Raw genomic sequence first — 71,651 nt, forward strand, 5'->3', positions numbered from 1 at the left:
GTGGTGGGTTGGGGTTGGGGTGGGCCCCCTCCGGAGGAGGGGGTCCGGGGGAGGGGGTCAGGGTGGGCCCCCTCCGGAGGAGGGGGTCCGGGGGAGGGGGGGTGGGGCGGAGGGGGGACTTTCCCCCCCTCCAGTCCCCGCCCCCTCTCCCGGACCCCCTCCTCCGGACGGGGCTCACCCCGGCCCCCTCCCGGGACCCCCTCCTCCGGACCGGGGCCCCGGGTGGGGTGGGGTGGTCCGGGCGGGAGGGGCTGTTGGTTTGGCCTGTGGTCTCTATGTCTGTTCATGCCACAGAGTGACGTGACCCCCCTCTGCTTCCCCCCCCCCCACCCCCCTCCCCGAGGCCCCGGTCCGGAGGAGGGGGTCCCGCGGAGGGGGCTGGGGTGAGCCCCGTCCGGAGGAGGGGGTCCGGGAGAGGGGGCGGGGACTGGAGGGGGGGAAAGTCCCCCCTCCGCCCCACCCCCCTCCCCCCGACCCCCTCCTCCGGAGGGGGCCCACCCTAACCCCCTCCCGGGACCCCCTCCTCCGGAGGGGGCCCACCCCAACCCACCACCCTCCCTGAAACCCACCCACCCCCCCGGGACCCCTCCTGAGGAGGGGGCCCACCCCAACCCACCACCCTCCCCGAAACCCACCACCCCCCCGGGAACCCCTCCTGAGGAGGGGATCCCCAGTGTGATGTGTGGAAAGCCGGAGCCCCGGCGCTGTTTTTGTACTGCACGGGGGACCCGCCGAGCGGGCCCGGCCCGTGTGGGGCTCCAGCGAGGGCAGGGGCGCCGGGCTCCGGCCCTCTGGGCTTTATTCTCCGGCGCCCCGTGCCCCGCGGCTGCGGGGGAAAGACGGGACAGAGGATGGGAATAAGGGAGCAGAGGGGGTCAAAGAAGGACCGCAGGTGGGGGGTTCGGGGTGTGCAGGGAGAGGTGGGATGGGGGGACAGGAAAGGAGGCGGGGGGAAGACGAGGACGGAGCACAAGTGGGGGGTCAAGGTGCAGAGGGGAAACGAGGGAAGAGGAACAGGGGGAGGGGGAAGGAAAGGTGGGAGACGGAGGGGGAGGATTGAGGGCAGGTGGGGGGAACTGCGAGGGGAAGGGGAGCAGGGTGAGGGGGCAGGGGGGACCCGGGATGGGGGCGAAGGAACGGTGGAGAAGGGGAGAGAGGGTGGAGGGGTAGGGCAGGGTTGGGGTGTGTAGGGGGACAGGGAGGGGGGATGGGGGGGACCGGGCCGGGGGGGGAGGGAGGGGAGGGCTAGGGGGGAGGGGGGGGGGGTAGGGGGGGGGTGTAGGGGGTGGGGGAGGGGAGGCAGAGGGGGGAGAACGGAGAAGGGTTAGAAGAAGACAAACTAACACAAATATAAAGGAAAAGAACTACAGAGACATAGAAATATGGAAATACAGAGATCTAGAGCCCGGTCCGGCCACAACCGTTCCCACCGAGCGCCGAGGGAGCAAATGGCGGCGGCGCCGATTCCCGAGGCTTAAATCCCCTCGGCCCCGCCCCGCGCAGCCGCTCTGGGGCCCCGCACACCTGTGCGGACCCCGCCCTTCACACCTGTGCCGGGCCCGCCCCGCCCCGCCCGCGCCCGTAAATGCCGGCGGATCCGCGCCCGCTCCGCTTTGTGCGGTGGATGCTCATCCTGCTCCTCCCGGGCTGTGGCGGGACCGTCGTTCGGAGCGCTGTGCGGAGCCCGGCACCGGGGGCTACTCCCGGCGCTGCGCCGAGCCCGAGGCGCTGAGGTGGGAACGGGACCCGGGCCCTGGGATTCGGGGCTGGGTCCTGTCGGTGTCTGTTGGGGGTCCCGGGCCGAGCCGCTTGTCTCTCGGCGGGCGGGGTGCGGCTGCCGGGCTCGGAGAACTGAGGTGGGATGGGGGATGGCATTAGGCATCGGGATCGCCGCGGCTGGCAAGTGCCGCTCCGGGATTGACGCTGGTGCCGAGCCCGGCGCTGCCGCTCCGGCTGCGGCCAGCGCGGGGCTGGGCTCCCGCCGGAGCTCCGGCTACGCTCCCGCTGCGGCCGTGGGGAGCCGGGGCCGTGCCGGTGCCGGGCCCGCCGGGAGGGCGGCGCTTCCCCGCAGCAGGCACTGGATCGCGCCTGGAAGCGGCCGGGCCGCGGGGACCGCCCGTGCCCGCCCCGGCACCCCCCGAGGCCGCCGCTCCCTTAGCGCCGCCCGCCCTGTGGGGCGCCCCCTGGCGCAACCGGAGCGCCGGCGCTCCCGGCCCGGCCCCGCCCGCAGCCCCCGCGGGGACGCGGAGCTCCCCCAGCCCCGGCACTGCCGAGGTCGCCGCACCCCCTGCGCACGGCAGCGCCCGCCTCCCCCTGCCCCGGGCCGCTCCCCCGGGGGCCTCCCGCCCGCCGCGGCCCCGCCCAACCAGCGCGGCTGCAGCGGGATGAGCCGCTCCCCCGGCCCGGCCGCTGGCGCCGAGGCCGCTGCTGCCGCTCCTGCTCTGACTGCGCCCGCTGCGGGACCGGGGCCTCGCCGGGGCTCGCTGCTGCTTGAGCCGCTCATCCCACAACTGCCGCTTGAGACCTGATGCTCTCCTTCCTCCCCCCCGCTTTCTCTGCGGCTTGCACGCTCCACTGCAAAAACCTCTGGCTTTAAAAGGCCAGGGAAAAATGTTTCTTCTTTATTTCCAGAGCACAGGAGATCCTGAGTGGCAATGGGTACACAAGGACCACCAAGTCGAACCCTTATGTGAATGGCTCCTCTGGCCACTGAACCCACACCTGGGCACTCTCAGCACCCTGCTCCAGCCAAGCCAATCTCAGCTCCTGGCAATGTCCTGCCTGGGATAGGAATGCCAAATGCCAGCAAGATCATTCCTATGCAAATACAACTCCTTCTTTTATGCTAATGCTGCTTGCCACACCAGCCCCTGTAATTGCCATAAGGCAGAGCTCCATGGCCAGCACCTGATCATGCAACAACACAGGTGAGCAGTTGTGTGACAGCACTGAACTCTTCCCATAACCCTGATTTCCTGCCCTTTCCAGGATTTACCCAACAGCTGTAAAGGTGCTTGTTCCATGGCCCTTTCCAGGGAGAAATGAGCAAGGCAAGTCCTGAGGGTTCACTTGGTCCACGGCCAAAGCTCTTCTGGAGAGGGTCAGGGCTGCTCCTGCCTGCAGAGGGGCCTTTCCCACAGGTGAGTGTTCACAGCCCAAAATCCCAGGGGCTGCTGAGGCCGGGCCAGCTTTTGTGGCCCAGAGCTGCACAGAGCTCTCAGCGACTCCTGCTCACTGCCAGGAGTGTTCCTTGGTGCTCCTTCCGTGTGTCCCAGCTGGCAGGGAATGGGGGGAAGGAGAAGACCAGGAGGCCCAGGAAGGGAAGCAGCAGCTCTTGTGCTTTGGATTTGCAGAGAGGAGCTGTGCCTGCAGTGTCTTGCCCGTGGCACGCAGTGTGCCAAACACACATCCCCGGAACGGGCACTGGGCTGCCCGGGCAGCGCTGGGATGGACATGGATAAAGGGCTGCCCGCGGCCCCTCGGCCAGGGGCTGCTCTGAACAGGCACCCAGAGATGCTTCAGTCCCGACAGACCCCACTGACACCCCAAAAATGCCCCAAGGAACAGCTGGCACTGGGGAATGTCAGAATGGGCTGTTTGCAGAGGGGCTCAGACAGCAATTCCCAGTGCTGACCTCCCACACACCTGCCAGCTATGTCCCAGCCACCCAAAATGCCTTCCCTTCCAGCCTGAGGCCATCATCCCTCAGCAGTGTTAAAGCCAAGGCAAGCTTCCCCCACAGCAATGAAATGCTAAGCAATGCCCTCAGAGATGCCTTCAAATGAAAGGTCAGAGTCAGAGAAATCTCTTTGGATTGAGTTGGGAGTTTTTGGGGAGCCAGCTGGAACTGCACAACTGATGGAAAGCTTTCCCAGGTGGCTCCCACTGCAGGTGCCCTGAAGGCAGGGATGTGCATCCCTTTCCTGAGGGAAAAGAACTTGCAGAGGCCACTCCTGAGGCTCTGGAATGAAATCAACTCCTGCAGGGAGAGAAGTCCTCCCGTGGGCACAGGGGCTGCCTCAGCACGGGCTGGGAGCGTGTCCAGCCAGTGCCTGTTCCTGCTTTCAAATATCACCTGGAGCCCCAGCTCGGGGGGTGCAGGCAGCTGAATTCCAGGGAACTCTGTCAGGTGCCCCCAGGGACATTGGGGGGGGGGCTGGGGGATGAGGGTTACAAACAGCAAATTCTATGGAACATGAAGCTGTCCTTGCCCTGACCCTGCTGAGCTTCCCTGGAAGCTCTGCTGGGTCCTGACACAGCTGGTGTTAAATAGGCAGCTCTGCATGGGAATATCCATGCTCCAGGAGGCGCTGGGAGGCTATGCCAGTGGCAATTCAGCAGGGAATTCAGGGCTTTGGGTAGAATTCATCTGAACTAGCAAAGCCAACCCCCAAATCTGCCCACCACCCAGGGAACAATCTTTGTGCTGCCCTGGCAGCCAAAGCCCCTGGGCTGGGAAATGTCAGCAGGCAAATGGATGGAATGATCTAAATGCCAGCATCCCCCAAAGGGACAATGCCATCACCTCCCTTTGCTCCCAAAGTGTCCACTGTGTTCCCCACAGGTACCCTGGGGATGCCAGGGAGGTGCCTTTGCCCACAGTGCCTTTCTCCTGCCCCTCTCCAGCCTGAGGCCTCTTCTCCCTTCCCTGCCAGCTGATGCCAAGGAAGGAAGACACAGTGAGTGCTGAGTTGACCTCCAAATAGTCCTTCCCTCACCTTGAGATGACCTGAGATTTTACCCCCAAAATGTCCCCATCTGCCTCCTTCTGAGTTCCTCATTTTTTACAAGGAAGCATTCTTTCTCTGCTCTGGAGATTACCACAAGATTTGCCCCCAAAACTTTCCCCACCTGTCCACTACCTCTTTCCTCATTTCCACCTCAATCTTTTCATTCTTTGCCCTACAGATGCTTTCAATTTTTACCCCTCTGAACTTCCCTACCTGTCCATAAGTGATTACCTCAGTTTACCCCATCAAGTGCATTCTCTCTGCTACAGATCACCTCAGATTTTACCTCCAACATTTTCCGTACATCTCCACCACTGACTGAGTACTTTATTTTTACCTCCAAATACTCATTTTCTACCATGGAGATTCCCTCAAGTTTTACCTGCCAGATTTACCCACCTGTCCACAGCAATTCCCTCAGTTTACCTCAGGATGCTCCTGCTCTCTCCTAGAGATGACCTCACATTTTACCCCCTCAGTTTTCCCTACCTGCCCAGTTCTGATCACCTCCTTTTTACCTCAAAACATGAGTTCTTTCTTCTACAGATGAACTCGGATTTTATTACCAAAATGTCTATTTTGTCCCCTGTGCACTGACTAGATTTTAAAACCCAAACCACGCAGGTTATGTCTGTCTTACCCCCAAAATGTTCATTCTGTCCCCTACAAATTAGGTCAGATTTTTTCTCAAAACCACTTATGGTTCCTACATAATTACCTCAGGGTTTGCCCCCCACATTCTACCTCATCTTGACTACTGATCACCTCATTGCTTCCTCAATATGTTCATTCTTTGCCCTACAGATCTTCCCAAGTTTTACACCCCAAATTTCCTTGCCTAGCCCCAGTGATTGCCTCAGTTCATGTCAGTGGTCACACTCTCCCTAGAGATTACCTCAAGTTTAACCCCCAAAATTTTCCTGAAATGTCCACAACTTATTACCTCATTTTTACCAAAAAAGATTCATTCTCAACCTTTAGATCATTTCAAGTTTGACCCCCCAAAATTCCCCTACCTGTCCACTACTGATTCCCTCATTCTTCCTTCAATATTTATTTCCTTTCTACCATGTAGCTTCTATCAAGATTTACCCCCAAAGTTTTCCATCTGTCTACTACTGCTTACCTCATTTTTACCTCAAAATGTTCTTTCTACAGCTTATTTAATATTATTTTTACACAAGTTTCCCTATCTGCCCACAACTGATTCCCTCATGTTACCTCAGTGTGTTCATGCTCTCCCCTAGAGATTAGCTCAGATTTAGCCCCCAAATTTTCCCCACATGCTCAGTATTCATCACCTCCTTTTTCCCTCCAAGTGTTCATTCTCTGCTCTTGAGACTTTGTCAAGTTTGGCCTCCAAAATTTTCCTTCTTTGTCTATTACTGAGTACCTCATTTTTGCTCCAAAATATTCATTCTGTCCCCTACAGATTACATCAAGTTTTACCCCCCAGTTTTTCCTTCCTGTACAATATTAACTCTTTTCTGCCCCAAAAATGTGCATTTGTTCCCCTAAACATCACCTCAGCTTTTCCCTCAAAAATGCCACCTTGCTCTGCTTGACATCACCTCCCATTTTCCTACACAAACAATTCTTGTGTCCCCTCTCAGTCACCCCAGGTTTTCAGCTGAAAATGTCTCCTCTGTCCCCTCAAAGTCATCCCAGGTTTTCCCAGTGAGGAGCTGCAAGGAATTCAGGCAGGGCCAATGACACCAGGGAACAGCTGTAAATTCAGAGGCAGAGAGAGAAGATCTACCAGGAAAGGGGAAAGGTTCAGAAAACATTTCTGCAATTAATTAATAATTATTTCCAGTTCCCCACTGAGAAGAACACAACCTCACAGCTGTTAAGGCCTGACAGTTCCCTGCAGGGAGAGCTCAGCCCATGTGCCCAGAGGCAATCGCAGCATCTGCAAGAAAGAAAGAAGCAGCAAAAGGTGATTGCTTCTCTTTCAAAGTTATTTCAAGTGCTCACACCCAAACCCACCTTTGCTCTTGATTCTGGCCGGGTGCATGGTGAGCGCTGGGCACAGGTCATGTCATCCATGCTGGTGTGAGTGATGCTTTCTGGGGGAAATCAGCTGATCTCCAAAGTTCCCTTCCTGCCCTGTGCCTGATCTGCACAGGAGAAAACCTCTTCCAGGAAGGGATTGTGCTCCCTCTAATCCCATTTGCCCAGTCTGTTCCATGGGGATATTGCCAGCCTGGGGCAGCAGAGGCACACGCAGCTCTCAGCACTCCCTGCTCCAAGCACAGCTCTGGGCTCCTTTGCAGACTGCCTCTGCCATGGGGTTTTCTCCAGGAGAAGCCAAGGAATTGCTCCTGGAAGGGTGCAGATTAAGTTATCCCAAAGGGAAGCAAAGAGTAAGTACTCCAGGAAGAGCCCTTGGGATCTGCTGGGCTGAGGTGGGAAGGGGACATTCATTCCCTGCAGGGCCAATACACAACAACCTCCAAGCCAAAGCACAGACTGGCAGGTGGGGTCTGACAGCAGCACTCTGACAAACCTCCTTGTCATTCTTCCCTGCAGTGACTTTTGCAAGCAAACTCTGAAGCTGACAAGCCCAGAAGCTCCATCCAGCCACTCTGGAAGGAAAGGATACTCCCAGGGATGAGGCACATTCTCAGCAAACTCTCCCAACACAGCCTGGAGGCAGTGCTGGAGCTCGGGTGTGGGGCTGGGAAGGGCTGCCAGGAGCACGCAGCCCCCAGGTGGGGTGGGAGCCGCAGCAGCAAATTCCCACAGGCTGATGGCACAGCAGAGAGACAAAGGCCAGCAGTGCCCACGGGAGGTGCAGGGTTAATTCTGCTCCCTGCCCTGCCCCATCCCCGCAGGAAATCTCCAAGGGGGAGAGAAACTCTCAGGGTGCCCAAAATGCAGCATCTGTCACCCTGATCCAGCTTCAACTCAGCATGGGGGGCCAAACTCCCCCCACAGGTAAACACTGAGCTGACCTGGTCAGTCTCAAACACAGCCCCAGTTCTCACCTCCAGCCTGCTCCTGGGGCTGCTGCCACATTCCTGACAAGGAGCCCCTTTGGACAGGGCTCTCTGTGTGTCTCAGGTGCTGGGCACTGCAGGGACCAGGGCAGCCCCCTCTGGGGACAATTGGGGATTCATCCCACACCATGGGCAGGACCAGGGGCCCTCCAGTACAGGCTGGTGGGGCCAGAGCCCATTGGGTTTGGCTGCTCAAACACCAAAGCTTTTGGCAAAGATGGGACAAGTTAAGTGGGTTTTCCTGGCCTGAGAGAGAGAAGAAATTGTTGAAATTAAGCATGGCAATTAAGTCCACTGTGGAAGTCAAAGGCTCCTGGCTTTCCCACTCCTGTTCTGATTGCTCACTAGAAGGTTTTATCCATAAAAAAATGAGAGGTGGCACCAAATAAAAGAGCTCTTTTTCAACATTTTTCCCCTACTTACTTTCATACCTAAAAAGGATGTCCATTTTTTCTTAGTGTATTCTTTGCCTAATTTTAACAGAACTGTTTTCCTTCCAGGCCCCACTTGTGGGTTCTTCACTCCTTTGCCATTGGACTTTGGACAAAGGAAGAGAAGCATCTGCTCCAAACGGGTGTCATCCTATGGGGAACACCCCCTGTACCAGCCCCAGCCTGGGCCAAGCACGCTGCCTCACTCTCCCCATTCTGGATGCTGGCTCCAATCCAGTCTGAGTTTTCCCCTGTTTTCCATGTCTAAGGACAGGAACTTGTCCTGGTCAGGGTGTAAGGCCTTAAACTGCACCTTGATCTGGGGGGCTGGGACTGGGATTCCAGCAGGGAATTCACTGTTTTACAAATAAAAGTTATTCCAGGGAGCTGCTGCTTCACCACACAGTGTCAGCAAAAGAGAGAGAACACCAAAGGTGTATCCAAAACCAAGGATAGAATGATTCCTCCTGCTTTGAGTGGGATCAGGGCTTATGCTGCCCTGGAATGACAAAGAACTTCTCCCTCAGCCCCCTAGAGAGCCCTCAAAAAGCCAAAGTGCAGCAGGGAAGGAAGGAAAGGCACCTGCTGGGGACAGCACAGCTCCAGCTGCTCATGGGGACTGGGACTGAGTCTGGAGCCAAAAGCCCCTTCCCAGGCTGGAGGGGCTTGCCTAAAGCACCACCTCTGGGAAGCAAAGGGCTATGGAAGAAATGGAGTGGGAATTTACAATAATAATCATAATGGATCGGGAAAGAGCAACAACAGAAGCAACAATCATTCCAAGGGAGCAGGAGGGATGCTGAGCTTTAAACAAGGTTTGAGTGAGGCAGCAGCTCCTGGCAGTTCTAACCCACAGCTCCAGCTCTGCGATTCCAGGAGCACTGCAAGCTCCTCCTGCCCAGTCCCTGGCTTTGCCTCCTGCCAGTACTTGGCACCTCAGGCACGGGTGGGTGTGAGTGCTCCAGTGCTGCTGCCCCGAGGGAGTGGGAAAATGGCCACTAAACCCCTTCCCACTGGGCTGGCTCCGAGCTCTGGCTGGGGAAAACATTTGGCACCCCTGGCATTTCAATGCAATCAGTTTCCATCACTTTGAAGATGCACTGAATAAACCCAGGGCACATAAGTAAACCTCTCCCCATAAGGAGAGCCCCAGGGAATACGCAATTATTCCTATGCCTGGCCAAAGAAACCAGCAGCCAGGTTTTGGGGAAGAGACTCCAGACTCTTATCTCCTTCCCTGGCTGTAAACCACTTGCAGAGGCTTTGGAGTTCATACAAGCTTGTCAGGATTTGGCTACTTCATTTAAATTCTATTCAGATACTGGAATGGAAGTGTCCTAAAGGCACCTCCACTCAGACTTTAAGCCCTCTACCACCAAAGAATTTAGATGCTCTTTTCTTAGGAACACCCCACCTCTGCTTCTTTAGGTGTCTCCATGTGGGACATCAATTAAATGCGGACAAATTTTAGAATGCAGCTTCCAAGTCAAGTTACCTGCTAGGAAATTACTTCAGCTCTCTGGCACCTTGGGCTGTTTTAAACACAGCCTGGCCCTTCATGGCTGAGGCTCTGAGCTACACAACTTGTGAGCTGGCAAGTAACAGCAGCTGAGGTCTCATCCCAGCTGTACACAAAAACAGGGAGTGGGGGCTGCACTTGGATACATGCAGGCAGGGTTGGGCCCCTTCTGAAAGGTTCAATCCCTGTTTTTCAGAGACTCAATCAGGGATAATGACATTTTAGCAAAGCTCTCTTAAGGCACGTGAAAACCCGAGCAAGAAAATGGAATCAAAGCCTTTGTTCCACTGGCCTCACGCCCCAAATTCCAACGGGACAGACAAGTCCCTCTCCTCGCAAGGCAACGTCTCCTACCTGGATCTGTGCCTTCCCCAGCCTTTGGTGGCCGCTGTCTCCATCCTCCCACACCTCCTCATCTTCCTCCTCAGCAGGCCTGGCTTCCTCATCCTGCAGAGCAAGCACAGGGACACTCACCAGCCTGCTCATCCCAAACCTGGGCAGCAGGGATGGACTGCTGGGACCCCCTGGACAGTCACCCCTCTGCTGGCCACCATCCCTGCTCTGCAGTCCATTCCCGTTCCTGGCCTGGCATCTCCTTTGAACGGGATGTTAAACCACAACCACTTGCTCTGCTGGGTTTTGGGACATCAGAGACTCCTCCAAGGCAGTGGACAAAGCTCCTGTTCCCACAGCCTCTGCCTCCCAAAGCCCTGCTAGGGCCAGGCAGAGCAAGGGAAACCCCTCAGTTCCTGCTGGAAATTTCCTCTTGTGCCCGTAAACCCAGGGAAATCGTGGCTGCCCCATCCCTGGAAGTGTTCAAGGCCAGGCTGGCCGCAGCTTGGAGCACCCTGGGGATGGAATGAGGTGATCCTTAAGGTCCCTTCCCACCCAAATTATTCCGCCATTCCAGGATGATTCTGTGATCTCTCCCTGCATTTATTTTGCATCGTTTCCTCTCTAATCTGAATTCCCAAATCAAAATGATTTTTTAAAGAAATCATTTAAAATTATCCCAGGAATAAAAAGGGGTGCATCAAACATACAAGAATCATTCCTACCTCCATCAAATCATTGTTAATTGGAAGCCTATTTCCTCATCTCTGTCCTTAGTTTTCCTTTCCTAGGAAACCTTATGATCCCACAGTTTCTCCAAGAGATTTACTGGGATTGCAGAAAGGTTTGCTTTGTCAGGGAGGCAAGGGGGTTTACAACACTTGTTCCTCTGCATCTTTATCCTTTCACCAGCTTTCCCCTGGAACGGTGCTGCAAGAGAAGTTCAGAATTACTAGAAATGGATCAGGTTCACCTTTTTTCCTCATTCTTTTCCAACGACTTCCAAATTCTTGGAATTATCCTCAAATGAGGCCTAGCAAGCTACTGTGAAAACATCAATCAGAGGAACATCTTGACAAGAGAAAACCACATCCAGCAGCAGCCAAAACAATGCCACTGCTATTCTTACCTGGTCTCCAGGTGCTCCAGCCAGAGCTCCCAACACCCACTGCCATTCCATGGGGGTGAGGAGGCAGTTTTGGACGTGTTCTTTGCCACGGGATGGGATAACAGAGCCCAGAGGGTCTTTGTGTCCCTTCCAAGCCACCCCATGATTCCATGATACCATCAGCACCTATACCAATTCCATTCTGGAAAGCCCAATTCCATTCCTCCCATCAACTCAGAATTTCTCCCTTCCTCTCTCTGCTCCACATCAGGCATGTGTTGCCACAGGCATGGGATGCCTCAGCATTGCCTGGGAATGCCACTCAAGGCTGCCCTGGTGGCCTCAGTGCTCCAAAATGCCCATCTGGCTCCCGTTCCAGTCAGGAATGTCCCAAACAGCAGCGTGGGGTGTGCCCTCTGCCATCCCACCATTGGGGCAGCTCCCATAGAATGTGACCGACTTACTGGGTTTGGAATTCCTGGCTTAAAAGTCAGGTGGTGGAATATCCTCTCCTGGGAATATCCAGAAGACCAGAAGGCTCCCTGGAAGTCACAGGTCAGGGACAGAGTCAGATGAACGATCCTGAACTGGTTTTCAGGGGATGCATCCCCAGCCTGTGGCTGCAAAAACTCCAGAGCTGTTCCTTCCCCTTGGGACAGCCAGAGAAAACATCCCCAGCATGGATTTCTGACAGGAAAAACCTCACTGCTCCAGGCTACTTGGCTCCTCCCAAATCCAGGCCAGCACTCCAACAGGCTCTAAGGACAAAACAACAGCAAAGACCATCTCAGGGCACACGCCACGAGTTGGGCGTCACATTCCTCACTGGAACTGGGCTGTTCCCACATCCCTGCGACAGTCGGGAGCATCCCCCGTTCCTCACTCTTCCATTCAGGACAAAGAGACAACAGAGCTGTCAAACAGCCAGTGTCTTACCCCAACAATCCAGGGAAAACCACCTTACTCTGGGGAGAAACATCATGCCCAGTTATGGAAAAAGCCAAAGAACAGTACTGGAAACACTCCCGGGCATGGAGGCTCCCAGCTCCGGAAATGCAGCTCACAGGCTTCTTCCCATGGGAACCCCAATCTTGCCCGGGACTGGGCTCAGGGAGAAAGTCCTGCCCATTCCACCACTCTGGCACAGACACCCCAGGAAGGTGTCCCTGACCATGGCAAGGGGCTGAACAGGATGGTCTGTAAGGTTCTTGCCAGCACAGACCATTCCAGGAGTTTAAGGTGGATTTGAGCAGCTCCTGGGGACATGAACACCACCCACACCTCCCACCTGGCTCAGCCCAGAGTCCATCCAGCACTCACAGAGAGCTGCTGGGAGCTGAAATTCTCCCTGCTCCCCCTGCCTGGGAAACCCTGCCTCCAGCTCCTGGGAAAGGGGAGCTGCATCCTGCTGGGTGCCCCTGGCTCTGGGCAGCTGCCGCCTTCAGGCGGGGGGATGGCTCGGGCAGCTCTGGTGACTGTTCCACCTCAATGATTTTGTGTTTTCCTGCATTTCCCTGGGCTGGAGGGGAGCAGGGGGTGCGGTGGGAGTGCGGGAAGGCAGCGGCGGGGAGGGCAAGGAGTGGGGCCGGGCACCGCACGGCGCAGGGGGGCTTCTGCTGGCAGTGGAGGGGCGCGACCGTACGGAGGCGTCCCCGCCGCTGCCGGCCACTGCCCACGGGGCTCCTGCCCGCCCCCGGCGCCACTGACCCCACACCCCGTGTCCCCACACTGGGAACCACCACGGAAAATCATGCTGGAACCTCTAATCCTGAGCCCGAGCCTTGACCTTTTATCCCCTGACCTTTGACCCCTTGACCCATTCCTTGACAACCCGAGCTTTGATCCCTTACCTTTGACCATCCAGCAAGTGGCCAAGATGCCCGCGGGTGGCTACGCCAGCGAGTAGGTGAAATGGAGACCGTGGCGATCGTGCCAGACCCGAAGGCGAGCTCCTCGGGCAAAAAGATCCACGATGATGTCGAGACTCAAAGGCCGATGACAGAGATGGGTGGGAACTGCCCTGCCCAGCAAAGGCTCAGGTGATGCTGAGGAGAAACCCTCTCCCTTTACTTCCAAGGGGCCCTCCCACAACAGCCCTCTCCTCTAAGCTAACTTCCAATTGCCTCCTGGAACTCCAAAGGCCTTTCCCTTCTCCCAACCACCGCTCCCAACACTTAGCTTTCTGAAGACAAACGGACAAAATCCATCCTTGGCAGAAAAAATGCATCAGCACCTCAGATGTCAACACGTTCCCCACGGTCCGCTTTGGCAGCTGCGAAAGATGGAGAACAAGGAGAAAATTCAGCCTCTGACAACACACGCCAAAAGAGACCCCTTCCGCAAGGCCCCCTCCCTCGAAACTGCCGAGGCTCAGCGCTTACCTGCTCTCTCCAAACTTCAGCTCCACACCTGCTCACGGTACCTAAGACAACAAAACAGAAAACGTCACTGTTGCCCTCCAGAAGAGCATCCCCTGGCTACTCCACACCACTGCCCCGGCTCACCTCAAATCCTGGTCTGACTCTGGAGGTGGCCAGGACAAACCTGCACAATGAAAAGGCAGCTCAGCACGCTGCCATAGACCGCTGGCCTATCAGCCACCCCACCTAAATGCCAACTCACCTGCTCGCCTCTGTCCCTTGGCATGCCCAGGGCAGCAGCAGCACCTGCAGAGAAGCAAAGCAAAAACACACAAAACATGCTGAGAGACTGTGAAACCACAGCCTCCCTGCTCCGACTGAAGTACACCACACCTATACCTTAGGCTTGCACGCTCCAGCATCCAGGGCCAGGACATCCTGCAAGTGGACCACCTAAAACACACAAACAACAACGGATGCTTAGAGCTGCTCCAAACATTGAGACCGAGGCCGTAACAACTCATTCTGTCCACCGGTCACTGCTCACCTCGCTCCATCGCCCCTGACTGCCAATATCCGGCATTACTTCCAAAAAAAAAAAAAAGACATGGAACAATGCTGTAACATAGTAGCATGACATAGCCCAGCAGGACTGCAGAGAGGGGCAGAGAGGGAAAGCCGGCCAGGATCTCGTTCCCAGCCCTGAGCAGGGGCTTTACTGGCCTGACTGTCCTGTACTACCCGAGCTCTGGGGACAATGAACCAGGCTCAGTCCCTGCCTCACCACTGGCACCCTGAAATTCTGGCACTGCAAGAGTCAGGGGAGGTTTCAGCAGTGATTTCAGCAAGGTCAGAGCTGCTCCCAGCAAAAGCTGTTCTTAGACTACTCCTGGCAGAAGAACCCAGAGTACCTGCCACTGCAGGATGCTTGTGACTTCCAGGTGGAGGAGAAGGGTGGAAACAATCCAAGATGAAGACAGAATGATGAACACAGCAAAGAGGATTTCTGTATGCTCTGCACTGTTTTGTCACGTTCAGCCCTTCCTGGGCTGTTCTCTGCTTGTTGTTCTCAAGATCAACATCTCCGACTAAGGGCGGGTGATGTGAATTCCAAGGAAGTACAATTCAATTCTCCCCTAGATCTTTCCCTAAAGTACAAGATACTGATTCACCTCCCTTCCCACCAGAGTCAATCAAAGACTATCCAAAAACGTAAATTATGATAATGCGGAATCTGGTCTCCATTAGAAAAATTAATGTAGTATTTTTTATCAGAGCTTTGGTTAAATGTAACAACGCAGGAAGTTCCTGTGCTCAGGTTATTGGAGAGTGCGAGGTTTTCTCATCGCATCAGCCCTGTCAGCTGACAAGTGTGGCTGTGCACTAAGGCACAAAGCACCGACGTTTGCACACTACAGCTGGAATCTGCTATCTCCGTGTGCAGACACAACCACTGCTCATCACAGATAAACCCACAAGGGCTGCTCCAGCACTGACTTACCTGGGGAAAAACCAGCACTAAGAGGAGCAAAATAAAAAGCATGGGAGTAGTAGTTTCACCCTGAGCAGCTCCGTGAGATGGGCAGGAATCAGAGAATCCCCATAGTAACTCTGAACTTGCTTTTCCTGATCACCTTTCACAGAATCCATAGCAGCAACCCGTGAACATCCCGTGTGTAGGTTTATTCCAAAACCCACTTGCAGAAACATCAGGATATTGCACCTAAAGCTGCCTCTGCCAGAGGGAAGCAAGAGCTGGGGCTGGGAGAGGAAACAGGCAGGAACTTGCTCTCAGGAGAGGCAGCACGTGGGCTGCTGGCACTGCCAGCAGGAGGACGCAGGTGGGAGCAGGTAAAATTCCAATACAAAATGCAACTGGGGAATGTGACGGTGCAGAGGCTGTAGGTTGGCAGTCTAAGACTTTGGGGTTTATCACAGCTCCATGAAAGCACCGAATTTCGCCAGCAGGTACCACTCATCCTCCTCAGGACAAGCTTCCAAGAGTTCATCTCTCAATTTGTGCCCCAGTGTGGGCCAAGTGCTGGTGGAGCCTGGGCTGGCACCCCGAGCTCTCACCCCAGCTGGCACCCCCAGGCCTTTCCAATGTGCCACTGCCACCCAAGCCACAATGGTGGGGCCTGAGGAAAGGAAGGAATGAGGAGGGACTTAGGACACAATCCTGCCCTTCAGACAGGCAGATTTACCTGTGCTCCAGTCTCAAGGGGGCTCTCAGTGGATAACTCAAGCATCCCGCGTGGGACACTGGGGCCAAGGAGCAGCTGGAGGCAGCTCTGTCACCTGGGCTACCTGTGTGTAGCCATATTTAGCAATAACTGAATTGATTGAAATAAAGGGTAAAAGCTTGACTCAGCCTGTAACTTTCACCTTTCTTTCAAGTGCAAAAAGAAGCAGAAAAATCCATTCATATTGATGCTTTCCAGCTATGTCTCTTTCAGATTCCCAGGTATTCATCCCCTCACAGAGTTTTAGCGGTGACACAGAAGAAAGTTCTTTGCGTGCTGCCAGAAAAACGAGATTTCTCCCATTTTTTATTTTCACACCTAAAGTATGAAAACATTATCATCACACAGAAGAGTTCTGCACACTCTCCTGTGGGCAAGGGGAAGATTCCCTGATAGGCAGATTCCAACCCCTCCTGTCCATATTTACATCCCTAAGGCCTCAGACCCTCTGTAGGTAACCACGGGGTTCCCAGGTGAGAGGAGTCACTGTGAGAACAGAATTAAACCCCAAAGCACCTCTGAGGAGACAGCGCCTGACTCTGGGAGTGCCTCCCTCTCGCGTGGAAGGTGTGGCTTACTCAGGAGTTACTCCAGGAGTTCCTACTCTGCCCAGGCCAGGCCTGCTCCGGACACTCCCCATGCCCTCAGAGCCACAAACCCAGCTCAGGGCTGGGCTCAGAGCTCCAACACCACCAGGAATGAGCACTCCCTGAGCCCCCTGCCCTCCCAGCCCTGCTCTAGGCTGGGCAGGCACTGAGGGGCTCACTGACACCTCCAGGGTGGCTCTTTAAAGGTGGTGGCACAGGTGCTCCACAGCAGACCTGTGCCAGACCCAACTTCTCCACGGGCAAGGAAGAACCTCCCAAAGCAGGTGACACAAAAAGCTCTGGTGTGGCCCAGGGACTGCTCAAGGTCACAACCAAAATTAGTTCTGAGCTCAGGGTGGTGTCACTTCAGTTCCCTGCCACTGCTGCCACTTCCTGCCACCTTCAGCTTTTGCTCCAGGCACCAAAATATGATTTTTTCAAGGCCAGCCCATCTAAACTATCTGAAATTGCAGCCTGGCCGATCTCGGGAGCTCCCAGACTCACTCATGAGGATGAAGTGACAGACCAGCAGTGAGCACTTCTCCCTCTTCCAGCCAAGCTGTGAATTGCTCCTCCCTCAGCTTCAGCAACCACTTTTCGTGCCAGTTCCTGAAGAGAATCTCGTGCTGAACATCCATCACTTTTTCAGTGCAGAGCATTTGGCTTCATCCTCAAGCCCTAGAAACACTCAGCTAAACCAGCACTAAAACCTGATTAAACTTGCATCCTGCACAGCACAATGAACTTGGACTTGGGCAGGAATCAGAATATCTGGGAATGAAGAGAACCCAAGAGCTCGGAGAGGTTTGCTTTGCCCTTGTCCTGCCTTGGGCTCCTGGCTCTGCCACAGCAGTTACAAGAAGCAGAGCAGCGACCTCCCCTCCCCTCCTCATCAACACAAACCCCCAAAAGCAGAGTTTGTCTCTCTCAGACCCACCTTGAGCTGTGTCCGCAGCAACAACGAGGCTGTTGAAAGCAGCAACCCCACAGCTCGGCGTCTGCAGGGCTGCACCCTCTCCATCCTACAGCCTCTCCATCTCCCCACAGCTTGGAGTGATCTGTTCTCCCAGTTTAGAGAAGGTGACACCAACCTCACTTTGGTTTGGGTACAAACTCTGAGGCAGACACTGAAGGCAAAGGAAGACGAGGCCTTGGTGGGAAGGGACCTTAAAGCCCATCCAGTGCCACCCCTGCCAAGGGCAGGGACACCTTCCACTGTCCCAGGCTGCTCCAAGCCCCAGTGTCCAGCCTGGCCTTGGACACTGCCAGGGATCCAGGGGCAGCCACAGCTGCTCTGGGCACCCTGTGCCAGGGCCTGCCCACCCTCACACGGAAAGATTTCTTCTGCGTATCTACTCTGAACTGAAGTTTAAGTATCTAAGCTCAAGTTTAGTTATTGCTGAGCCTCTGCTGAAGATAACTGAGACACCATAGTAGGAGAGAAAGGAAACAGGCCTGTAGAACAAACCACAGGCGAGTAACAAACCAAAATGATGTGGCCAAGAACAATTATTGCCACAGAAAAGAAACCTCAGTCACCAAAAACTCCAGTCTATTCCTACATCCTCACCCAGGGGGACTCCAAACACGACACTGCAACTCATGCTCCTCCCAGCTCCACACACACATTGCTGGGACCTCTTGCAAGCTGCTCGAGCTCTCTCCACATGCCAAATCTGCCCATGGCAGAGGTGCTGCTTTCCTGGCTCAGCTCCCAAGACTCAACTCTCAGTATTTCCGCCCTCAATACTGTAAATTTCTGGTGATCTGGAGCAAAGATTTCTGGCTTGCTGTGTGGCTTCTCACACAGAACCTGACCCCAGGGGCTCAGTCTCACTCTCTCCGTGTTTGACACAAGTCATAAAGCAAGAGCTGCAAAGACATTTCGAGGCAGTATCAGGGGCCTGAGACAGCTTTTGAGATCAAAGTTGAAATCCACTGTTTTCTTTCATTGCTGTTAAACTGTACTGGAGTCCTGGGGGCACTTTTGGGCGCCACAGTATACAAAAGATACAAAGCTGACAGCATCCAAAGAAGGGACATGGGGATGGGGAAGGGTGTGGAAGGACCATGAAAGAGCTGCTGAGGGCACTGGGTTTGTTCTGGTAGAGAAGTGTGAGGTCAGAACACATCGGGGGCTACAGCTCTGATCTCCGCTCCCTGGGACACAGACAGGACCCAGGGAGCAGCTGGAGCTGGGCCAGGGCAGGCTCACGCTGAGATCAGGGAAAGGCTCTTCCCCCAGAGGCTGCTGGGCACTGCCCAGGCTCCCCAGGGAATGGGCACGGCCCCGAGGCTGCCAGAGCTCCAGGAGCGTTTGGACAGCGCTGCCAGGGATGCCCAGGCTGGGGCTGTTGGGGGGTCTGGGCAGGGACGGGGGTGGGACTGGGTGATCCCTGTGGGCCCCTTCCAGCTCAGGATATTCCAGGATTGTCTCACTCCCCAACAGGGGAGAGTCTGCTCTCACACAGAGCTGCACACACACTGTGCAGGAGGCAGCAAATGACAACAATTGACATTGATACATTAATAAAGCCAAGATATTAAGCAAGCCAAAAGATAAATTTTCCCTTTTGTTCCTGACCAACAAGACCTGTCCCACTCCCAGTCCAGCCACTAAGCAACTCCAGTGTGACACAGGGACTGTCTCACACCTCGAGGCCGACACACAACAGCAGCACAGCACCGGGAGTTTAATCACGTTTCCCTCATTAGAGGAGACAATTAATGACCGCTCAGGTGCACAACCACTCCTGCAGAGCACTTCACTAGACCCCGTTTTGCAAGAACTCCCCCAGGCTGCAAAGCCCCATTTGCCAGGGACCTGAGAGAAGAATTCGGTAGTTTTAAAGGAATGTCAGGAACTAGGAATACACCTGAGTGTAGGAACCGAGAGTGCCGAGAATATTTCTCGGTTTCCATCTCGCCCGATCCATCTGTTACGGCGCAAGGCAGAGGCAGGTCCCTACCTCCCGAGCCTGGGGTCCTCCCATCAGATGAGCCATGCGCGCGGCCAGGGGCGGTCCCGGAGCTTCCATCGGGCCCTCCCGCTATCCCCATGCGGCCTGGGTTCGCGGCCGCTTCCGCGTTTGAACGGCGGCGCCTGCTGCTGACGTCATCACTCCCGCCGCTTCCATCCCGGCCTTACTTCCGCCTTCGGGAGCCCTCACTTCCACGCCTGCGCGGCGCGGCATCGGCCGCCCCTCCTCAGTGCCGGTTACCCCGGCAACGCCGCTCGCGGCTCGAGCCGCTCCTGGCCCGGCCCCGGCCCTGCCCGGGACGTCAGCCCCGGCCCCGCTGCCAGCCCAGCCCCGGCCCCGCTGCCAGCCCAGCCCCGCCCCCGCTGCCAGCCCAGCCCCGGCCCCGCTGCCAGCCCAGCCCCGGCCCCGCTTCCAGCCCAGCCCCGGCCCCGCTTCCAGCCCCGCCCCGGCCCCGCTTCCAGCCCCGCCCCGGCCCCGCTTCCAGCCCCGCCCCCGCTGCCAGCCCAGCCCCGGCCCCGCTTCCAGCCCCGCCCCGGCCCCGCTTCCAGCCCAGCCCCGCCCCCGCTTCCAGCCCAGCCCCGGCCCCGCTTCCAGCCCAGCCCCGCCCCGCCCCCGCTTCCAGCCCAGCCCCGGCCCCGCTTCCAGCCCCGCCCCGGCCCCGCTGCCAGCCCAGCCCCGGCCCCGCTTCCAGCCCAGCCCCGGCCCCGCTTCCAGCCCAGCCCCGCCCCGCCCCCGCTGCCAGCCCAGCCCCGCCCCCGCTGCCAGCCCAGCCCCGGCCCCGCTGCCAGCCCCGCCCCGGCCCCGCTGCCAGCCCAGCCCCGGCCCCGCTGCCCGGCACCAGCGCTTCCCAGGCCAGCCCGGTCCCGCCCACGGTCCCGGCCGCCCGCCCGGCACCTCCAGCCACACACGGACGCTTCAGCTGCCACGCCGATACGACCGATAAGCACAGCACCTCCAGCCAGCAGTGCAATTCGTTCGGCTACTGCAGTTCCATCCTAGGAGCTTTCGGCAGCTACACCTCCTACCAGCTCTGTGTCCACACAGCCCCCGTCTGCACCGCAGCCACAGCCGTGGACACACAGCAGAGACATTTCAACAGCTGCCGTGTCACCACGGCATGTACCCCCTATCATCACTCTGATAACACCACTCAGAGGATTATCACAACAATCACACGATGCTGAACCATGTTTCCCGTGCCATTTCAGCGAAACAAATACGATTTTATCTCCAGAACAGAAAGAGGACTTTCTCAACTATACGTGGACACCTCTTCCATCACAACAGGACCAAGCACGTGTTATTAATAGTGACGTCTCGCATCGAGACATTCCATTTCATGCACATTCTTCTCGAACTTCTCAGGGACATTCAGCTGATTTTATGGGACTTTTTCATCCTCAAATGCCTGCTCAACACTTCAGTGAGAAGGATATAGTGACCAGCACAGCTTCAGAAAGCATTCCTCTATCTTCCCAAGCTTCATCTCCTTTTTTTACAACAACCAATACAACTCCAACTTCTCATATGCCTTCTTCACAGCTTCGAAATCCACAACAGGCATCTGATCCCTCATTTTTCCACCGTCGCTTTCAGCTTTCGGATGACTTTGTTCGTCACCTTTATTTCCGACTCAGAGAACGTGCAGATTATCTGCCTCCAGAGGTTGCAGCACTGGGTCCCCACCCCTCACCCATCCCGCATGCTGGCAGTACCCTACCCAGATCCACTGCACCCTCTCCTCCAGTGTCCAGATCACAGCCACCTGCGATGGCAGGTTCAGCCACTCCTCGTTTATTTCCTTACAGTGCACAGCCGCAAATACCGACCCCTATTCCTCATCCAGGAGGGGGAGAAGAACATGGAATAATAATAAAATAAGAATTTTAAAGTTGTTTATTTTATATTAATTTTTTTTAATTTTATGAGAGAACTACATACCCCATGACATTTGAGTTTCAATTATTAATTCAGTTAAGGTTCTCTTTAAAGTTTGTTTCATCCTCTCTACCCGTCCTGAACTCTGTGGGTGCCATGGGATATGTAGTTCTCTCATAAAATAAAAAAAAAAAAAAATAAATAAAATAAACAACTTTAAAATTCTTATCCCTTAGACCCTGTGTTTCCCACCCAGCATGAAGCATACTTGCTTTCTTCTGTGTTAATGAGTTCTTTTGAATTTATAAATACTTGTATTAGCGGTGATGGCGCCCGCCCGCGGAGTGATCTCCCGGAGGGACTATTTGTGATGCGCTCCTGCCCGCGGAGGGATCAGCGCTGATGCCGCCCCGCCCGCCCAGCTGCTCTCGCTGCCTTTTCCCGCTCTCCCCTCTGCTCCCAGCGCTTCTCCTGCAAAGGGCGCGGCTTTTCCTGGGCTCTTTTCCTGCCGGGCTGCAGCGAGCGCTCCCCTCAAGGAGCAGGGGCAGCTTTGCTCGCGGCGGCAGCGATTCAACAGAGCAGGCCCGGAACAATTCCTGCTTAGCCGGGCTTTGAGCACATTCCTGAGCCAGCACCAGCAGCAGCGAGTGAGGCAGCGGCACATGAAGGAGGCTGCGGCTCTGGCCAGGCTGGGGAGGGGTTCCTCTGTAAAAGAAGAACAGGGAGAGACAAACCAGAAAGGGCAGGAAAAAAAGAAAAAGCCAAGACAAACTAAACTTTTTTTAAAAAATAATCTGGATCCAGAGGGACTTCTGGCTGGAGAACTTCCTGGGGAGCAATCCTGCCCCTCTGGGAGGCAATGCCAGGGCAACTCCAGCTGAAACCTGCACACAAACACCACAAAGATTTCAGATATTTGCAGGAAGCATCCACTTAGCAACTGCTGCTTAATAATTTATTCCCTTTCCCATTAAATGGTACATTCAGTCCACAAGACTTCAACACCTTTCTGGTAGTTTTATTTACAGTCTGCAGCGTGTTCTGTAAAACACAGGAGTGCACACAGACACACACGCACAAACATTTAAAGAAGTACAGTTTATTCCAAAGGAAGTCTACGCACTACTTTTTCCATAAAAATTATTAAAAATACTTTAGTTACTGTATTCTACCTAAACCAAGATACTTGAGAATTCTTCCACAAGTGATGCCCCCTCCCCACAAAGGGCACTCCGACAAGAAGAAATTCAGGAGACTGCATCACCAAATAAAATCCTAATGGCAACTGCTTCAATGCACCAGAAGAACAACGAATTCCCACTCTGCATCCAGCAATCCCTGCTCTGCAGCCTGTCTGCATCTGCTTTTGTAGGGCTTGTGGGGCTTTTGCATTCACTTCCTTCTCCAGGGCAGTTCCCACAAACAAAGAATGACTGAATTTCTGCAGACTGTCACTCGGCAATCCTGCATTTCACACATGCAAAGGGAAACACTTTCCTTTGAGCCCTTTATTTCAAGGAGTCTCTTTTTTACTGAGCATCCAGTGAGAACAGTGCCCAGTTGTGGCTGTTATTATTTCTCTGCTTTTGCTGCGTGGCAATATTATGCTGGAGCTCTGCAGAACACCCACTGCAGCCCTTGTCTCACTGGGGCACACCGAATTGACAAAAAAAAGGCACAAAGATGAAACTCCTAAAGCAGCAGCAGCCCCAAGTCACTGAGCTGCTGCTTCCCACCACCAACACTCTGTGTCTCAGCAAGCACTTCCAACGCACGAGCCAAGGCCACAGGGGAGTGAAAAGCCCAGAGCCTGCGGGCAGGACAAGCACTCCATTGATCAGTAACAAACCAACACAGCTCAGCTGGATGGTGCACTTAAGACTGGACCTGGAAGCATCAGGAAAAGCCATTGGAACACAAGCTCAGCAGCACAGAATCCATTTGGCACCAGCTGATGAGATGGGAGGCTCTGTGTGGGACACGTTGTGCATTCAGCTTCAACAATGCCACAGCTCCACAGCAGCGCTGAAAAACTTCTGCTTTTAACAGTTGGAGAGGATTTTCTCAATGGAAGTGAAGCTGTCATTAACAGAGGAACAGCACACAATGCACAACATAACCTGCAATAAAAAGCTTCTGCTTTCCAGCATGTAAGCATCCAGGTTACTGGACTTCAGCTCATGGAAACGAATCTGATGATAGATTTTTTTTTTTAATTTTTCTTGGAACTAAAAAAGTAAAATCTTCCATAAAAGGATAAAGCACAAAAATACTCTCTCAGTACGTCTCAGGAAGCCATTTAATACCTTCCATGTCCTAGGAACAACTAGGCAAAACACTTGGAAAGTGTGAGCAGTAGAAATGTTGACCATTGAATGTTTGGCAGCCGTGTGCTCCAGCCCCTGGGAGGGGCTTGTCCCCCACTCCACACCAGTCCTGCAGCTCCCCAGCTATTTCTTCTTCTTCTTCTTTGGGGGCTCATCCTCAGAGCTGCTGCTGCTGCTGCTGCTGGAGGAGCTCGGATCCGAGTCGAAGTCGGAGGAGGAGGAAGAGCTGCTGGAGGAGGAGGAGGGGGAGGAGGAGGAGTGTTGGGTGGAGTCGCGGGAGACAAGCACTCAAGGCATCATGTTCAGCAAGTCTCGATTTATTTTTCAAAACTACACTTATAGTACCTTTAATTAGCTCATACATATTGCAAAAGTCGAGCTCCTCATTGGTGGGAGCTATTCCGTGGGATCTGTAAACACGGTGGTCTTATCTTCCTCTTCCATATGGTTTCTGTCTTCTTACTTATCTGAATGCACATTCTGTTATCTATGCAACCTCTTGCTCAAGGACTCAGTGTCTGCATCTTTACTAAGCCTGCTGTGTTATCATGACCTTTGCTTTTTAGCCATTCTTCAGAAAGACTCTCAACAGAGGAGGAGCTGTCCTCACTGTCACTGTCCTCGGAGGAGGTAGAGGAGTCCTGGCTGTCAGAGGAGTCGCTGGCTGAGCTGTCACTGCTGCTGCTGCTGCTGCTGCTGCTGCTGCTGCTGGAACTGGTCACACTTTTGGACCTGGGAGAGAACAAAGAGCTGAGCACAGCCCTGCCAGAGCCCATGGCACCGTGTTCTCTGCTCTGCTGTAATTATCCAAAGATCAATTTGTTGCCTTGAAAATTTCCAGGCCTCACCACCTAAGATGAATTCCTGTGCCCTCCCTCCCTTTCCCACTCCTGGATGAGTGGATTTTGGCCATTTGAGCAACGGCAGAGTGGCCCCAGGGCATGACATAGGCCAGCAGGACTGCAGAGAGGGGCAGAGAGGGAAAGCTGGCCAGGATCTCGTTCCCAGCCCTGAGCAGGGGCTTTACTGGCCTGACTGTCCTGTACTACCTGAGCTCTGGGGACAGTGAACCAGGCTCAGTCCCTGCCTCACCACTGCAGCAGGAATTCTGTCAGTTGTGACCAAACTTGTCCAGCGAACACATCCTACAAGCTCCTTCCTGGGCAGTTATTAATAAGGAAAACCAAGAGACTGTAAACAACCTTAAAGCAGGATACCAAGCTCCAGCCTTTTCTTTGAGAAGCAAATATGGCTAATTTGTGCCTGCTCAGAATCAGAAGGAGCAGCTGATCTCCTGGCAAGAGCCCAGGGTGGAGCACGCAGCAGAGCTGGGACACTGTGGTGGGGTCCTGCCACGTTCCTCACCATGGGGCTGCCGAGTCCCTGGGAAGTGCCCGTTCACTGGGTCACCCTGCTGCCAGCAGTTGTTTCGCACTTCCCACTCCACATTAATGTTTCATCTCCGGCATTTCAAATGCTTTGCATTTCGGTAGGAGCGGGGAGCCTGTCTCCCATGGCAACAGTGCCAGGAGTCCAGGACAGGAGAAGGAGCTGAATGGGAGCACAAACTGGAGAGGTTTCTCACCACAGCTCAGCTGATTGCTGTTACTGAAACCCAGTTCTTGCAGTAAATCAATCCCAAGTGTTTGCTCCTCCATTCTGCCACAGCTCACCTCAAATACCACTGGATTTGGAGCCTTTCAGTGGCCAGGGCAGCTCCGGGTGCCCCAGGCAAGACCTTGGTGGAGACTTTCCCTTGTCAGCAGTTTGCCAGGGGACCCTCAGAACACCTATCCTGTTGTTTTCATCCATGGAACTAGTGGGATTCTCAACCCTGCAAGAGGCAGAAGCACCAGCAATCCTGGCCCTTCCTCACTAGGACTTTCAAAATAAGCCAAGGTCTTCTGTGTCTGTTCAAATTAGCTTTAAAGGCACTGATTTAACAGAGAGGGTATTCCCCCCCGCCTGAAATTCACTGGGAATTAGAAATGGACACAAAATAAAAATGAATGATTCCTACTCCTCCATCCCTTACTCTTCTCATCAGTCCACAACACTCGCCCCATGTGACAGAAAAGAGAAGGCACACTCAGGTTAGGGTTAAACTGTGTTTACGTTCTCTTTTCAGGCCAAACTAAGGAAGCACATCCAAAACCCCCGTGCTTCAGAGTTGGTGCATTTCCTCTTCAGGCCGCTGGAACTGGTAAATCTTATTCCCAGGTCTCACTGGGAACTCCTTTTATTTCTAGTTCACACTTACAAGTAGATAGATTGTGCAACAGGGTTGGAAAACTGCTCATACCTGGCCACAGCTTTCTCAGGAACTTCCAGAAGTGATGCCGGTTGTTCCTGGCCTCTGATCCGGTTTGAAGCTTGAAGTAAATACAGGAATCCCAGCAAATATGAATCCTTCCACCGGGTCAATAAGGCATTACTGTGAACAAAAGGGGCAGCCAGCTGGAATCCCCACTGGGAATCTGTCTGGTCTCACCTTCAGGCAAATACGGCTCAGTATTTGCACTGAAAATGCTTGGAAGCAGAAATCCCAACTTGGAAAAGGAGCCACAAAGGAATAGCAAGATACTTTCCATTTTTTGAAGTGTCAGCTTCTGACACTTCACTCGTCTGTAACAACAGCTCATTTGTAGATCAGCTCTTCCTTTGACTCCAATCCAAAAAAATCTCATGTTCCCTTGAACTGTCCAGTCTCCTTCAAAGACTTAGGTTGATGTTTCTTGCAGTGACTGTGCTGATCCAAGGATCAGCTTTTTCTTCGCTTCCTGCTCATCTGTGTGTCCCTGGTTTGACATTTTGACCGTTTCCTGCAAGTTCTCTTCTCTTTGTGTGGTTTGTGTGTGACCCAGATCATCAACAGCTGCGGTGGCCCCGAGCTGGCCCCGTCTGTCCTCAGCCCACTGCTTTCTAAAGACACCACCGATTTCCTGAGAGGACACCTGACACCCAAAGAGATAAACCTCTGGGATTCCCTGGGGGAGACATGGACCAGATCCAGGTAAGGACAGAGCTGCCATCTCCCCAGGCTCCCCACGCAGACGGGATGCTTGGATTCCCTGATGCTCCTGCTTCTTCTTTCAGGGGATGCCCTGAAAGACACATTCTTCGTGAATGTCACCTCATATTCCCACTTTCTGTCCTAGAGCCGAGTGGCCCCGAGACACGAACATCCCCACCTACATCCCCAAATTCCACAACGGCTGGGAACCACCCACAGAAATCTTCCGTGGAGCTCCCTGGGAAATAGACATTGGACACTTGCAAGAGGAAGGTTAGTCCTGTGTCCCTGTCTCTTCACTCTCCCTCCTCCTTTTCCGGAGAAATGGAGCTGCAGGGGTAGTGGTGGCATGCAACAAGTAGTTGGCTCAAAACTCAGTTGGATCTGGTTGCCCCAGTTAAATACAGAAAGCAAATGAGGCTGGAAAAGGGCAGCAATAATGAGCCTCTCCCAATCCAAGGCAACAGCACCCTACAGCGTAACTGAGCTCCAGGGACACAGGCTTCCCTGGAGAACACCTTGACCAAAATCTGCCAGACCATGACTCATCTACCACTATCCCTCTCCTTTTCTCCGATCAGCTTTCCCCTTTCCTGGTAACACTGACTCCATGTCTGCCTTTCCAGCTCTCCTCAGCCAATGGATATCCTTACTGGAACTCCTCACTCAAGCGTGGTCAGACGGCTGAGCAGACACAGGTCGGGGATGCCTTCAAACAGAACATCACTCCACATGGAAATAGGTAATGGATCCGCACGCCCGGAGCTTTGGCTCCCGCCTCGGAACCTCATGAACGCACACGGACACGTACAGTGACACTGGGACGTTTGGGCATCCTGGAGACAACTCCCTGCCACTGTTAATAACCACCAAGGGAAGACAAAGATCAGCTGAGGGGTTATTCCCATAAGCACTGTCTGCTGTTTAACCCCCAGCAGCTCTGCAAGGAAAGGAATCGCAGGTGTTTTCCACCGCAGGAGGCAAAAATATTGACTGACTTCATCAGTCCATCCATAGGTCTTGTTTCCCAACATCAGCCCAGCAAAGTGACCTTAAGGATCAGGTGCCAAAGATGCTGCACTGTGCTTTGGCTCTCCATGTGTGTAGAGATGCTGGAATCATGGAATCACAGAAGGGATTGGGTGGGAAGGGACCTTAAAGATTATCCCGTTCCAACCCCCTGCCATGGCCAGAGACACCTTTCACTATCCCAGGTTGCTTCAAGCTCTGTCCAGCCTGGCCTTGGACACTGCCAGGGATCCAGGGGCAGCCACAGCTTCTCTGGGCAACCTGTGCCAGGGCCTCAGCACCTTCACAGGGAAGGATTTCTTCCCAATATCCCATCTAAACCCACCCTCTGGCAGCGGGAAGCCATTCCTCCTTGTCCTTTCACTCCAGGCTCTTCAAGTCCCTCTCCAGCTCTCTTGGGGTGCCTTTAGGCACTGGAAAAGGCTCTAAGGGCTCTCCAGAGCCTCCTCTTCTCCAGGCTGAACATTCCCAGCCCTCCCAGCCCATCTGTGTAATGCTCTAGCTCTTGGAGCACTTCCTGGCCCTTCCTGTCTGATATTGCGCTGGTTTATTAAAGGAAATTCTGACTCTTTCTGCTATCTCTGTGTATTTATCTCCAAAGGACTGTGAGTACGGAAGAGTCATCCCCTATGTTCCTCAGCTCTTCTTTGGGGAACTCACCTATAAATGGAACTGCAGAAATGGGGAGGGAGGAAAAGGAAACAGGATGTGAATCGAGCACCTGCATAGTGACCACAGATGTCCACTGCTAGACAGACACTGATGTCAGGCAGATCATGCCCTCCAAATAGTGCTCAGAAAGAGAACAAGTTTGGGATTTCTGAAACTGCTCTGAATTGGATTTGCTTAAACAGATGTCATTAGTAAAAGCAATCAAAGAAAGAGTTTTGATCCCTCTTCCAAGCTGATGCCACTTATCATGTATCTTCCCTGCATTCTTCTAGGGAAGCTGTTTTTGATGTTGTCCTGTCCTTCTTTTTATAAGGGAGCAAAAATACTTTATTAAGTATTACTCTTTCAGTTTTGTTTCCTCTCCTCTTCTGAGATACAGTAAAGTGAACATTCAGCAGAATAGTTTTGTATTTTTTGAACACAATTCTTCTTTTATCCAACTGAGGCCCTTCTGTGATCATGAAAAAACAGAAACTGTTGTGAACTAGAGTTTACACTCATAAGAGGTTGACATGGGTCAGTTCTCCAAGGTTATTCTTAGTTCAACTGCTGTGTAAACTGTTGATGTCACTGACTGGAGGCTGCTCTTCAGGACATTATAGATATGATAATTATATGACAGAAAATGCAACATATAGTTGAATCTGACCTTCAAGTTCACTAGCTTAAAAAAGGAAAAAAATGTCTGTAAGAAATTTGCTGCTTTTCCCATTACTAAGATGTAATAAATGCCTTCAAGTTTATACTCAGTCGACAGCATATACACATGGACAGCAGTGCCCATCCATCCAAATGTACCCCAAGCTAGGGTACATTTTAAGTCTCAATGATCACTGCCTCCAGAAAGCATTTTTGAGACAAAACAGGCAAAGTCTTTTGCATATCTAGACAATCATCCAATACTAGGATCTTCACTCTCACATAAACACTTCATGTTTTTCCACAGAGGAATCTGAGATAGATTTTTCTGAGAAATAACAAACCACCAAAAATTAATAAATGACAAACAAGGGAAAAGCACCACTTCCTCACTCAGCACATTTTCCTTGATTTTCATTAAGCATTCAGATTTACAGATGCTGATATTGCCACAAGAGCAGTTTTTTTCTGGTTTAACTTCCTCTTCCAGTAGAGCAAGCACAGCTGCAAAATGCAAGCTCACTTCTAGGCTCTCTTACACATCACCAGTTTACCACATTCCAACCAGTCACAGCTGTGCAACACCCCGTCAGGGTACTGGGATTACTGCAGTGCCACAGACAGTTTAAGTGAGGCTCATGGAGCTGTACAATTTTAACTATGTTTTATATGTATAATTAAATGATGCATGACATGGAAATAAGCCAGCTGTACTGAAACTGAACAAACTAACTGCTCTGATGCAACAGTTAAGCATCTCATCAGTTCTAAAATGAAACAGGTTTAAAGCAAAAACAATATAGAGAACAGAATGCTTGACACTGTTAAATAGCATGGTCAAAGGATAATTTTTGAACATTAAGGAAATGCATTCACCCAGTCAAATTTTCAAAAGAATTCCTGGCACCAAAATGTTCTCTGTTTGCTTTTTCACCATGTTTTAAGAATGGATCACTCTGGGGGAAGAAAATCCTGTGCGCAAAACACTGCGTGAAACTAAACAATCCTTAAACATGGCTAATTTCCATGTGGAGCTGATGATTTAGCACTGTCATCCTTCAGCAGAGGAGAAAGAACTACCTGTCTTTAGTTTATTTAGGTAAGATGAAAAAAGTGAGGAGCGTGAATTTGATCTTGCTTCAATTTACTTCAGTGGAAAAACTCTTGCCATGACTTCAGTGAGAATGAGACTGCATCTTAATTCATTCTATATGGAGAAAAACAAATCAGCTGAGAATAATGCTTTTGTTTATTAGATGTAAATTACTACCATAGTCGTTTTTAACAGTGCTAAGTAAATCCTGCTTTAAAAGCCAAACGTTGCCTTCAGTCCTGCTTATTCCTCTGTACTGTGTCACAATGCAGGATTCCTGGTCCTCTGACCAAGTCACCGCTGTCACAGTAAGCATGGCTTGCTCTGGGGAATGGCCACATTCCCAGTAAGCATGGCTTGCTCTGGGGAATGGCCACATTCCCACACGGGAATGATAGATGTTTGTGGATGTCACTGGTGACAATGTCCAAATCTGGGCTAGGGCATGCCCCCCAGCCAAGAAACTAGGGTGCACACTTTTGTAATATAAATGCATTCACTGAGAACACAGACTACACTTACTAAACTGTCCATGAAAAGCAGCCAAGTAAATCAAATCAATAGGGTTAAATTTGCAATTAGGATTCTCTCTTTCGGCAGAAAATTTTAGGATAGCCACAAATTGAGAAAAATTTGCTTTTTTTTCTTCTTTTTCTCAGAAGGCAATCAACCTTCTGGTCTGGCTATTCTTTACTTCTCCCTATGAAGTAAAATCTAAAAAGACACACACACGATATTTATGGAAGGACCTCCCAATGAATTAGGAAAAATTATTACTCAGAAGATCAAACAGAAACAAGACTGTCTACACTGTATGAATTAAACATACATGAATTAGGACACTGAGCCTTCCATTCTTTAGTAACAGAACTGATGCTGTCCTGAAAATGACATTAATGAATTAGACTGGTATATGAAAACCTTCTGCATCTGCTCTAGAGGTTGGAATGAGGATGTTAAATGAGGCAGCAGACAACAAGGACGTGCTGCTTAGGGAAGCTGAATATCACTTCTGTGCTTGTGGAGTTCTGCAGTTTGGATGAAGGTCACAGGTTATCTCCAGCTACATGAAAATGAGTGATAAATACACACTGTTGGTCTTAGACTGAAAGCAGTACTAGGCAAAGAGTCAAAATATGGAATATTACTCAAAATCATCCCCTGGTTTTCTAAAGATCATAATCTTCTATTAGAAGACAGTTTGTTACCTTCTCCTAATAGTAAAGCTGTAATAGTAAAAGCACCTCAATCTTGTAGAAGTATCTAAGATACACAGAATAAGTAAGGTATATGCAGTGAGAGCACCCTAAAAACATCACAAGAGGAGTGACAATTTCTGGGATAGTAATGACATGAACGAGTATCTAAACGTTAAGTCTGAGTGAATAAGAGAATTTTTCAACTAATGGATCAGGGAAAATGTGAAAGGATGAGATATGTGATTAAAGATCATAGTGTATTCGGTTAACACAGGTGGAAAATATATGACTTTGATGCTGTACTACAACATATTTTAATTGATTTGTGTGTAGTTTTAGTTTTATACATGCACAATTTTTTAGAACACATCTTTAGACTGGGACAAACAATAAAGGAAATCCATTGTATGACTTTACATTGATCCCAACATCACTCACTGGAATATCTTAACATTTCCTGCACAGATTCCCATTCGTTAAGATGACAACCTTGAGAAGAAGGAAACCTATAACTGCCATTCAGAGAAGGTCTAAAATTTCAATTGCTGTTTGAACACAAAGGAGCTTTGACATGCTGTGGTTTATTGAAGCACTCCTGCAGTTATAGACACATCTTTAACCACCCTACCCTCTCCCTCTTCCTCCATCCACCACTGATTGATGCAACTGGGAGATTCAGTAACTGCAGAGCAAAGTCCCGCTTACTTCCAGCTCTCCTGCCCCAGCAAATGCTCAGCTCTTCTGGGAAGATGGAGCTATGCCATAAGCACATTGCACCTGAAAGGAGATGAAACCTTCCCTTCAAAGACACATGTGACCAGGTTTTTGGAACTGCCTGATGTGGCCAGTTCTCATCTGTTTTCCATAAAGAAGGAAAAGAGCCCTGTATTCTCCTCTTCATGATAGTTCAAGTATGAATTCCAAAGAACAGAGATGCCAGGACTTGTCAGTGACATGACTAACAATTTTATGAGAACTGGCAAAACAGTTCATTTCTCCTACATCTTATTCTCAGAAACCTTGGAATTGTTTTGTCTGAAAGATTTGGGGGGAGGAAGGTGGGCTTAATTCTCACAACTATATTAAATATTCAGTACATCTGATATTCTGTTGTCAACATGCAAAATATAGTTTAATTATGATAAGCTATACTGGAATCATTTACAATACATAAATGTGAAAAAACAGCATTAAATTATTTCTTGTTCCATGTGGAAAAATATACACCTTCCAACCCCCCAAGAAAGTAAGACAAGGCACAATAAATTCTGGTAATTCTCTTTCTTCTGACTTTTCAGTTCCATCACAGCTCTCAAAACTAAGATTTACGTGCTGTTTTGCATCTGTATCTGTTGTTGATTTTCCCCCCCTACAGGGATATAGGTGAATAAGTTTGGACAGGAAACGGTATCCCTCAAGCCAAACTGAAAGGTTTATAAAGTTGCTAAGAAAAGTTTGGGTCAGGGCCTAAATATCAATCATCTGCTCACTGTCTTTTTAAACGAGCTCAGGCATTTTCCCAACTGTTCCCAGCAGGTCTCTGCCACTATTTTAAACTAAGATTTCAGCCATTTTTTTTCCCCTGTGTTGACCTCACTAATTTTTCTTTCTCCCCCTCTTTACCTGCCAAAGGCATCCATCAGGATTTTGCCAAAGGCTATCTGCTTTTGAAGTTGAGAGGGATTCACTAATCGTGAGTGTCAAATCCACAGTAAATGCCATGGCCATATGGTATATGCTGCTTTTGGGAATTAGCTCAAAAGGCCTAGCTGTGAGAAGGCTGGCTGTATGTCAGGAGGGTTTTACTGCTAACTTTCGTAACTCATGTCAGCTCTTTCAGTTTCTGTATGCATTGGCTTCAGGGAGTGCAACTGTTCCCTGAATTTATAAAAATGTTGTCAAGATCCCTTGATTTGCTTCCTCTGTCTCTCTCGCACAAACACATCCAAACACATTTATATACACAGTGGAATAGCATGCACAGTGGCATGCAAATCTAGCAAAAGAGAAGCTTGTAAATAAATAGCATGTCATTCTGCTTACTCAATACATTTCTCTGGGTGTTAAACTCATGATAAACATATCATAAGCCCCGATGAAGGCTCTACAGCCTGTCCCATCACACCATCCTGAGTGTAACTCTGCAATGCATAGGAAGACATAAGTTTGAAAAACAGAGCAGAAATAGCTCCCATAAGGGCAAGGTGCTGACATAGCTGAAACATAACTAACTGGAGAGCATTTGTTTTCACTAAAGAAGGAAGTGTCAGTGACACATCTCTGTGCCTGTGGAGGTGTACTGTACATGCAAAGCAAAAAGAAATCCACCTTCTTTAAAAAATTGGCCATTAATACATAAATATGTCTGTGTTGAAATCCCTCAGACGGTACCATTCTTAACAAGAACTACACACAAGACTAAGAAATTCTGCAGAGAATCACGCTTTTGTGATCCAAAGAGGCAAGGAGAAAGAAAACCACATATGAAGAGTTTAACATACCCACTTAGTGATAGAAAAAGAATTATTACAAAAATAAATGTCAGTCCCCTTGAAACACTTGAGTCAGCGCTCTCAACTTTCTCTGATGCTGTAGGAAGGTGTGAATGTCCTCCATGTGTCACATCATCCGCACCAGCCACACAGGAATGTCTCCAATGCACCTCAGAGCCTTTCAAGGACCACTCCCCTCTAATTTATGTATAGTCTGTTAACATCCTCTTGGAGCAAACAGAAATAATACTTTTAAAAGACATTTATACTTCAGAAACATGTGCCCCGACACAACAAAAAACCCAGATTTTAATACTGCCCCGAGGCAGAATTCATCCATCTTTAAGGCTTCTATTATGTATTTCCTGGTTAGTAATACAAAAAGAACTGCTGGCAGTATCACATCGAAACCAAAGTGGCAGAATCAGAAAAACTACTGAAAAGTTTACCTTTATAGGAAAGCTTCAGTCTTGGGATATTTTGTTTTGACGTTCCAGTGACTGGAAGGAACAGCATCGCTAAAGACAGCAGGCTGCAGGCATGTGGCACTTGCAAAGCTCTCATTCTGCTCTCCTCTTCTGTATCTTCTTTTGTACTATGGTGAAATATCTCCCCACTTTTCAAACAATCCAAGTTTTATCTGGAAGAAAAAAAGAAAACATCTGTAGATCTGCTTTACTGCATAAGCAACAATTCTGTAAGCAAGCCAGACCTATTTCTAAAGAGCACCTCAGTTAATTTCTTTGCTACGAAAGTATTTTTCCTCTAGTACAAGTAAATATGTTTTGTTTCTTTAATACTAAATTTACACATTTTGACATTGGAAAAATATGTAAACTTTTCAGACACCAATGTCTAGCCTAGCTAACGTTTAAGCACAAATTAAATTAATGCAGTATCCATAAAAAGAACATTTGACATTCAAAAGTGACCATGCAACTTGATAGTTAATACCAGTCCATTGGATATCTTACATGTTTTATAACTCTTTTTGTCTCAGTACAACAGCTATTGTGTGTTTATGCTATGACTAAAATGAACTGTAATGTCTCAGATGCCATGGGGGTACAAGCTGAGTTAACAGTGAGTACTTACCCATCAAAAACTAAACTAAGAAAACTGGAAAGAGCAAGCAGTTGTGTTTAGTTTTAATAGAGAAAAAAGTCAAAGCGGATGATGGATTTAAAAGTGCTTTCAGTATGATATTTCCAGCAGAACAACTGCCTCAACTCATCCACCAAAATGTCCCATAAACTTTAATGAGTGTTTCAGGCTGGGGTCAATAGGCTGATATGGGATTTTGTTAGCACAGTGTGCAACTAAGCCAGCTTTGCAACACTTTTCACTTAGTAAGAATCATTCATATTCCATAAATCTTGAAGTGTTTTACAACTGAAAGCAATTATCACTGCCCTTATTTTCCCTATGCAAAAACGGAACCATAAAGCTGCAGTGAACCTATTTCCTCAAGGTCACACAGCAAGCACAGTAGTTGAAAAGAAAACAGCAACAGCAGTCCTGCTGTCCTTTGTACCCAGCTATCAAGGATCCCTTTTGCCCAATAACTCGACTTTTGCACATGAAATTATTTGAAATGGCATCTTGAGTTCTGAAGGCAAAACTTCATGGTTAATAAATCACAGAGATCAGAGTATGAAAATATTTGTGAGACCAGATCCTTCCCCCTGCAAGTGCCTGATGCTAGAGGTCAAGGGAGATGGCTGGTGAAATGACAAATGTCAGTGTTTGAGTAATGCTGTAAAACCAAGGAGTAAGGAAATGTTATGGTTAGTCAAGAGATTAATGGCTCATGATGTGCCATGAAAATTCTTTTCTGAAAGGTACTGGAGCTGCCTGATTAAAAGAGCAATCCTAGTGCCCACATCAGCCAGCACTTGCACAGACACCAAAGGAGAGGTTCCTTGCAAGTCCATGAGAGATGCAGCACAGCTTGTGGCCCCTGAGCCTTTCCACCGGTCTGTTATTTGAACTCCTGCAGCACTGGGTCTTGCAATTCTGTGAGCTACAGCAGCACCCAGAACCAATTCGGCACCTCCTGATACAGGCAGTTCATCCTTCCTGGCATGAAAGGATGGAAACAGAATCCCTTCCGTTCTCTCTGACACAGGAAATCTTTCTCAGATGAAACTTGGGCTTTCTGAGCCTCCAGACTTTCGCTCAATAGCAAAAGACAAGGAAGTGTGCAAGAAGAGCATGATGGTGAAAAAGAGGGAAACAATTCGTAAAATCCCCAAAGCATAATTCCTATTGCAGAACACTAAGCTTCTTCCTTCTCAGTCCCCTCTTCAATACTCATATTCAGTGTCTGAATGCACTACTCTTGGCCAAGTGTGAGTACATGTTCACGAAATGACATGGAGAGAAAACAGACAAACATGAAATGCCTGTTTCATCTTTCTCTTCCCTTTATTACAGTATCAGATCCTAAGAGAACACCCTTACTTCTTCTGTGCCAACACATCTATCTGAGGGTGGACCACGAAGGACTAAAGTGGATTAGACTATCCCAGGGTTAAATCGCCTTGAAGAAATTTATTTAGAGGTGAAAAAGGGGAAAAGAAGGAGAGGGGAGGAGGGGGAAGAATATATGAAGATGAGACACCAGCCCTGTTCATCTTCAGCAGGATGATAGTGACAAACCATACTTCAAAAAGAAGCAATTAAGAGGGAGCCAGTCTCACTGCAAGTATGTTGAGAAGTCACGGCCCGAAGGTCTGGGCCTCAGCCAACAGGGAACTCACCAAAGGATATGGGGCTCATTTTCTTGAGGCAAATTACTGTGAAGAATCAGGACTAAATTTGACTAAAAAACCAGTTGCATCAATGCACTGTCATTTGCTGAATTGATTGAGAATCAGCACCAAACTCCGCCCTTCGGCCATAGCTCACAACCTCACTTTTTCATGTAGGCTTTTTTTGCTAATGGGAACCTTCCTTTTTTCTTGGTTGGGTTTTTTTTCCCCTTTCCCCTTTTATTTGAATAATGTCTGTGAAAAACCATTTGCTTTCACGAGGCGGTTAGTTTACACTGGAGGCAGCAGCTCTGTGAGCTCGAGCCAACCCTGTCCTGTCTTTAGATTCATTGCAATCTGGCCACATTGTCACATATATTTTTAGTTTATGATGATCCTCTAATACAATTCCAGCTTCCACACAGAGTCCTTCCAGCAGTCTAGCTCAGGTTAATGAACTTCAGGCCACTTCTCTTCTGCAGGAATTTCGAGGCCCAGGGGGTGGCTGTGCCCAAGAGATTTGCCAAAATCCGCTACGATTTCACCGCGCGAAACGCCAATGAGCTCTCGGTGCTGAAGGATGAAATCCTGGAGGTACGTGACCGTTCCTGGAAAAGGTGTGTCCCCCAGGGGCAGGAGAGAGCTCGGGATAGCAACAAGCACCAACTCCATTTTCCCTGGTGGTATCTCAGCAGTGACACAAAGCTTTGCTCAAACCCAAAGCTGGAGCAGGCTGCCTGTGCTGTGTTGTGTCATTTCCTCAGCTCAAAGACATCGGTCCCATTTTAACCACAGTGAGGAGGGAGGACAACAACTCGCTCTAGAGCCCTGCTCATCCCCCGCTGGGTCGGTTCCTTATCACCACTTCCTCCTCCACGAGGATTTGTTTTCTCTGAAAAGCACCTTTCTCATAACCTTTCTCTTACTGCAGCACTGTTGGCAGCTGGACAAGGTGGGACGTGACTTGGGCTGACACTGATCTGTGACCTGAGGAAAAGGTTTCTCTGCAAAATGTGGCTTTTTATTTATTTAATTATTTATTTTAATGCAAAAAGACATCAGAAACTCAGTCATTAGGAAAAAAAGGTCTGGAGAAACAGGGACATTATGTAGGAACTATGAGTTCTTCAGCACGCAGAGGTGCTCTCCTGTTCATCCTTACGATAAATTCTGATGCTTTCCAGGAAAAGTTTCAGTCCTGGATTGCATCTGAGAGCAACAGATCTGATTAGAGCTCCTGGCCTCAGTGATGTCCTTCTGGCAACTTCACCTTTCGGATGGTTCGGCCCCGCTATATCCTGGTTGTTTATGCCTGAAATCCCATTTTCCCACAGCAGATTTATTTTTGTCCCTCTCTCAGGTGTTGGAAGATAATAAGCAGTGGTGGAAGTTGCTCAACCGGAGTGGGCAGGCCGGTTATGTTCCATACAATATCCTGGATGTGGTGAAACTGGAAGAGCTCAAACAGGTCTGTAGTCAGGTAATACCTGACTGGTATCAGCTGCAGGGCACAATCTGCCTCTGGGAATAATGTTGTCATTAGACCTCCCTGATTTCTTAGGATACTATGCACCAATCAGGACAGACCTTCAGAAGTAGACAAAGCCAGGAGATTCCTGAGTCTCCTATGATAAAACTCACATTTTGCTACGATCGTCTTCCCAAATAAGGCCTATCCTTCCTATTTGTGCACCAGCCTCCTGCTTTCCATATTTTTCCACATCAAGATTTTTCTTGGGGGTTAAATTAAAGATGGACACTTCCCTCAGCCAGTTCAGTTCAGCACCAGGAACACGTTACTGGAGTGGAGGCAGATGGAAACACCATCTAAGTGAGAATTAACTGAATACTGCAACTTGCACTGCAGAAATGTGGAGCTGGAGTGTTCTAAACACCCTAGGGAAGCATGGAATTGCTTCCCCATTTTGGTATTGCAGCGTTTGGGCAAAGCCTAAGGCGGCCCAGCAGGCTTCTGGATAAATCCCTGCCAGTTTAATCAAAACGTCAAAAAACTTTCCAGTCCGCTCCAGGCCCTTGGCAGTGGTCCCGCTTCACATCCCAGCTACGGAGCAGTGAGGCTCTGCCTTCCAATGAGATCGAACACGTTTGGCACAACTAGGAATTCCCTTGCGCAAACTTCAGACTTTGCTTTGGGTTCTTCATTCCCAGAAATTAACTTCTTCCATGCAGCTCCACCTGAGGTCTCCCCAGCCCCACATCAGCACAAGGAGAACACGGCAGTTTGTCCCTCCGTGGGTGTGAGGCAGAAAGCTTAAGAAAATTAAAAACGACCAAAAAAAATTCTTACTTTTCTTTCCCTTTCTAACCAGTCTAACCAGAGGTACAAAGGAGACCTGAGCCCCAGGGGCTATGGCCCATCCAGCCCAACCCACAAGCTGCCTGCCAGCTACGCCGGGGATAAGTGGGGCAGTGAGATGTTGTCGCGCCACTCTGCACAGGACGCCAAAGAACGCACGTGTGTGTCCCACTCTGGGCTCCCCTGGGTTTGGGCGCTCGGGGGACCAGACCTGCCCAAGGGGCTCCCCTGCACCTTTTACTGATCACAGCAATGGAGCAGCACTGTGTCTGGAGGCCATTCCAGGCAGGACAAGAGCCAAGAGAGCAGCCCTGGGGCTTGTGACACCGCCGGGGCTCTCGGGCGGCCCGGGCCGAGCAGGGCAATAAGTGATCACCCCATGCCTCCTTCCTCCAGTTCTAACTTCCTCCTCCTCCTCCCAAGGAGAGAGTTTCCTTTCTCTTCCAAAATGTTTAAGTGTGTCTAAGGAACAGCTCAGGTCAATCCCTTTCTCTCACTTCCTTTTGCTCATCTCCCGGCACACACACAGTGCCCGCCTGGCCGCTTCCTTCATGTGGTTCCACAGAGTTCCCGGCCAAACAGGAGATCCGCATCACTCCCTCACCCTGCACATGCTGTGGGGCTCACAGAGCAGGAGAGAGATCAGGGGCCCTGCTCACCTCACCCCTTATCCCACCCTGTCCACTCCTGGAAGCAGGAGCCCTTCTGGGACGACAGGAAGCCCCACAATACAAGGACACAAATCTGTTCGTATCACTGAGTTATTCTCCACAGTCTTCAGGAGTTTCATGGGGAAAGCGATACTGGATGAAGAGTCACTGGAGTTTTCACAGAAGCACAGGATGCCCTGGGCTGGAAGGGACCTTCAAGCTCATCCCATCATGAGTGTGTTGCTCATTCCCAGTTTGTGCTTCCTGCCGCTTCTGTTCTGTTGCGGAGCAAAACCTGGAGCTCTGCGATCAGCAAATTAGTGACTAGAAGCAGCAGAGAGGACTGAAAAGGTCTCAATTCCAAACCTCCAATTGTAGATTCTCACAGAACTGTGCTTCCACATCAGGCAACAGCCAAGGGGTGATGGGAGCAAAATAAATGGCAACACAGGGGCACAGGAAAATGGGAATCACTTTTCTGGGCTGAATTTAAATAAGAATGTTGAGCCACATCCCCATTTGCCTTACAGTTTCCCCACAAACATTTAATGGCATTTTTGACTGAAGACTTGCTTTCATTCCCTACTTGTTTCTACAGAACTTATTCACCAAACGGATGAGCTGAACGACGAGCTGCTAAAGAAGATCACAAACAATAAAATTCAGCCTCCCCACAGGAATTTCAAAGTGGAAAAGCCTCAGCAAGTTTTCGTGCCCCTCACCTTTGAATCCAGCACTGAAGAAGTCAAAGCCTGGCTGGAGGCCAAGTCATTCAGCAAAGAGTAAGATTTGCCCTATTGCCACATGCAATGCTCGTCCTTCCCTGGAGAAGGAGCGGGGGAGGCCACCGGCACCATCTCACCTGGGACAAGCCACTTGGATTTACTTACAGAGCCTGTGTTGCAAATTAGATTTCAACCCTGTTCAATCCAGGCTCTATAACCAGAATGTTCAGAGCCCAAAGTCACTCCCTTTCTCTGGTATAAATATTTTCTTGGAGATAAACAGTTAACTAACTAAATCCAAGGCCTGAAATGCTACTGGAATTGCAGCTGCCACCTTGGAACAGCCCCAGGGCCCCGTGATATGGTCCCACTGCAGCTCCTGGCCTCCCATCTCCAACTCCTCACCTCTGGCACGAGGCCACGTGCAGCACAATCGTCACCTCCCTACTTTGTGTCTCCCCAGGACCGTGGAACACCTGGGCATCCTCACCGGAGCTCAGCTCTTCTCCCTCAACAGAGAGGAGCTGAAGAAGGTGTGCGGTGATGAGGGAAACAGAGTCTACAGCAAGATCACAGTGGAGAAAAACCAGCTGGAGGTAAGCATTTTTCTGGATAATTCCTGCTGGAATGGGGGCTGTACCAGCAGCGTCAGATAGCTCATTAAACAGGCATTTTAAAAAATACAATTGTGGGGAAAAAAAATGCAACCAAACCTACACCAGCAATAAAACACACGTAAAAATTCCGAAGTGTCTTTTGAGCAAATCTGTAAGATCCCCCTGTTTCCACTAATTAATCTGCTTTTTACTGATATCACTTATCTCTTTGAAACTAGCTCTACTTTTACAGCATTAATTAAATACTGTCACTTAACTGCAGCTTGAAGTTCAAATCCAAACTGCCTGTTTTGTTTCCATTCCAGAAAAGCAGAGGGGAGTCGGAGCTCCAAGAAATCACGAAGCGCCGCCAGGAAAGGATTGATTCTGCAAATTAAAGTCTCTCTGCTTTATTTCAGCTCTTAGCCCTAAGTAGTGCAGAAAAAAAGGGAATGAAAGCAATGATTCCTGGCCCAGGCCAGATGCAGCAGAGCTCCCCTTGGGGTCCAGCTGCCATCAGAGTGACAATTCCTTGAACACTGTTGGGAAGGGTTGACAATAAGACCATGTCCCACTGGGAAAGGTGTTTTAATTTTGCATGAAGTATTTTTTTTATAACTATATATTTTATACTGAAATTTTCCGTGCATGCGATCAGAGCAGGATTCACACGGGGCTGGATGTACAAGGGCTGGCTTCAAGCAAAAAAAGACCCCCAAAGCTTTTCTCCGAGGGCTGTCCCCTGCTCCCCACTCTCCCCTGGCAGAGCAGGCGTGGCACACAGCACAAGAGAGGCCAGCCTCAAGGCTTGGAGCCTGGACCAGAGGAATAAGGCTTTAGAACCCTGCAATGGTTTGGGTTTAAGGAAAGGACATTAAAGCTCATCCCATTCCACCCCCCTGCCATGGGCAGGAATGCCTGTCACAAGCCCAAGTTGTTCCAAATCTTGTCCAACCTGGCCTCGGACACTTCCAGGAATGGTGAGTCATGACCTCTCTGGGCAACCTAACCCTTTCTATTTCCATTTCCATTTCCTCCTCAGTGCAGGTGTCCCCTGCAGCCCACGAGCACAGGGCCGGTGACAACTGCCTGTCCTTGTCCTGTCCCCCTGTGCCCCCTCGTTGGACAAGGCTAGAATGGCAACACACATTCCCAAAGTCTGGCTGCTTCCTTAAATCCATGGACCAGCTAGTGCTATCTCTGAACAGCTGAAATGAGCTTTCAGTGCCTAGAAATGAGCAGGAGTGACAAACAAAGGGATTTGAATCTGGAAATAGGTGAGTTCCACCCGCCCACCGCTGCTGATGCAGAGGCTGGGGCTGGGGGCAGCTGTGCAGCCCTTCCCTGGGGCACGGATCCTGCACTGGAATGTTGTGGTGGTGTTGCCAAACCGGGCCTCAAACCAGGAGAAGATAAGCCCTGACCGTTTGCTCCCGACCCAGGCACACCCACAGCCCTTCCCAGGGTGTTGGTCACTTGTCCCCATCTTCACGTTTTCACTGCAAAAAGTCAGCTGAAATGATTCCCAAATAGCTGAAACCCCAAAGCACACTGGGAAAGGCAGGTTTAACGCAAATTAAATGGCCACAAGAAAAAAAAACCCTCTAATTTAGCACAGGGTGTTGCTCTTTACTTCCCGTTTTCCTTCATAAAGTTATGTGCATTTGTATATAGCAATCTGTAAATAGGGGTGAGGAAAATCCCTCTCCCTAGAAGCAGAATTAAGTGATTATGCTTCCAAAATTTACTCACCATTTCAAAACTCAAGCAAGCAGCGTAGTTCCTGTCCACAGCAAGTTTGGCACATTGCATTTCTAGCTCTGTTTGACTGACAGACCAATCTGATTGCAAAGCAGTGAAGCACACAGAGCTCCAGAGCTGCCCACAGCCCAGGGACAGCTGGGTTTTCTCTCTCAGCACATGCTGAGTCTTTGTCCAAATTTGTGCCTGTCATTGCACATTTAATGGAAAAAGCTTTAAAACAGCATCTGGGGAGCTCATGTCTAAAACTGAGAACACCAGTGCACCTTAGTTTTGGCTTCATTCTTAAGCGTCTCCAATGGATAATCTGTTTTCTTCATTTGAAACAGGACACTGCTCTCACCAGCAGAATTAGGGTGCAGGCAGGGGAGGATCCTGGGTTTAGTCACAGCCCTGCTAGGATCTGAGAAGGGCACTCACCTTGTCAGGGAGGGATGAAGAGGACAATCCTCCTGAGAAGCCCTGGCTCCGGATTAGGGTGGAGATGGGAGGCAGGATGGCAAGCACGGGAGGCGAAAAAGTTTCTAAAATGAAAATAAAAACGAATGTTGAGCTAGGAAACACACCATCTTCTAGTCCTGGGGTGTAGAGGAAAGCAAATCACAGGGAATTACGGTTATCTGGGATTTTAACAGGAGTGTACATGACAGCTCTGTAAAGCCGGGAGCCACAGGAGCACTTCCTAAAACAAATAGCTCAGTAGACCTTATTGCAGAGGCCACTTTTACAAATTTCCACGCGACTGAGCTGTGCATCTGTTCTGTTTGTACTGCCTGCAGACACTGCTATAAAGTACTGTACATTGATGTAACTGAGCGAAGGAGACAATGATATAACCATGCACTGTACAAGATTTATTAAAATAGTTAAGTTATAACTCCATCTCCGTCTCTTTCACTGGGTTTTCATAATGCTTTGTCACTGAGAGTCTCAGAAACTCAGCAGAATGTCTGAAACCACACATTTCCTTTTGGGTTTGGGGACTGACATTCAACAGGAAGGATGTTACGGCCTGGATAGCTGTGTCTTAAGAATAGGGGCAAAGCATGAGAAGGCTGCACAAAAGCACATTCTTGCCTCTCTGGAAGGGGAACGACTGTGGCAGCTGTCCCAAGTGGAACCATACAGAAAGAGGGAACAGCATAACCCCATGACTAGGAGCCTGTTACACGGATTCTCCAACATTTCCAGCCAAGAGCCATCCTGTTTCCAGAAGCAAAAGTTTGTCTTCTCTTTTCCTTAACAATTAAATAACCCAGCTGAAATAACTGGTAATTCCTTCTGTAGATGTTTTGGAGAGTACAATTTCCAAGTGGGCCCACACTAACAAGATCACCTCTTTTACAGCCTAAATAAAGTTCAGGCGAACCACGAGCCCAAAACACCTGCCTTACTGGGCCGAGGGCTCTCTCAGCGCCTGGAGCTGCACTCGATAAACCATTTCGAACCTTGCCACAACGGCGGGGAAGGGAGCCCAGAGCGCTCAGCTCCTGCAGCGGGGCACCACCGACGCGGCCCCGAGCCTTCCCTCACGGCCGCCTCCCTCAGGGGCTGCCCGCCGCCACCTTGCGGCACCGGCCGCGCCCGGGCCCCGCGCGGCCACGAGGGACGGGTGGCTCAGGGGCGGGTCGGGCGCCGTACCGGCCGCGGGGAAGACTGCCGGGGGTTCTGGCGACACGGAGACTCCGGGGACAGGAGGTTCCGGGCCCGAGAGATCTCGGGGCCAGGAGACTCCCCCGATACGCTCCGTCGGGGACGATGGCGGCGTCACGGTCGCCAAGGCGAACCCCCGCCCGGCCCTCACGAACCAGCCAATCAGAATCGCTCTCCCTCCCGCTGCCCCGCCTCGGCTCCTCCCGCGGCCTCGTCCGTCTCCTCTCCGCGCTCCTGATTGGCCGCTGCCGCCCAGCCAGGCTGGGATTGGCGGCGGGCGGCGGGAGCGCGCGGGCCGGTGGCCTTCGGGCACGTACCGTCCCTCCTGGGCGCGCGAGTCCCCCGGAGCCGCGGACGTGTCGGTGTCCCCCGTGAAGCGGCAGAAGGTGGAGTCGGCGCTGGACCAGCTCAAGCACCACACCACGGTGGTGGCCGACACCGGGGACTTCAACGGTGAGAAGCGGCATGAGGGGATCCTGTCTCCGCAGCTTCTGCTTAGCCCCCTCTCCCGCCCCTCTTCACGGAGAGTGGGCGAGCCCGGCCGAAGGGGCGCGCGCTGCGGGGACCGACCCACCCTGGGGCCGGAGGGGGGGCGAGCGGGACGGCGCTGGGTCTCCATCCCAGGGCAGACCCCGCCGTGATTTCTCCCAGTTTGCCCTCGAGTGTGCCCTGACCACTCCGTTCAGCTCTGCGTGCTGTCAAGGAGAAGTGCCAGACTGAAGCCAGGCTCTGCTGCTCTAATTAATTTTGGGTTTTCTTCCAGTGGGCTGTCTAGATCTGGGACTTGTTTGGGGTTTTTCAGACTCACGCTTGGACGGTGCTTGGAGCAGCCTGGCCCAGCGGAAGCGAGTGGAACTGGATGAGCTTCAAGACTCCTTCCAACCCAAACCATTCCAGGATTCCATGATATGCTTAAAAACTGATTTGGGGTTGGAGAGAAAGAAGGGAAATGATGCTTTTTATTTGTTTCACTTGAGCTGTACATTGATCTTCTCCCTTTTTGCATTTCCAGGATGCAGAAAGTGAGAAGGAACTTGAGGAGATGTGCTCGGTCCAAGAGAAATAATTTTGAAAAAACTCATCTCACTGGATACTGCAGCAACAGTAAAATCCCAAATGGATTTCATGATCCTGACAATTCTGAGTGCACTTCAGGGATAAGGCACAAGATCTTACAGAAAAACAGACGCAGCAGCACACATCCAGGAAAACATCTTGGAATTAATGGCATAAAATCGTGGTTTATTTTCCTGCATCTGTTTGATTTTAGGATCCCTAAAAATGTTACATTCCTAGCATCAGGGGTCAGGGGGTAATTTAGAGGTAGTTGGTGATAAATATTTTTGGTTATATGTAGGGCAGATATTTATGCCTTACATAACTCTGTAATATAAATATGTATTATATATTAGGGCATATAGCTATCTATTTATATATAACCTATTTTTTATGTGTGCCCAGATATAGTTTATATCAGACACTGTGCCTGTCTGAAGGCCTTGCTACTGCGCTCCTAACTCATTCCTGAGGAAAACATCAGGCAAAAGTTGTTAGGTTTAACTGGTTCCTCTTTTCCTTAATAATTATTTTACTCAGTTGGAATAACTGATAACAGCTGTTAGAGATGTGCAGTTCCCAGTGGGACCAAGGCACTTTTTTGCACAACGCAGAGTGGCGTTTAAGGTATTCAGTAGTCAGAGAAGTGAGGATTAGGATTTTGAATGCTCTTGGGCAACAAGGCTGGCCAGAGATCCCTCCTAACTCACTGTGGGACAGCAAAAACCCCACAGCCAAGGGTAACCAGGGATTGTGGGGATGGAGAATTTAATGGCATCAGGTGGCAGCAGTGCCAGTTCAACTGATAAAAAAGTAAATCCACAACTGCTCTAGAGGAGTATTGTTCCTGGACGTGTGTAAATACAGGGACACCTCTTTACTCTCAACTGAGGGAGGTTTGTGGTTGTGGTGCCAGTTTACCCTTGAGAGTTCCAGGCTTTATTTCAGCTCCCCTGGCCGGGCCTGATGTGCGGCAGTGGTGCGAGGGCCGGAGCCGTTCGCTGGCTCTGGGAACGCAGATGCCATCATGGCCCAGTGGGGGGGGGGGGGGGAGCTTAGGCTGTGGTGGCAACCTCAGAAAGGGATCAGATGGCTCCTGGAACTGCCCAGAGTGCAGGAAGGGAGGGGGAACTGAACTGCTCCCACAGACCCCTGCTGGGCTATGGTTCTGGGCCAGGCCCATCAGAAAAGTGGCAGCATCAGTGGCACCTCAGTTGTTACTGTCCTTGGAGCTCTCAGGATCAGGATGAAATCATGTTCATGCACTACTGGGAAAGCAGGGAGCAGGATCAGTGCTCTAACTCTCTACACTCTCTCTCCAGGAGTGCCTTGGGTCATGGCAATTTAATGAGTGGAATAGTTTCCTGTGTCTGCCTGGGCAGCTGCAGTTATTGCACAGGCATTCAGGGCTGACAGTTCCCTGCAGGGAGAGCTCAGCACATGTGCCCAGAGGCAATCCCAGCATCTGCAAGAAAGAAAGAAGCAGCAAAAGGTGATTGCTTCTCTTTCAAAGTTATTTCAAGTGCTCACACCCAAACCAACCTTTGCTCTTGATTCTGGCCAGGTGCATGGTGAGCGCTGGGCACAGGTCATGTCATCCATGCTGGTGTGAGTGATGCTTTCTGGGGGAAAGCAGCTGATCTCCAAAGTTCCCTTCCTGCCCTGTGCCTGATCTGCACAGGAGAAAACCTCTTCCAGGAAGGGATTGTGCTTCCTCTAATCCCATTTGCCCAGTCTGTTCCATGGGGATATTGCCAGCCTGGGGCAGCAGAGGCACACGCAGCTCTCAGCACTCTCTGCTCCAAGCACAGCTCTGGGCTCCTTTGCACACTGCCTCTGCCATGGGGGTTTTCTCCAGGAGAAGCCAAGGAATTGCTCCTGGAAGGGTGCAGATTAAGTTATCCCAAAGGGAAGCAAAGAATAAATCTCTCATTTTCCCATCAAAATGCTCATGCTCTTTCCTACAGATTATTTCAAGTTTTTCCCACAAGCTTTGCCCTACCCATCATCCCATTTTTACCCCAAAAAGTAATTTTCTCTGTCCTCCACAATGTCTCAGTGTCTATCCCCAAAATTTTCGCTGTGTCTCTGCAAGTGACTACCTCAGTTTACCTCATGCTGTTCATTCTCTTCCCTGGGGATTGCTTCAGATTTTCCCTCCAAGCTGTCCCTGTCTGTGCACTTCTGATTTCTTCTTTTTTACAAGAAAGTATTCATTCACTACTCTGGAGATTAGCTCCAGTTTTACCCCCCCCCAAAATTGCCCTAACATTCACTAGTCATTGCCTGATTTTTACCTCACTATGTTCATTCTCTCCCCCTAGAGATAACCTCAGGTTTTACCCCCAGTATTTTCCCTACCTGCCCACTAACTATTTACTCTTTTTGACCTATAAATATACTCTTTCTATCCTGGAGATTTCATCAAGTTTTACCCTGAAATATTTCACTATCTTTCCAGTACTGTCTCACTTTACCTCAGGATGTATGCTCTCCCTGCCACACATCACCCCAGCTTTCACCTCCAAAATTATTGCTACTTGTCCACTACTTATTACCTGATATTCACCTCAGTATGTCCATTCTCTGCCCAACAGGTCATTTTAATTTCTACCCCCCAAAACTTGTCCAACCTGTCACCTAGTGACTGCCTCAGTTTACCTCAAAAATGTTGTCTCCCCTAGAGATTACCTCAGACTTGACCCCCACATTTTTTCCCTGTCTGCAAGTTACTACCTCCATTTAACTTCAGTATGTTCATTCTCTGGACTACAGACTCAAGTTTACTCAATCTCCCTGCCTCTCCAACACTGATTACTTCCTTTTTACCTCAAAAGATTAATTTATTTTCTACCATGGAGGTTACATCAAGTTTCACCCCCAGAATTTACTAATACTTCCACAACTGATTCACTCAGTTTACCTCAACAAGTGTTCATTCCCTCACCTAGAGGTGACCTTGTATTTTACCCCCAAAGGTTTCCCTACCTGTGCACAACTGATTGCTATAGTTTACTTCAAAATCTTCATGCTCTCCATTACAGGTCACCTCAAGTTCACTTCAAAAGTTTTCCCTACCATTTCCATTAGTGATTATCTCAATTTTTACCTCCAATAAGTCATTCTCTACCTACAGACACTGGATAGTAAATCATACAAAGATCTAAAACACTGCACAAGAAACAGCAGAAAGTTTTCCATGAATAACACAAGTTCCTTTTTTCCCCTCCTCCGCCTAGGACTGCTACCAGGAGACAGGAGAGCTGTTATCAACACTCAAACCTCCCAAGCGTTGTTATTGCTCAGAGAGCTGCGCTGGCACTGAGCTACTCCCATGCGCCTGCAGGGCTCTGGGGAGGGGGAAGACGACCTCCCACTCCTGCCTGGAGAAATTTCAATGCCCTAAAAAGTCATTTCCCTTCTCTCTCTCTGACCCACGGCCAAAGCAGCTGTGTAGAACAACATGGACTACTCATGGAAGGGATGATTCAGTTGTGGGAAAAACGCTAAAGAAAGACTATCACCCCAAATTTCAGGGTGAAAACACACTGCTTGTTAACAGGAGCACACAAACTCATTTAAACCAGAGAGGAAACTGCACACCAGGAAAAGAGCTGAAAGATAGGCCCTGCCTTGATTGATAATTCCAAAGGAAATTCCCCACAGATCATAGGCAATTACCTATAATTTTACCTCCCTAATCACTGGATTTCTGACTTGGGTTGCTGTGGAAGTGTTTCACAGATGCCTTGAGGGGTCAGGGGCTTGGCTGGATTCTTTGTGGTTAGTCCTGACAGGCCCAGGCCAAACCCACCCACCTGCATTGCTGCTCCACCCCAAATTTGCATGAAATACTGAGAACAGATTATAAATACTCCCCTTCTCTGTCCTTCCTGACACATCCATGGAGCAAATGTACTCTATCCATTGTTCCCAAGAGCACCTCTCCAGCCCAAATCCCAGTTTTCACCAACACAAACCAAACAGACCTAAGACAATTATTCCATCAGTGCCTGCAATTCTGAGCTCCCTGTTCCCTGCCACTCACACAGCAATCTCACCTCAGCCCAGAGACTCCCTGTCCCCAAAGGGAAACACAACCTGATAGGGCACAGCTCTGGCACCACATTTCCCCTTGTTCCTGAAAAGCCCTAGGTAAATCCAGTCCCTCAGACCTTGCATCCCTGAACACCAGGAGAGCTGGTGTTTTACCCAGATCCCAGCGCCCTGCACGGCTGCGCTGACACGAGCACAGGCCGATTGCTCCGCCCAGCACCATCCCTCATTTTCCTCCCATTGCTCCCCAAGTGTCCCCAAACCACCCCGTGTCCGTGCCGGGGCCAGGGCCTGCCCCGACCAGAGGCTGTCACCCAGCCTTGCACCTGCTCCCACCCCTGGGAGAGCTGGGAATGCACTGAGAGCTCGGCTCCCCAGTCCTCAGACACACAAATAATGCCCAACCTGCCCCTCTGGGCACAGCCAAACACCACAACTCCATCATCCCCAAGGAACTCTGGCAGTCGCCTCTTCACCTCTGCCCTTGTCCAAAGGACACAGGTAGGACTGGGCTGTCAGAAATGGTATTCCCTAGGCAGTTCATCCCAGCAGAAAGGAGAAGAGGAACCCTGTGTCCCTCTGACTGACCCCACAGCATGGGCAGGACCAGCTGGGTTCTTCGTATTCTAAATTTTAAAATGAACTGAAGAACCTGAAAGGCAAAAAACAACACACATATAAGGTTAGAGCCAGTCAACACACACAGACAGACACACTCTCAGACACCCCTTCTTCAGCTTACACACTGACTGCAGCCCTTACTAGAAACACTCCCCCCTAAAGAAGATGCTTTAACATCTTCTTCCATCTGCTGCTCCTTGATGTGGAACAGTAGATCCTGGGAAAATTGGTAGCATCAGTGACCACAGGGATCAAAATTTGCCTTAGGGACCTGCAAGACAGCATGAGGCAGTCTGCAAGTAGCTGACAGCTAGGAGTTATCCCCACACCAGGCCCATAAACTTTCTACCCAAAAGCCCATAGACAGGAGAGGAGAGTTCTAAAACTGTTCAAACTAGCCATGACTGAATGTGCCAGGGCAGGGCAGCTCCAAGCATAAGTGGCACATGGACACACAGTGCATCAAATATAAGCAAAGATGACATGAAGACTTGAGATAATGCTTCAGAAGATAAATTTTTGAGACCAGGATGCTTTGAGGCGACGGAAGCTACGAAACTACTGCAGTGAGGAGGGTCTAGTACACTTCATACAGAAGTCCAAGGGAACAGCACATGAAAAAAAAGATACTACCAAAACTGAGAAGGAAGATGGATAGGAACACCTTGTGTACTTCTTCTGGTCTCAAAAAGCAAAACCATAAAGATGCCAGAATAAGCCCAATCCAGTAAAGTATGCAAGTGCTCCTGCTGCCAATATGGCCCATAACGATGCCTGTAAAGCATTGAGACATCACAAAGCCCTATGACACTGAAGACAACGGACACAGACCACATAACAGACACAAACTGAAACTGCCCAGCAGTTTTACCTGATGGACCCACGATTGCTAGTGCAAGATAAGCCAGAGGCTGATGACGCCGAAGGAAAGAAGGCTCTACGGCAGTAGTACGTGACAGTGAAAGGTAAACTCCTTATGAGAAGTTAGTGCCAAAGCTGGTAAGAGGATGCTCAAGAAGTGCAGTAGGCCTAGAGAAGGAGGCAACGACTGCCAGCTGATACAAAGGGATCCCTAGAGAAGGATTCTGCTGCCAAAGGCTGAAGTGACATCACAAAACATGACCGACCCACAAATGGCCAAGATGCAAGATGTCCACGTGCTTGCTATGCTCAAAAGTGCTCAAAAGCATGGCTACACTGAAGAGTAGGCAAACTTTAGACCGTGGCAATCGTGCCAGACCCGAAGGCAGGCTCCTCGGGTGAAAAGATGGACAATGACATCGAGACTCAAAATCCAATGATGCAAAGCTCACGAGAACATGGAGATGGGTTGGAACTGCCCGGCCCGGCAAAGGCTCGAGTGATGCTGAAGAGAAACCCTCTCTCCCTTAACCTCCAAGGGGCCTGGCCCACTACAGCCCTCTCCTCTCAGCTAACTTCAAATGGCCTCCTGTGATTCCAAAGGTTTTTGCCTTCTCCCAACCAACAGTCCCCACACTTAGCTCTCTGAAGACCAGCAGACAAAATCCATCCTCAACAGAAAAGAATGCTTCAGCACCGTGGATGTCAATACATGGCCCACAGCCCACTTGGGTGGCTGCAAAAGATGGAGAATAATGACAAAATTCAGACTGTGATGACACGTCCCAGAAGTGACCCCTTGCACAATGCCTCTCTCCCTCATAACTGCTGAGGCTCATCGCTCACCGGCCATTTCCAAACTTAGGCTCTGCACCTACTTGTGGTACCTAAGACAACAAAACAGAAACTGCGACTATTGCCCTCCAGAAGAATAAATGCACAGGCTGGGCTCCCTCTGCACCACTGGCCCAGGCTCACCTCAAATCTCCATCCGACTCCGGAGGTGGCCCGGACAATACCTGCAAAGCAAAAAGGGACACGCTTCGCATGCTGCCACGTACCTCTCACCTATCAGTCGCCCCACCTAAATGCCAACTCACCTGCTCGCCTCTGTCCCTTGGCATGCCCAGGGCAGCAGCAGCACCTGCAGAGAAGCAAAGCAAAAAAACATGCTGAGAGACTGAAACCACAGCCTCCCCGCTCCAACTTAAGTACACCACACCTATAGCTTAAGCTTGCACCCACCTGGCCTCCAGCATCCCAGGGCCGGGACACCTTCCCAGTGGACCACCTAAAATGCACAAACAAAAACGGATGCTTAGAGCTGCACCAGAAACTGATACCCAAGCAGTAACAACTCATTCTGGCCACCAGTCACCGCTCACCTTGCTCCATCGACCTCGACCACTGATCTTCAGCATTACTTCCTACAAATAAAGATGAAGAACAAAGCTGTAACACAGTCACCATTTACACTTGGCGTGCAAAGACAAACGGTGACTGACCTTCCTGTGGGAACCACCTCACCTGGTATGGGGCACTCTGCCACAGATTCAATCCATCTGCATCTGAAAGAAAGTGATGACAAAAGTCAAAGTACTGCATCATAACTTAGCAGCTCCAAACATTTTGTGTTAATCTAGAAATACCATCTTGAGTCCAACTAATCCCTACATTACAAATGTCAAGTCCCTAGGACTTATCCTATTACACCTACACCCAGACTATGTAGCAGGGCAAAGCAGCCCCAGGCCAAACACACAGACACCTGTGACACAGGAGATGACAAACAAGGGGATGCAACAAGGAGAGGAAACTCTCAGCAAGAAGAATTACCAATGACATGACCTAGATGAGGCCGATGAGGCTCAAAGAACTCTGGCAGAAAAAGACCCTAACAGAAGGACTTATGCCAAGCACTGGATCGTACGGTTGGAATCCTCTACCTATCCTCACATTCTCCCAAGTCCTAATCTGTTATAAGGGACCATTGCAGTGCACAGCTGTCAATACAGCTCAGAACAAGACTGTAAAAGGTGTCTGACTCAATAGTGCTAAAGAGAGATGCGATTCCGATGCATGTCCGAGCTTGCAAGTCAAAGGTTCAAGGGTACCAGCGTCGGGCCAAGGAACGCAAAGGAGCTGCTGAGGATGATGCCCAGCATTTCTGATAAGCCCCTCAAAGGGGTAAGGCAAAAGACATGTGACACAAGATGCCCACAATAGAGACACAGAACACACAATAGACAAGTGACACAACACACACCGGGACTGCTCTGCCATGCACACCTCAGCATTGCGATCAACAGCGAGACTTTGCCTTTACGTGGCCTAAGGGCTCCTCTCGTGGACATCCCCATTTCCAAAGCTAATTCAAAGATCCCTCCCACCAAGTCTGACCCAGCACCCCACTCTCATTCCCCTCCCTGAGGTGTAGCCCTCAACTTAGCTCTCAGATATCCAGGGATGCAAATCCTCATCAGGTGCAAAACAAGGCCACCTCATCATCTGGGAAGTTCCTGCCCTCAGAGGGCTGTTCTCTCTCAGTCTACTACAATAAAGAAAACCAAACATCAGTGCCTGAACTCAGCAGCACATCAGCCAAAACCCAACAATTCCACTACTCACCGGCTCCTGAGAACGCCCCGGTCCTTGGCTCATACTCTGTGGCCACACTCCGAGGCCGACGTCGCAGGGTATCCCTGGGTTAAGGGGAGACAAGGTGATGTGGCATTGCTGAAACTTGAGGGGACCCTCGCTCCTCCCTCCCCGACTCGCCACAACTCCTCAGCCATTGCCAAAGGCTGCCCAGATGGCACCTTCAAACAGAAAAGGTACAGGCTTCATTGCAGAGCCCTGTAATACTTCTGGAAGGCTCACAGGGACAGGCAGCTCAAGGGTGATAAACTGGCTCCATCAGCTGGTCCATGAGGGGGTTCAGCCCCTGTAGGCATAATACAAGTGGGCCACCTAAAACACACAAATGGATGCTCAGACAATGCATGCTTTGAGCTGCCCCAGAATTTGGCACCCAAGCAATAACTGGTTGCATCCACTGGTCACTGCTTACCTCACTCACTTGACCTTGACTGCTGATATCCAGGTTTACTTCCTAAAAACAAAGACAAAGAACAGCCCTGCAACATAACCAAAATGAAACACCACCCCTGAAAAGCTGAATGATGACCAACCTTCCCAGGGGAGAAGGGGCAAAACAAAATGGAAAGGCACATGCCCATGTAGTGTCCAAAAGGGTTGCATTGCCAAGATAGGTTCCACCTGAAAGTGCTCGACTGTGACCTCTTTCTGCAAGGGTGTCTGCCATGTTGGAGTAGCAATTTGAATGCTGCAGACCACCTGTAAAACGCAAAAAAAAAAATCAAAGGCTACTTACAGTTTCATCACTAATACAACAACTCCAGTAGCATCCAGTTCTGTGCTGGAATCAATACTCATCCAGCTCATGGTCCCCCCAGTGCCAATACCCTGCTGTGCCAAGTGCTTCGCATCTTCAAAATGAAAATCCCAACAGTGAGGTAAACATAGAGCCCAAAGTCAGGCCGTAGCTTGGACTTCAGGCACTGACCCACCTCGCTGCTGTGCTCCTCTGGTCTCCTCCATTCATATCAGGTTTACATGCTCTCCCTCTGCAAAAGAATTATTTGTCAAAGTTACCCAGACAGACAGGGAAAGCTTAGCCTTTCCCAAGTTCTCATTCCTCAAAGCAAACTGCCTAGGATCCCACAAGAGTGGGCCTTAGGACAAACTACTATGAAACTGCAAGACACCACTGCACCACTCCCACATCTCCACTGAACACCACACAGACTGGCCACAGTCACTCCATCCGAGGCGTGGCTCAGGTGGCTGAGCAAAGCAAAAGGCTCCCTATAAAATCTCCTTTCTTCTCCACCTAACCCCCCCCCCCCCAAGACTACTCTACAGAGCAGAGCAATTCCAGGCTAGACACAAACTCAAACAACACATTATACTACAAGCAGTGTGACATGAGGATGATAAAAAAAAGCTCTCAGCAAGAAGAACGATAGCAAGGACAGGGACGACGCCAAAAAAGATAACTGATAGTATGGCAATGGTGGATGAAAGAGGCTCTAAGGAGCAGAAGAAAAGACTGGAACAGTGACCTGTTCTAAGGACTGTCAGTCACAATGATCAAGATGGCTGTGAGAGACAAGGCCACATTTAGAATGCTCCCATATCCTGACAATCTTACAAGCCCCAGGACATTACAGCTCACAGCTGGAAAGGATGGATGGCAGTACAGCCAGGAACAAGGCCTCCAAAGAGATCCGACTCAATGCTTTCAAGATGTGATTCCAAGATGTGGCCAAGCCCACTGGTAAAAGAACAAGTGATATTGGCATCCTACCGAGAAGTACAAAAGTTCAAGAAGCTAGAGATGATGGCCAATGCTTATGATGAGCCCCTTAAGGGTAAAAGGCAGAGAGATCTGATCCAAGGGAAGCCAAAGACACAGAACACACACCGGACAAGACAACACACACTGGAACTGCTCTGCGCTGCACACCCTACAGTTGCAGTCAAAAGTAGGGCTACTCCCTTTAGCTTACCTAAGAAGGCCCTTGGAGAGCATCCCTTTCCCCTACACTACTTTTTAAATCTCTCCCAGCAATTTCCAACCCACTATCCTGCTATCATCCCTTCTCCGGGCCCCGGCCCCCAACTTAGCTTTCAGATGACCAGTGATGTGAATCCACACTGGATGCAAAGGAGTCCACCTCAGCCATTTCCAAAGGCACTGGGATCACCAGGTTGGCCTCTTAGTCAGCTATGACAAAGAAAACCAAAATCAATGCACCAGTGTAGTGGCATACAAGCCAAATCCTAACAAGTCAGCTACTAACTGGGACCCTGCTCCCGCTCCCACTCATACTTGCAGTCTTTAACTTACCTATCAGAAGCCTCCATCTCCGATGTCATCTCTGACCCAGGGTAGCTCCCTCTTGCAGCACAATGAACCTGCTGAAACATTTGGAGTGTAATACTAACACAATCCGGAATTTCAGGAAATTGCAGTGCTTCTAAGAAAAACAAGGCAAAGGAAAAAAAAATACAAAAAGCACCAAGCACCTTAACAACCTTGAACACTCGATCCAAAAATCATGAACTATGCACTCAATGCTATCTTCTTCACAGTGTCTTCAAAGCCTCTATTGCTTTAGATGCCAAAAGCACCTGTTGAAAGAAAGCTGAGAAAACCTGAATGACCCCCCCCCCCTTCATGGAAATAAAAAGACACCCTCACCCCCACTAACCCCACAGAAAGAATGAGCCTCTTTTTACCCAGGGCTGGGGTTAATATACCCCTGGCCGGGCCCGCCTCTCGTTCCCACAATGCCCGGGAAAAGGGAGGAGGCAATTTTACCAGAAGGGATAAAAGCACTGGGAGGAGCTGCAGCTGTTTGGCTGCTCTGCCTTAAATTCCAGGTGAGTAAAGGGCTATGTAGATGCCTTCTGTTTTACTACAGCTGCATCCACTGAAAGGGTAAAAAAGCTTCTTGTTTTGGCAGCGTAGACACATGAGTTGCATGATTCCTTGTTAAGTTCTGTAATTGTTCATTGGTGGCTATTGAGTCACAGGATTATGGAGGGTGGAGAAGAATAGTAATAATATACATGGTGTAACTCCTGTTGGGGTCTCTAATTAGGGATGTATTCATTATAAATAAAACTGAAAAAATAATGGGCTCTCTGGCAGCAGGAGGGTTTTGTGAGTGCTGGGCTTGCTCCCTTGTGAGAGATTAGGTGCCAGTACACAGCTAGAAGTGCCCTGAAGTACAGATTTAAAGTCTTAAAATGCTGAAAAAGGGGGAGCTTCCTTCAATTGAACCCCTTAAAATGAGAGACTAGGGAGTGTTTGTCTCTACTTAAATAGATGCCATAGCAATAAATGGGTTCTCTCCTCTGAATCCCCTAAAATACTGGAAAAAGAGGGGTTTTCCTTGCTTCAGGTCTCTCCAGTGATGGAAAAAGGGGGATTTCTCCCTCAATTCAAACCCTTATAAAGGAGGGACAACTGGGCTTTCCCCTCAATTTAAACCTTGGGATGATGAAAATGGGGGAGTTATGCTCAATTCCAATCAATAAAATAGCATTGTCAAGGTTTTTCCCTTCTACTTAAACTGGAGAATAATGGAAAATGGGGATTCCCTGTCAAGTGATACCCCTAAGAGCATGGAAAAGGCAGGGTTTTCTTCAACTGATGCCCTTAAAATTGCAGAGGAAGGGGATTCCCCCTCAATTTAAACACAGACAATTATGGAAAAGGAAGTTTTTTTCCCTCCGTTTAAATCCCTTTTCTCCTCATAACCCCCCTTTTTGGGGGGGGGGGGCATTGGGGAAGGGCTGCCAAGATGAAAGGGGAAAGTGGAATGTTTCCCTGGGACCCCACATGCTGCCCTGCCTGCTCAGGTGCTGCCCCTTGGCACGAGGGGTTTTCCCTGGGCATTTTCTGGGAGCAGTGCTCTGTGCCCAGGTGCCTCCGGCTGCTCCCCAGCTCCTGCCGGATGCTCCGACCATTGTCCCTGGAGGGACACTGGGGATGCCCCCATTGCCCCTCTGGACCAGCAGCTCCCTGCACAGCTGTGCCCGGGGAACCCTCGGAGAGTGGACTCTGGCAGGAGCCGCCCCCTCCTCATCCTGGCCGCTCACACCTGGGGCTGCTGCGGGCTGTGGGGTCAGCGGCGTCGGGGGCGGGCGGGAGGCGCGTGGGCGCCGGCCAGCAGGCATCGGCGGGGACACCTCCGTGCCGCGCGCGCCGCGCCTCTCCCACGAGAGGTCCCCGCGCCCCGCGGTGCCGTGCCGGGCTCTCGTTCCCCCCCCCCCGCGCCGCCGACCCCCGCTCCCTCCGGCCCGGGGAGCTGCAGGAAAACGCAAAAGCATCGAGGAAGATCGGGCACCGGAGCTGCCCGAGCCATCGGCTTGCCCGAAGGGCGGCGGCTGCCCGCAGCCGGGAGCAGCCACCAAGGATGGAGCTGCTGTTTGCCGGGAGGTGAGAGCTGGGGGCAGCCGGAGCCGGAGGCAGGCTTTCCCCGGGAGGTGAGAGCTGGGGGCAGCCGGAGCCGGAGGCAGGCTTTCCCCGGCAGGAGGGGCCGGGAGGATTTCAGCTCGCAGCGGCTCTCGGTGGGTGCTGGATGGAGCCCGGGCTGAGCCAGGTGGCCGGTGCGGGTGCTGTTCCTGTCCCCAGGGGCCGATGAAATGGCAGCTCGGAGCAGCCTCGTGTGTCTGTGTGGAAGCAGCTCCGATGCTGGCAGCCAAATCAAATCAAATTGCTGTCAGATTTGTATTAAATGTGGTGTTTAAATCTGGAACTGCTCAGCTCCCCAGGTGGGAAAGTGCTTGGAGTAGCCAAGCTGAGCCGTTGTTGAGAATTCCAAGCATTGTGTCTTTACTCTCCTTAATACAGCGTTTAAATAATTGATACTTGATAGAGACAGTATCAGGGGGATTTGTTAGAGGGGCAGGGATGTTTTTTCACCTTGCAGTGTGTCGCGATAGTCAAGACTCCTTATGTCAAAATTAATTGATCTTCCTTCTTTTCCTTTTTTTTCCTTTCTAGGTTGTGGCTGAGTGGGAAGAATATTTCGGATAAAGAAATGAAATGCACGAGGGAAGCTTCGTGTTCCCGTGGAGATGCTTTAGGCGCGTGCAGCTTCTGAGCTGCACCGAAACTTGAGGCTCCCACAGAAGCTTCCTGGTAAGCCTGAGTGGGTTTACTGCATGGGGGTTCCAGTCACTGCTGGACATACTCTGAAGTCCTGGGAAAACATGGAACAATAGCTCTGAGTGGAAAAAATATATGCTCAGCATTCTCTAGGGAAAATTATAGTTGGCCTGTAAGTGTACCCCCACACCTGCATTGGTTAAAAAGTCAGTCCCACACACTTTCCTGGCTGGTGTGAAGTTGTATAGTTCATCAGATCTGATCCAGTGTGTAAAGAAATGTTTACTGTGGACTTTCAGGAGATTATCAGCAGTCCTGGGGAGGCTGCTGAACTTGATCTCCCTGGATTGACAGAATGAATCCACATAGGATGCAGAGCAGGATGTGGTTTCTCAAACAGAATAGTGACATTCTCGAAGGAGGCTACAAGCAAAGGGAATCTTAATTTTAGTTATTGAACACAGAAACATTTATATCTGCTTATGCAACTCTTAGAAGGGAAGAAGAACATGGCCATTCTGTGCAGTCCTTTGTGGAAGTGTACTGGCTCAAATTGTCTTTCAAACAGCCAACTGGCACCGGGTGTCACCTGGAAAAATTAAGTACTGGGGACACTTTACACTCATAAATGGCCTGACCTTGTGTACATGGAAATCAAGGGACTTCTGTAATGTTAGAATGGGTCTCAAATGATGGGTTTTTGCAGATTAGCAATCTATCCAAGGAATGATATCATAAAATTTTGTCTAGCAAAAACTGCTGCCAACATTTAAAAATATCTACCAAATGCTATTCCCGTTAAAACAGTCTTGTTAAAATTGTCTGTTCCAAACAGAACAAGATTTTACTGTTCTTGGTGATGTTGTTTTCCTCCTCAGATTTCTGTGAAAGCATGTGTTTCACAAGGTATATCAAAGTTGTCTCATGGGCAAAAACATGTAAACATCAAGCGTGTCATTTTCTTGAAATCCCCTGTAAAATGGCTCGCCACGCTGCCTTAACCATTCAGAAGCATAAGAGGAAAAAAGGAATTTGCAGGCACTCCAAGGCTGGGTCTGTGGGAGATCTGAGATGAGCCTGTGGCTCTGCAGTCACCCATCAAGAAGTCACCCAAATGTGCTTTTTATCTTGCAGTTTCCACATTTGGGAGGCAACTACTGCGTAAAGGATCTGGCTTCTGCTAATGAAAAATATATCACAAGGTCCGTGTGTGGCTGGGTTGGTTCCATAGTTCCAGCCATACCTGCTGTTGTGATACATAATCCCAGTTCATACTCCTGGGAAGAGTTTCCTGCAGCAGTGCAGGTGGGAAGTTTCTCTCTTGCACTGGCTCCACATTGAGCTCTTTCTTCTTAATGCAGCCAGTGCACTGAAGGAGAACAAGCTCGCTTCTTCCTTGCCTGGTTGTTCAGGGTGAATCATTAACCAAGCACTTGAGTGACAAACCAAAATTGTTTGTTGAGTGCCTTCTGCAGTCTGCACGGACAGTTTGCCTTCTGCAGGAGGTACGGTTTTCTTCTCTCACGGAATGAAAGCACCACAGACCCCCTCTGCTCGCCACTGTGCTTTAACCAGACCTGAAGTATGTACATAATAATACATAGATCTGTATCTATCTACGTACATATATGTACTGAAGTATATAATCTATCTATCTATAGAACTTCTTTATATGTATAGAAGTTCTGTGTTGCTCCTGCTTTATGCATGAGGAAAGGGCATACATATAATGAAGAAAGAAGTTAACTTTTCCTTGTACTCTTCCTTTGTAGCCTGTTGAGGCTTTTGGTGAGAGGAATTATATCTTTTTCCTAGCAGCACTTAATGAACTGAAATCATTCTCCAGGATGATGATGACATGCCAGTTCTCGGTATATGGATATGAGTCCTGAGATCCCACACACGGATACACAGAAGGACTGCATAATGTGCTGAAGATGGGGAGAAGGTATGCTTGGGTGAAAGGTGGGACTGTTTCTTCTAATGGCTGCTTACATCCAACAGCAAATACTGATTTCTCCCTTTTTAATGCAAGAGCATTTATCTGCCAGTGTTCAAACTGCATTTCCATGACATAAGAAGAGTTGTCTGGATAATTAACTAATACAGTTAAAACACATCAGTTTGAGCAGATGTTCTTGTCTGTGCTTTTAACGTGAATGGCCTTGATTTTGCAGCAAAGTCCGAGAGATGGCACCTGAATGCAAGGGTTTGGGTTTGTGAAGCTTTGCAGAATGATGGCCTATATTTATATTTCTTTCATAAACTCCCCATAAGCTGCACACAAACCTCGTTTAGAGAGTTTTACTGAGACAGCAGATTCAAGCCTTCGTTATTAGGGGACGTCTGCAATGCCGTTGTCTGCTTGACATTAATTCTTCCAGCTGTGCATCGATGTATTGTAATGGCCCTGGGTTTTTTGGTCGCAGTTTGTTTCCTGCAGTGCCCTCGTGCTTGCGCAGCACTCGTGATGCTGACGTTGACCCTGGGCTGTGTGGCAGATGGGGCTGTCCCGTATCCGAAAGTTACGGGAATGTATGTAGGCGTCAGATGGAATGCTGGTCTCTCCGCTCACCCTTGGCTCTGTAATTTCGTCATCCAGCCATGGAGGACCTGTGCAGCCATAACTGGCCAAGGCAGTGGGTGAGCACAAGCTGCAGCTCTGCAGGAGATCAGGAACCTCTTGCCCACAGCAGAAACAGCAAGTAACTGCAGTTCTCAGAACTCGTTACTGCGCCCTTAACTGCAGTATTTCCCTGCTCTGTAATCTGGCCAAAGGTAGGTAGGTTTTGATAGGGATAGACACATTTCTACCACAAAGGTCACCTCTCTGCCAGATTTCAAAATTTCCCTTCCGAAGCTAGAGATCCTCATATAAAAGGTTGCCTGAATTTAGGTAGTGTGTGCCAAGCAGTATATTTTTCCTTTAATAATATTCCTGGAAATAGCGGAACTGTTTTGGCTAAAGCAGATGCTGAACTGTTCAGAATGAAATTCTCAGAGCTGAAATCTGGCGAAGCAGAGTAACGTGCCCTTTTGTTAACCCTGGGGAAGGCTGAGCACCGTGGCAGCAGGGAGGGGAGGTGGCACTGCTGGTCGGCAAACCAAGGAAACCAAGGAGCGCTGCTTTTAGCAAACTGCCAGCTTGAAGCCAGTGAGGAACATCCTTGGGCTCCTGCACTCTGTGTTTTTATGTTCACCTTAAATAATGAACAGAGAAACCCAGAGGCACCAGTGCTGCTTCCAGCTACCTTGAACTGCTTAAATAGGTAGTTTTAATCACCCAGGCTCCGTTCTCTCCACCTGTATTGCTCCTGGGCTTAAGGCTGGATGTATCTATGGAATCTCTAGTTATGTACTGGAGTTTGGCCTGAAGTAATTTGTGTTGCCGACTTGGTACTCTTTCCCCACCCTGGAAGTCTATCTGCAGAACCCCTCTGTGCCAGGCAAGAGAGTCCCCCATAGATGTTTCACTATACAGTTACATCTTTTGGGTTAAAGCCTTACAGGGCTATCATGTGAATGAGGACAAAGCTCTGTTTTTCTTCTTTGCTCTCTGCCCTGTCTTCTTTCTCTGTATTTTAGGACCCAAGTAACAGGGACATATAGCTCCTGTTCTGCTTCCTGGTTGTGTCACTGAAACTGCAGGAAAAACAAAAAGCCCTCCAACAACATTTTTAATGTTAGAGAGTCAAGGCACTACTTTCTTCTCTGGCCAGGATGTACCACAGAAATCATCTCATCCGCACATAGCCCGGGTGTGCAGAGAATCATTCCATGACACATGATCTTTACTAGAATTTTCAGATCTTTTTTGCAGTCAAAACTCACAGAAACGAATTGGGTCAGTGTTCATTGGTCTCAAGTTGTGTAGTTCCTAGTATCTGCTCTCCTATTAGATCCGGATTTCTTCGCTTCTGATGTTAATTAGATCTTCATTGCTTGAATTTCTTATCAGTCTTTGCCGGAGGCAGAGTCTGGGGTAGATGTTCCTAGATGGCCACTGAGGTTCTGTTGGTTCTGTTGATGTTCCATCGATGGCTTTATCTTGTTGGGGCTACTCCCAGTCTGTTGAAATGCTAAGCCCATCAGGCCTCACCTAGAGAAACAATGCCCTGGAAAGAAGCTTCAGTTCCCTTCCCCTGGGGCAAAGATGAGCAAACCTGGCTAAAGTCATAGATAAAAGATTTTTAAACTGGTATGTTTTCCAACAGTTGTATATAATGCTTTATTACATAAACGGGCTGGGAAAAGCTCTGGTACCCCTGACCAAGCTGGTTTTGTCTCAGACAGTGCTGTTATTTTGGGGCTAGACATGAAGCTGCTGTCTCTGGACTTGAAAATGAATATAGGAATGACTGAACAAACAAACGTGGTACACTCTTAAAAAATTGTGTGCCCATTGACCAAGCTGGATTACCATGCTCTTTCCAAATTCTTGCCGTGCAAGTTCTTCCATGCCCTCACTTGCAACTCAAACTTTTTTTTGTTTTGTTTTGTTTTAAATGATACTGGTACCAGAGCACGGGCACAGCACTTCTATGAGCTGCAGAGCTATGAATATCTCTTTTTATGGATACAGTGTGTGCATGCTGTGGCTTTGGGCACAGGGTATGTCAGTGCTAGTGCGAGACTGATAATAGCCTCTAAAGATCATTTGAGAAGTTGCTTACCTTTCCCCAGGAACAGGACACGTCTTTGTATTTCCACCTTCAGATACACAACCCACTTGTGGGCTTGACTGCATAGCAAATAGTGTGAGAGTCATCCTTGCTTATGTGTATTTTTTTTTCCCCCCTCTCCTTTATGTTTTGCTTTGCCCTCTCGTTTGCTTTCTGCCTGTTTTCTCTGAGGCTAGTGATTTCTTGGCAAGTTATTGTTCATAATCAAAGAAAGGTAGTGGGCAAGCAGCAACTGCTGTCTCAGGTAGCCCAAGCTGACCCTGCCACTGCTTTGGCAGGAGAAAGAAGCTTCTTTGGGAGGAGCACAGCTGTCCTGGGCTTTGTGCACACAAGGGCTGCTCAGAGCGGCCCCTTGACCCCATGCTGGCTCTGTGAGCTCTGCCACTGACTGGTAACAGTGATGGCAGTTTGTGTTGAGGCTTTGTTCTCTGCTCCCCAGAGAGAAACATTCAACTGCAGAGTGACTAAGTGGCTTTTCAAAGGCTACATGATGATTCAGTGAATTAACAACAACCCCCAGCAGCTCCAGGCCCCCTTCTCTCTGCAGAACAATGCCTTTCTCCCTGTATGAAGATGTGCACGTAGGATAGGTTGCATACAGAGTTATGTATTTCAAAAGAAATTTGAATATTAATCTTTATATTGTAGTGATGCCACTGTCCTCTAGGCTCTGTAAATAGCAGCACCACAACAATGTGAATGATTCCTTTTATGCAAAACCCTGGCCAGTGAAATAGCTTGTCAATACGAAATAAAATTGCTGCACAAAGGTTTGACAGCTACCTTCATTATATATGTCAATCAAAAGATCCTAAAAGCTTTATTGTCCCTGTACAGAGTCTGAACAATATGCTAGCCCAATATGCCTCAAAGCTATGTTCCCTCTACTCCTTTCATTTAAAAAATAGCCACCAATAACTTTTGACAAAGAGTCTGAGAAAACTGCATGAGCAGCAAGGAAATCTTAGATTTTCTTGGGGATCTGTGGACTGGAGCCTTCCACTCACTGGGCTCTGTCACATGTCACGGTAGATGAGATCTGGTCAGAAACACGGAGCCCTAAAATTACTCTACAAAACCCAGGCTGGCTGGGGTCGTGGGGAGGGCATGGGGAATTAGGGAGGAAAACTTATACTGAATATGAACTACTTAAATAATTTTGGGTTAAGGCTTTTTGTTGCTTTCCCAGGTATGGGACATTCAAGCTCCTCTGTCGCAGGTCTCCCCCAGGTTAGGCTGGGCCTGTCTTGATGAGCTCTTGCTCTCATCAGAGCCCACCCTACAGCTTGGGAGTGTGAGGCGTGCGTATTTCGGCTGGATTCCCTTTTTCCATGGCGCTCGGTCCTGCGAAGCCCAGCTGTCACTTAGGGCTCGAGGTGCTGGGAGCGGGGCTGTGTCCCGGGAGGCGGGTCCGGCGGCCGGTGCTCCCGCACGGGCGGTGGGGCCCAGGCCGGGCCCTGCCGGGAGCGAGGGCCCGGCAGCCGCAGCGCTGCGAGCCCAGCGCGGCCCCGCGGCCGCGAGAGGGAGCGGCCGGCGCGCCCCGCTCCTGCCCGGCCCTCACACAGGCCGCCGGAGCCTCCCCGGGAGGGACGGACCCCGCGCCTTCACTCGGCCCTGCTGAGGCCGCATCTGGAGTGCTGTGTGCAGTTCTGGGCTCCTCAGGACAGGAGAGACATGGAGCCTCTGGAGAGGGTCCAGCTTAGAGTGACAAAGATGATTAAGGAGAATCTCATGTGTGAGGAAAGGCAGAGGGTACTGGCCCTGGTCAGCCTCGAGAAGAGACGACAGAGAGGGAACCTCATCAAAGTCTATCAGTATCTGAAGGGAGAGTGCCAAGAGGATGGAGCCAGGCTCTGGTTGGGTTTTGCCCAACGATAGTACAAAAGGCAGCGGGCAGAAACTGATGTACACGAGCAAGAGCTTCACTGTGTGGATGCCCAAGCACTGGAACAGATTGCCTAGAGAAGTTGTGGAGTCTCCCTCTTTGGAGGTATTCAGAAGGTATCTGGACACAATCCTCAATAAGCTGCTTTGGGGGACCCTTGCATGTCTGGGAACTAGGTGACCTCCAGTGGTCCCTTTCCAATCTTTAACCATTCTGTGAAAGTGTGACATTGTAATCTTGTGCCATGACAGAGCAGACTAAATCTGGTTTATGAGGGTGTCCTAGCTTCTAAGTCTTTGTTCTGGGCTGTAGCTTAAATTAAGTTTCACAATTCAAAATATCCTGGAGGTTGGTTGTTTGCTCTAAGCCCTCAGCTTGGTTCTTAGCATGTGCTGGTGCGTGGCTTTGCTCTCAGACCTGGTCATGGGCAGTGCAGCAGCAGTACCTCAGGAGGTTACTTCCTGCATGCGTATCTGCCTGTGCCTTTCTGACAGCTGCTTTTGGGATGAGCTGCTGCTCTTGGCCTGTGCTAAAGGGCTGACCTGAAAGTGTAAAGAATAGCCTTGCTCTTGTGTTTGGGAGCGAACCATGGGGATGCTCTGTGAGGATGCATGCAGAGGAGATATTGCAACAGGACTGCTGATCACGCCAACTAGTGCTGGTGAAGAAACTGGTAAAATGGAAACTTTTAAAGAATTGAGGTGTTAATTCATGTGCTGAGAAAGCTGTGCTGCCCACTTACCATCCCAAAAACTGTGTGACGTTTCCCTGAGGTGCACTGCTTGCTGCTGCATCATGGCCGTGTCTTTGATCACAGGCAAAATTAAGCATGCTTTTGTAATCAGTAGACTCCACAAGTAGTTTCAAGATACATGGAAGTATATGGGAGTAAAAAGACATAGACTGACACTTCTCACAGTGTTGAAGTTTACATGGTGTGGTGTGTTCTCTCCCCATGCAGCATTGCCCTCCTGTACAGAGCCCTTTTATTCATGTTTTAAAGAATTACCACTGTTGTGGCAATGGCATAGAAGTTGTTTTGGTGCAATTTGTGGCGAGCACCAAATATTGTGCAACAGAATGTCTGTTATCTGTGACAACAGCTGCCTTTCATAACTACCTTTGATTTCAGGTGTTCAAGACTGGACTAAGCTGAACGTAGGTGGTGCTGACAGGATGCAAAAGGCTTTCTGTAAGCAGAGTGGGCTGTGCTTTTCTCGCTAGTCCACCTCTGGCCAAGGACGTACTTTGTAGTGTGTGGGTGCAATGGTCAGGACACTGCAAACACTTTTGCTCCTGTGGTAAGGCTAGGAGCTTGGTGTTGTACATGGAAAAAAAAGCCTACACAAGTCTGAAGCTTCTGCTGTGAGCACCACTGCTTCATCTTGTTATTCTGGCCCTAAAGGAAACCCTCTTGAAGGAATGCTGTACCCAGCCCCTCTGTTTCTGTGAACAGGAGGTAGCGGTGGCTTCCCAGGGGGAATAAACCAGGCTTTGGTGCTTGCCTGTCTTACTTCTCTGCCTTGTGGGAAAATGTTACGAATCCCTCTGTTTGGGTGATTGCTCACGCTTCTGCACCCTCAGACTTCATCTGTCAACTTTTAGCAGTTTATTATGCACTGATGCTGGGATGGCTCTTGCCAGCTAGGAACTGTTTTCCAGTGTCACTCCCTTGTAGTTGGCATGTGGAACTGCTGTGGCATTTTCTCGATGTTTAATGTGACCTAATTGTGTACTTCCACTGTCTGGGAGGATCAGCTCTCCTGGTGTGACAGTTGCCATAAAATCAGCGGTGCGTCGCTGGCATTTGCAGCTGGGTGCAAGGCACAAGTTCCTTGATTTTGCTGCATCAGCCCAGTGAAACATTGCGGGGCTGTGTGTGCAGCCAACTGCCTTTTGTTACGCCTGGTAACAGCTTGGCAATATTAAAAAAAATGTAACCTCCAGCTGTTTAATTTGCTCTAGGGAAATAAAAAGGCTTCCTAATAATCTTCATATTTACTTGGCACGTTTGGTTTGAAAGCAGATGGGTTGATTTACGAGATAAATGACAAAGCAAGAGAAGAAGTAGTGTGTCAGTGGCTTTACCATTAGAGAGGAAGGCATTTCTGATATGTGGTTAATCACGATGAACCGTTCTAAGTTTTGGTTTTTTTTTTTTACAAGTCAGCTTCTTGGACCTTCTGCCCGCCAGCTTGCTCAGCCAACTAATTCCCTCCGTGCCCATTGTCACCTCCCCCTATGACCTACAGGTAGGGGAAGGTGCAGAGCTGTAATGAAGGAGAGGGGCTGAGGTGGCCATTCCTTCTCAGTTGTGCCTTCTTTGCCCACTCCAAACTTGTGCAGGAGCCTCCCCGTTGCAGCACTCACCCCCTCCCTGTGGCCAGACCAATAAGTGCCTATGTCCTTTTGGATGGGCTCGGAAAGGGTCCTTCCTGAGGCACTGCTGCTTGAGGCACTGAGCAGAGCTAGGTTCTCCAAGCAGGCTGGTGCTGAGGCTGTGCCCTCCCTGCCAGAGCCATGCACCCGTCTGCCCTGGCAGGCAGCTGGCAAGTTGTGAAATACGGTTCAGCACTTTTTTTTTTTAATATTAAATTGTGCAGCTGTCTTGGAAAGGATTAGAAATCAGTTCTGGAAAAGACTACAGTAGATTTTAGTGAAGAATTCTGCTGTGTCCTTGATTATTTATAAGCATCAGGATGTAAGGACACCATGTTAACCCTTCAGCAGCGAGGAAGATTACAAATAATCTAATAAATGACATTCGCAAATTTTCAGATGGAGTAGGTTTAGTTGCAAGTTCTGAGACTTAGAAGTGAGGAAATATCAGAAATAAGGTTTCTGCTTATTATTTTGTATGTCAGATAGCGTGTTTGGTGAGGCAACTGGGTTAGATGAACACTGTATGTCCCCTTCAACTGAAAGACACCATTCTACATTTCTGGTGGCACAGGCCTCTCCTAAGTGGTCCCAGATTTGCTTACCACCCCTGCCCTGGTTGCTCTCACCACCTTTCACTAGCGGGTTTTGCTCAGGGGATGAATCAGGGGCAGGTTCATGCCCACAAGGCTCCTGCTCTATGGCCCCAGGGCCAGGCAAGGCTGCAGGAACACTGTGGAGGGGTTACTGGTTTTGGCAGCTGAATGGTGTCAGGAAAAGCAGCTTCCCTCCCTGCCACGTGTTTCCAGAGGGCTGCTGAATAAGTCAGGGAAGCCAAAGCAAGGCTCCTTTCTGGGCTCAGAAACCTCTGTGCTAGAAGAACCCGTCCCTGCCAGCTAGGGCCCCCCTTGTCCTGCCCATGGTGTGGGTAAGTCACAGGCTCCTCTTCTCTGTGCTGGGATGAACTGCCATGGGAATGCCATTGCCAGCAGCCTGGTGTGCTGGAAAAAGGGAGAAGGGAAGAGGGAATGTGGTGCCAGAGCTGCGTGCCATCGGGTTGCGTTTCCCTCTGAGGACAGAGGGTGTCTGGGCCGAGGTGAGATTGCTGGGAGTGCTTGGATGAGCTGTGCAGGAGACAGGGAGCTCGGGATTGCAGCTGCTGCTGGAACCATTGCCTTAGGTCTGCTTAGTCAGTGTCTGTGTGAAGCGGGACTTGCGCTGGAGAGGTGCTGTCGGGAACAAAGGACGGAGTAAATCCTCTCCGGGGATGTGCAGGGAGGGACTGAGTTGCAGGGAAGGAGAGTATTTCTAAGCCGTATCAATATTTCCCTGAACCTGGGGCTGGAGCAGTGAGGGGGGTGCTTGGGTTTGGCCTGGGCCTGTCAGGAAGAGCCATAAACGAGCCAGCCGAGGCCCTGAACCCTCCCTGGATGTTTGAAACGCTTCCACAGAAAGCCAAGGCAGTCATGATTGCAGAGGACAAGTTGTAGGCAACTGCTTACGATCCGTGGGGAATTTCCTGTGGAATTACCAGTCAGAGAGTGCATGGAAGCAGAGCACATCTTTTGGCTTTTTCCGGTCTGTCACCTCCTGTCTGGCTCTAGAGAGTTTTGTGCGCTCCCGTTCAGGAGGCAGCGTGTTTTCAGCTGGAAATTTGGGGTGGTTTTGTTTCCTCAGGGTCTGGGGTCTTTCCTGAGAGAATCAGCCCTCCCATAAATCCCCCGGGTCGTTCCACACAGCTGCTTTGGCCGTGGCTCAGAGAGAGAGAAGGGAAATGACTTTTTAGGGTGTTGAAATTTCTCCAGGCAGGAGTGGGAGGTCGTCTTGCCCCTCCCCAGAGCCCTGCAGGCGCATGGGAGTAGCTCAGTGCCGGCGCAGCTCTCTGAGCAATAACAACGCTTGGGAGGTTCGGGTGTTGATAACAGCTCTCCTGTCTCCTGGGGCCCAAGGTTCGGTCTCACGGTCCCGGACCGGTGAGGGAGAGAAGGAACTTGTGCTATTCCTGGAAAAGCTTCTGTTATTCCTTGTGCAGCCTTTTAATTCTGTGTTCTGATGGACTGTCCGCTGTCTTTCTAACAGGACTTGTCAGAGATTCAGATTTAGGAATTGAATTTGGGTCCGTTCACTTCAGGATCTTGCCAAGCCTGAAGGCCTGGGGCGATGACTGCTCTCAGCGAGGGCTCTTTATGAATCCTCTGTCAGATTTCCCTCAGTGCTGGGCAGGAAAGGCGAGGGTTTGGATCAGGAATTCTGCAAGGGGGCCCTGTGTGACCGTTGGCTTCTTGTGTGTGTGTGTGCATCAGTGAGCCAAAATCAAGAGCAAAGGCTGGTTTGGTTTTACGAACTTAGAGTAACTTTAAAAAAAAGTAATCAACTTTTTCTTCTTTTTTAATTTAGGTGCTGGAATTGCCTGTCTGGATGTGTGCTGAGCTCTCGCTGCTGTGGACTGTGCAGCCTTAATTGCTGCAGGTTCCTGTTCTTCTCACCAGCTCAAAGTACACGTGGGGTTTTTTCCCCTTCTATATAGAGCTGTTGAGTTTGGTGATTTTCCTGAATTGAGGATATTGAAGGTCGAGAAGGAAGATTTGTCTCTTCTTGTGCTTTTCTGTTGTTATTTTTAGCACCTGCTCACCATCTGGACATGGTTGGAATACTGGAAACATAAAAGTTTTTAGATTCAGTGCTTTATGCAAACCCAGGTTTTTTATCTTTTTTTTTTTTTTTGGAAGGTCTCCATTTGTCTGGGCACTGTTCCTGGTAGTTTGATGTAGAAAAGGTCACGTGAACAGCAGGGAGCAGTGAGCACTTGGAAGGGGGGGTGCAGGTATTTCATCCAGGGTGGGGCAGTGAATGTGGCCTAGGAACAGCTCTCTGGTCAAATGAGCAGCAGAGGAACTGAAGGATGCTCTTCCCCAGCAGAGCTGCTGCTTTGTGCTCTGGGGCAGCGCTGCCGCTGCTGGGCTTCCTCGGGGAAAACAGCTCCTTTAGGATTTGCTTTGCTGCAAAGGTTTCCCTGAGCTGGGTGTCTGCAAGAGGCATCGGGATACCAGTGTCAGGAGTTTTCCATGGTTTCCAGGCTGTTGTACACAGCACGTTCCGGGCAATTTGCGAGCGTGAGGCAGAGCAAAATGGGTGCAATTGGACTCTGCAAATGCAGTTCAGGCAGACGTTGATCTTTTAACTTTTCCATGGCAGGTGCGAATTCTTGGGCATTTGTGAGTCTGCCTTGACTTGCAGGGATTGAAGGTTTTAGGTGTGGAATTGTTTGCTCAGCTTGCTCCAAGGCATGGTGTACTTTTGGAAGTGCCACACGCCTCCCAGGACCAAGGAGCTGCTGGCTGGGTGCCTGGGAACTGGGAGCCACTGGGAGGGCTGGGGGTGACACCTGGAGATGGGCTGGGGAAGCCTCAACTGGGATATTTTCCCCCCTGACGTTGGGTACCGAGGCACTAGGAAAATCCAGGTGTTGGGGAAGATGAAACAGGAAAGCCTTATAAATATGATTGCTGACAAAAGATTTTGGGAATATGAAAACTATAAGCGACATCGAAATGAAAGCCACCTTTTGAAATACCAAGTCTTAGTTACTGAACAACTGGAAAACAATGGTATGGCTGACTGAAGGTAATCCCCTCTTGATTGAACAATACCTTCTGCTTGCAGGCAGGTCCAAGGGTCAGAGCAGACTCTACTAGCTCAGCAGAAGGGGTCCAAAGAGTAGTTTTTAGAAGTTAAGATGTAACACTCTATGGTAATATAAGAACTCTTATAGGCTGTATGTAAATGCTATAGGATTTGTATCTTGTATTAGATCGGTTAGTGACAATTAGAATATTCAGTACAGAAGATGATTTATTGTATTGTAACCAGGACTTCAGACACTCTTACTATACTCTACACACATTCTCTCTCACTACTTCTTCACCTTCATTCCTCTCTCTCCCTCTCTTTACTTACCCGCTTACTCTCTTGCTCTCTTGGGCCTGCTCAGAGCTGCCAGCTGCAGCTCTAAGCAGTGCCCCTGTACCCACGCCCTTTGCAATAAACCGCGTGTTCCAAGATCTGACTGCAGAGATCTCTCGTCACCGTCCCGACCGTCTGAACCCGCACCGAGCACCCCCCAGGCAAAGCTCCCACATCCAGGACTCCAGGATGTTTGAGTGTATCTCAAGGTACACCTGGACCTTTGCCCTGTGGCGCTCTTGAGTTTCTGTTGACTTGCCTGAATTGAGGCTACTGAGGGCGGTGGAAGATAATTTGTCTTGTTTTGTGCTTCTCTGTTGTGAGTTTTGCCTTTCAGGCTTTTCAGCTACTT

At 50.0% G+C, this 71,651-nt stretch overlaps 1 pseudogene across 1 annotated transcript; it reads left to right on the forward strand.

The window, feature by feature from the left end:
• Positions 1-25,627: 25,627 nt before the first annotated feature.
• Positions 25,628-41,075, forward strand: LOC309585793 (epidermal growth factor receptor kinase substrate 8-like protein 2; annotated as a pseudogene). Its single transcript has 10 exons — positions 25,628-25,702; positions 26,364-26,512; positions 26,658-26,784; positions 27,139-27,254; positions 36,872-36,983; positions 37,750-37,869; positions 38,720-38,867; positions 39,955-40,138; positions 40,545-40,677; positions 41,004-41,075. The product of its transcript is annotated as an epidermal growth factor receptor kinase substrate 8-like protein 2 (transcript).
• The last annotated feature ends 30,576 nt before the right edge of the window (positions 41,076-71,651 follow it).

Source organism: Coloeus monedula (genome assembly GCF_965178545.1).
Source record: "Coloeus monedula genome assembly, contig: HAP1_SCAFFOLD_351, whole genome shotgun sequence".
Lineage (NCBI taxonomy): Eukaryota > Metazoa > Chordata > Aves > Passeriformes > Corvidae > Coloeus > Coloeus monedula.